The sequence below is a fragment of the Agelaius phoeniceus genome, chromosome 2 (genome assembly GCF_051311805.1).
Source record: "Agelaius phoeniceus isolate bAgePho1 chromosome 2, bAgePho1.hap1, whole genome shotgun sequence".
NCBI classification, from domain to species: Eukaryota; Metazoa; Chordata; class Aves; order Passeriformes; family Icteridae; genus Agelaius; species Agelaius phoeniceus.
In genome coordinates, this window is record NC_135266.1 from 77113278 (window position 1) to 77184526 (window position 71249).

General features: G+C 41.1%; 3 protein-coding genes and 1 long non-coding RNA gene across 4 annotated transcripts; 2 read left to right on the plus strand and 2 right to left on the minus strand.

Moving 5' to 3' along the window:
• Nucleotides 1-3166: 3166 nt before the first annotated feature.
• MMP7 (matrix metallopeptidase 7) lies at nt 3167-7708 on the plus strand. Its single transcript, XM_054628158.2, has 6 exons — nt 3167-3274; nt 3801-4024; nt 4131-4279; nt 5947-6072; nt 6988-7149; nt 7686-7708. The coding sequence occupies exons 1-6, from the start codon at nt 3167-3169 to the stop codon at nt 7706-7708; spliced, it is 792 nt and encodes a 263-aa protein (XP_054484133.2).
• Nucleotides 7709-19551: 11843 nt separating this feature from the next.
• Nucleotides 19552-36019, plus strand: TMEM123 (transmembrane protein 123). Its single transcript, XM_054654679.2, has 6 exons — nt 19552-19676; nt 24413-24481; nt 26535-26597; nt 31337-31531; nt 32927-33080; nt 34173-36019. The coding sequence occupies exons 1-6, from the start codon at nt 19613-19615 to the stop codon at nt 34195-34197; spliced, it is 570 nt and encodes a 189-aa protein (XP_054510654.2). The 5' UTR covers nt 19552-19612; the 3' UTR covers nt 34198-36019.
• A 3976-nt stretch (nt 36020-39995) lies between these two features.
• On the minus strand, nt 39996-49432 carry LOC129117570 (inhibitor of apoptosis protein-like). Its single transcript, XM_054628313.2, has 9 exons — nt 49295-49432; nt 45892-47970; nt 45684-45783; nt 44394-44472; nt 43792-43840; nt 42606-42848; nt 41212-41466; nt 41017-41058; nt 39996-40190 (listed from the first exon to the last, which is right to left on the minus strand). Exons 2-9 carry the CDS (start codon nt 46763-46765, stop codon nt 39997-39999), a joined length of 1836 nt encoding a protein of 611 aa, XP_054484288.1. The 5' UTR covers nt 46766-47970; nt 49295-49432; the 3' UTR covers nt 39996.
• A 2431-nt stretch (nt 49433-51863) lies between these two features.
• Nucleotides 51864-60824, minus strand: LOC143693368 (uncharacterized). Its single transcript, XR_013180974.1, has 4 exons — nt 60704-60824; nt 59459-59525; nt 58563-58719; nt 51864-52016 (listed from the first exon to the last, which is right to left on the minus strand). It is a non-coding gene; the product is annotated as an uncharacterized LOC143693368 (long non-coding RNA).
• Between the last annotated feature and the right edge of the window lie 10425 nt (nt 60825-71249).

Genomic DNA, 71249 nt, shown 5'->3' on the forward strand with positions numbered 1-71249 from the left:
GTACTCCTTTGCAGAGAGACACCTTGGGTAAAATCTATGGAAATAGACTGCAGAAGCTAGGAAGATTCTGAATCAGATTGCGCCTCGCGGGACTTAGCTTCAGAAATTGCAATGCAGAAAACAAAACATTTTTGCTCTGCAAAGATATTTGCCATGTTTGAATTTTATTTTTAGTTAGTCAAATTGAATAACCAGATAACAGAACAAAACCAATCATGTGTCCTGCAGATCCTAAGAAAACAGGTCTATCCTGTTTGGTAGGACTTTAAATACAATATTGCATAATTCACAAGTGAACCAAATGAAACATTTCTCAGGAATTTTTGGCAATACTTTTTTGCTTGATATTCACTATAGGGGGTAGAAACCAGCCAACATCTCATCACCCATGCAGCCACTTGCTTGCTCCCCATGCACAGTGGGAGAGATTAGGAAGTGCAGATAGTTTAATAAATGAAAAGATGAGGTGACAGTGGAGGGAAGTGCTGCACAGGCTCAGCACCTGCTGCAAACAGATTGATGTCCAACCAGCCTCCAGGCAATAACCACCTTGGAAGACAACCCTCACTCCACCTCCTTCTTATGCTAGCTCAGTTTTATTGATGAACATGACATTATATCATATGGAATATTCCTTTGGAGAACTCAGGTGAATTGTCCTTGATGTGCCCCTTCCCAGCCACTTTTCCACCCAGCCTCTTCCATACAGTGTGAGAGCTAAGTGTGAGCAGAGAAAGTCATCACATTGTGGGAACACCCTTCACCAATACCCAGAGCATGGGGGTAGAGCACTATACATGCTGCTATTAATAAATTTAATCTATCCCAGATAGATCCATAACACCAACAAAGATTTTTGAACACTTCTTGACTTCTATGAACTCTTGTCTGCATTCAGATTGGGCAGAATTCAGTTGTGCCTTCTGCCCAAGTCAAATGACCAAGACAGTGATCATTCACTACTGAATCATTCATTTCTACTTCACTTTTTCATCCTAGTCATGCTCAAAGGAGACTCTGGTATAACTTGATACTGAAGTATTTTTCTCTATAACTCAAAAGATCTGGTGTCTATCAATGAGTTCCACATAGGACATATAGTTTTATGCAGCATTCTTGATCACAGCAGGGTTACTATCCTCAAAAATGTGACAGTATAAACTTTTCCATGGCAATGTTGTAAGTCTTCTTAATGGAATTTACAGCAATTTCTATTATTAAATATCTCTACAGTATTACTTTGGATCTCCTTGACCTTTGTTTACACAGGTCATACACTCCAACACAGACAGGTTCTCTGCTGAATACAAGTCACACGACTATGATGTTTGTGCAGGAAATTATTTTTCCTGACCCATAATATTTTTTATTATTCAAGACCAAGACAAAGCAATAAAGTCTGCAAAATTCACACAGTTAAATCTAAAGAAACAGAATCTGTTCCTTTTTGATTTTCATTTTGAATTTCCATTTTCATTGAAGCCTAAAGTTCTTCAAAATCTTCTCACATTTTTGAGAAAAAAAATACTAGAGATGGCAAACTTCCAGCAGAAAATTAAATACAGCATAGAGCTTGTCCTTTTTCATCAGGCTCTTGTGTTTAAACTCTCCTTTTTAGTTTTGCCCATAGCCCAGTCAAAGATATATGTAAGTTGCTCAACAGTCCATCAGCTCCCAAGCCCTCAGATTCCTCTTGTGTCTATGAGGAAATAATCAGTCCCACACACTGGAGTCATGGAGTTCAAAGTGTTTTAAACACATCCTCATCTCCTGCAACCCAGAACCTGGTCCAGATCCAACTTTATTAACACAGTCATACATAAAGGCAGCTGTTGAGGAAGAAGGAGGTGAACCTACTCCTAGCAATAAAATGTTTAGATTTTTTTAATCAAGCCTAAACATTTGGACATGGATTGATTTTCTGTAAGGTACAAAAACACACAGAAATAATCACATGTCAGTAACTAGGCTGTTTTCAATAATAGGTGACAGCGTCATTCCTTTAGCAGCTGTTTCAGACATTACTATGTACTGCAGTCCTCTCCTGCATAATTCAGCTGTGTGAGGTATAGATCATCTTTCTCTGAAATGAAATTCTTTCTGGTCATCAGTCAGAAATACATTGGATACAAGCTAATAACCCACAAACACTTCCATACACATTAAGCTATAGCCATAAAGAGCTCTCAGAGTGTGAGAAATATCAACCTTATTTTCCTATTTATGCACATTTCCTTTCAGATTAGAGGTAATATGGTCACAAAACTGCACACCCTGAGATAAAAATCATAAATCAGTCTGTGGACTGGTGTTTCCAGGCCCCAAAGCTATCCAGTGGAATTTATCAGAGTGAGGCTGGGACCAGTGTTGGGCTAGGGAGGTTACAGCTGCCCTGCTCTGTCAGTGCTTCATGCAGCTTTCTCAGGTTGCACTGGTACAGCAGGAGGTCTAATACAGCTCCATATTTCTTAGAGAAAGCTCCTCTCTTACCCCTGAGAGGTTTCACCTACTCTTGCAAGCTGTATTCTCTAAGAAGTTCTCAAATGTGAAGAGATTCTTCTGATAGGGCATCCCATTTCGAAGGAAAGGGACAAAGGCACCTGATGTTCTCCTAGTTCTATAGGGTGCTTTTAAAGAGCTGTCTCCTGAACTGCAGGAGCCTCTGCAAGTTTACTTAACTGGGCAGTGCTGTAATGTCAGTGGTTTCAGTGAGACACTGCTTGCACCCATCTCCTCTCTGCCTCTACAAAGACTGATACAGGCAGTCAGCCAAAAGGCTCTTGCAAAATGCCTTTGTGTATAAGGAACATGGGAAAAGCAGTCTGAAGTGATTACACAGTAACTGTACCGATAAAGTTACAGAAAGTGAATTTCCCTATGACCCTGTGGTTTCACTACTGGAATAATATGAAAAGAGAGAGACAAAGCTGGCTGCTAGCTGTGACGTGACATCAACAGGGAAGTTACAGGAAAGATTTGTTTAAGGTGATTTCATTTACTTCTTAAAGCATTGATGACATTACACTAACAGAACCAAAAAGTGAGTCACATGTGTAATTGCTGCTTGGAGCTATCAGGATCTATATAAGGGTTTTAGCTCTGGTCTTCAGAGACAGAAAGTCAAACTCTTTCTGCTGCAGCAAGGCTCCTCATCAAGATGGGCACCATGCACTACCTCCTGCTTTGTGCTCTCATCTTCCTGCCTGAGACTCCTGCTTTTCCACTGCAACCAAGATCAGAACCATGGAGCATCATAGACCTTGAGAAAGTAAAGGTATGTTACATTGGGGGAAACAAAACTACATTATGAATAATCTGATTTTGATTCAATTTCTACATTCATTTCCTACCTGTTTGTATTATCCTTGTCTTACATTACAACAACAGTTTTTGCAGACGTGATATAAAACAGTTTAAACTTGCTGACTAGCTTAAACCTCTTAAGGCTCACTTTAAAAAGAGACCAAGTTCCAACTGGTAAATAAAGGGGAGCATTTTACAAATAAGTCCAAAATTTTATGTGTACTGTTTTAGAAGGCTGTAGATTTGAATGCTCAGTAAATTGTGGTAACTTGACAGGATTTCTTACTTACAGTGTCTCATTGCTGTTACGATTCTTTTTATATATGCTGATCTCTATTACTGAGAGAGCAGAATTTAGTAAATAGAAATGGAAAGACACAAATAAAATTAGAAATGGATGATGCAGAATGATGAAACCATTCAAACAAATGTAAAATGCAATTACCAAAATATCACAGATATACATATTAATCTTTATTTTCCCTCTCTTCTTCCAGAGATATCTCGATAAATTCTTTCCAATTTTGTCAAAAACACAAAACCTAAGCATAGAAGAAAGGATTAAAGAAATGCAGAAGTTTTTCCACCTGACTGTAACTGGCAAACTAGACAAAGAAACAGAAGGAATAATGACAATGCCCAGATGTGGTATGCCTGATGTAGCAGACTACCAAACATTTCCTGGAACTCCAAGATGGAAAAAGACACATTTAACTTACAAGTAAGTGATATTTCAGGTTTTCTGGGGAAGGGGATTGCTCTGTATTTGACTAGGTGGGTTTCCTTCACAGCCTGAATGAAATCAACCTGTTTTTCTTTCCTGACAGGATTCTCAGTTATACCCAGGACCTACCCAAACGGAAAGTGGATGATGCAATTAGAAGGGCCTTGATGGTATGGAGTGATGTGACTCCACTGCAATTCCAAAGAGTTGACAGGGGCACAGCAGACATTGAGATTAGATTTGCACGTCGTGGTGAGAATACCTGTCCTTTTTAACATACAATGCCATATGTTACTGAACTGTCCTTTTTAACATACAATGTGTTTTAACATACGTTACTGAAAGCATGTATTTTTATAGCCATAGCTTTAAGAAAGAACAAAGAGTTGGGAATTAAATCAGTCTCCACAAATTTTATCTACTTTATATCATGCCACCAACTTTCTATGCCATTCTTCAATTTTACTCCTATAAGAGAGTTAGAAAAATCCTTTCAGAGTCACAGCTGTGAAATGAAGGGAGAATCCGGCCCCAGAATGAGACACGTAAACTTAGAGGTTCAAGGTGTTTTTGCCTTGATAAAATGTGCAAAATACTAAGAAGAGCTCTGTAGAGCAAATCAAAGGGTTCTGAAGATCCAGCCTCCATAGGCTGCATTCAAGCAGCTTAAGGCAGGTTTACTTAGGCCTAGACCTAGCCTGGCTCCTAGACTAAGTACCCTTTGGCAGCTGGGGTGCATTTTGTTTGGCCATAGAACGTCTCTTCTGGTTGATTTGTTTCCAGAAGGAATTACCATGTTGCACCCCAAGATTGCACCAAGGTGCAGCAGCCAAATTGTGGTAAGTGGGGTGAACAGAAGTCACTTCAGAAATCCATCTGTGATCTGGAGTAGTCTATGGACGTAGCTCTGCCTTGAACGTGTGCCTGGCATGTAAACTGACAGCTTAGACTAACTAAATGCCTACTTTAAGGTTGTCTGGCTTGCTCTCTAGATCCACTGACAATATTCACTAAAGCTCCATTGACTGGTAGCGCAGATCAGGCATGTGGCCTGCAAGCAGATGAGCACAGAAATGTCCAAAGCCTGTGTGTCGCTGATGGCAAGAACATTAGGGTGCCATAAATAGGTGACCTCATGTCCCAGTCAAAGGCAGAACTGATACTTCAAGCTGGAATGGGTTTTAATTCCATGTCACACACTAGGATTAAGTCTCTACTGCCTGTGTTAGTCATGCCCTAAGGGCCATCCACATGGTCTGGGAGAAAGGACACAGGATGGCATCTCATTTCCCAACTACTCCTCAGTAAATTCAGAGACTCACTAGGAGGGAGAGGGAAATTTTCCCAGTTGGTTCAGCTCTGATCCAGCTCTTGCACTTGAGGTAGGAAACAGCAATATTCCTGCACCATGACAGAAGTAGATAATAGACCAGACCTCAAGGCTGGGAATAAATTACTTTATCTCTACAGAAACATGGTTAACTATCCAAAATCACCATCCACACTAAAATCAGTGCAAGTGAGAATGTCTACAGCTAATATTGTCCAGCACTTTTCAATATCAAACACATTTAGATATTAATAACATGTTGTCAAGCATTAAGTATTTATTCTGAAATCATCCCTGATTGCAGCCTCAGGATCACACTTCTGACAAAAGCTCAGGGAAAAAATATTCAGCTCTTCCTGAAACATGCAGCAGACCAAACTATCAAATACAAGATTTGAACTTAAGTCAGGAATTTGGAGAGTGTTTCCCTAAGCCTCACTTCTCATTTTCACAACCTTGCTGCCATTGTAAGATGTTTTTAAGGATTGGCAGCCAGAAAATTACCACAAACCAACAGCATGCTTCTACTTGCTGAAGTTAAATATGACAACTGATCTCATCTGATGACATTGATTTATTTCAAATGCAGAGCATGGTGATGGATCTCCATTCGATGGAAGAGGTGGCACACTGGCCCATGCATTCGCACCTGGAGATGGGATTGGTGGAGATGCTCATTTTGATGATGATGAAAAATGGTCAGATGTCAATCAAGGTAAATCTCACATGTGTAGATGAAAGGGAAAGGCAAATATTGTACATGTTGGAGGAACACAGCCACAGGAACTTGTCACAGACATGTTTTATGAAAAATCCTTTCCTTAGGATTTTTTCTCCTGAGAAGCTGAGAGGCCTCAGGAACAAAATGTAAACAATGGTTATCTGCTGCTGTAGAATGCAACAGGTGGATCTGTGATTGGTCGCATGTGGTTGTTTCTAATTAATGGCCAATCACAGTCCAGCTGTCTGGATTGTCTCAGTCAGTTCACAAACCTTTGTTATCATTCCTTTTCTATTCTTAGCTAGCCTTTTGATGAAGTCCTTTCTTCCAGTCTTTTAGTATAGTTTAAATATAATATATATAATAAAATAATAAATCAAGCCTTCTGAAACATGGAGTCAACATTCTCGTCTCTTCCCTCATCCTAAGACGCCTGCAAACACCATCACAGGAACTCTTTCCATTCCTCTTCATCCTTGAGTGCTACTTCAGTACTAACATTTCTATCCTTTTCAACTACCATTATAACTACTAGGGCTTCGTTACCATGAGCACCTACATAATGCCTGTTCTGTCCATCAGCACTTTTTGCAGGCTAAACAAGGACTGTGAGCCCTTGATTCCTACATAAATTGTGAACAGGTAAATTGACTTGCTTCTAGGAATGTGGTCAACCAAAAGCAGAGTCCAAAAGAGCCTTGGTGTCTCTAGATGCATATGCAAGGAATCAGTAGATTTTTTATAAAATATTACAGTAATAAAAGAAAGCTCAGCAATAATGGATCAGAAGCCTGGGGTTTCATTTCAAGATGGATCGAAATATACAAATTCTCCTGCACTTTCAATTAATTGAATTTCAAAAAGAAATGCCATACCTTTAATATCCATTTATGCGCTTCTATTTTGCAGATGTCAATTTGTTCCTCGTTGCTGCTCATGAATTTGGCCATTCTTTGGGACTTGCTCACTCCAATGTCCGTGGAGCTCTGATGTACCCTCTCTACTCATATCAGAACCCACAAACCTTCAGACTTCCAGCAGATGACAGGAGAGGAATTCAGAAGTTATATGGTAAACCATGATGAAATTTGATTTTCAAGACAAAAACCTACTGGGGTACAGCCTTCACTCCCCCTGATTGCAAGGGCCTCATCATGTTACCAAAAAGAAAGAAAGTGAACAAACTTGGGAAAAATCAACTCCTGCTTCCTCTGTCCACTCACTATGTTGCCTCTGTAGCCTGCTCCCACTGCAACCCAGAGGTGACAAAGCAGCAGTGCATGGCTTGCTGCTCTGTCCTCCCACTCTCCTGCGTTCTGCCAAGCATTCCTATGGCCTGTGCTCTGCAAATGAGCTCTTCCAGTGAGTGGTGCTCCTGGCAGGAAAGGAGAAGTACTGTGCCACTCACTAAGTTCAGTAAAGGCAGAAACTCCTCAGAAACAGGGGAACATAACTAGAATTGACCCCACAGGACAGAATTTGTCAGGTTTGCTTTTCTTTAGGCACCGCCCTTTCTCAGGGCATGCTAAAGGAACACTAGGAAGAAAACAGTTGTCTGCATTGACAATTTTCAGTAAGTCTCTATGCTTTTTGCTTCTTTTCCACAGGGAAAAAGCCATCAAACTCTTGAAGAAAGTGCTTAACGAAGAGCAAAGAATTCACATCTCATTGTTTTGGTCTTCCAAAACACTTTTAATCCTCCGGCTAATTAAGATGGTAAACTCCTGGGCTGCACTTTCTCTCCCTGAATTTTTATGTTGATTTATTTGCACTTTACACTATTTCACCTAACAAAAATAATAATTAAAAAATTTATACTCTGTTTTCTAGGGTTTTCTTTTTTCTTCTGGCATTTCACTGAAGCATTAAGTTACTCCTGCATGCATGACAGACAGTCAGACAATATCTTTGTTAATAGGGTTATAGGCACCTTAAGGGCCTGTGTGCGTTGACTGATGTCAGAACAGAACAAGGTTTGTTCTTACATCAGTGCCTTGCTTTAAATTCCCATGCATGTCCTGCCACTTCACAGTATTGACTCCTCAGAATCAGTGTGCTTCCATACGGCTCACACATAGAGGAGGTCTCCACAGTGCTTCCTTCAGTCTGGGCTGGGACATTTTCTCAAAGGGAATAGTTTTTCATTATCATGTCCTCCCTGGCTTTCCAGAGAAGCAGTGGACTGGGATTCCCATTGTCCTCTGTGATAGTCAAGCTCCCTTGGGTATTTTTAAATTTATTAAAAAAAAAAAAAGAAACAAGGAATAAACACCACAGGGATTCTCCCAAGAACATTCAAAATCTTCCAAATACGCAAGGTAGAAGATGTATTTATTAATAGTTTCCGACAGATGGCTCCCTGTGCACAGACATGAGGAGCACAAACACCAGATCAGTGTCACTGCCAGCATCTTCCCTGTCTCCTAAACCAGTGTTACCCAGTACAAGGAACGACCTTAAGCCAGCCCCCAGAGGTGACACAGCACAGCAGGGAACGTGGTGCTTACACAGCGCAACTAGGAGAGCAAATAGATCAACACTCTGACCAGTGACTATTTAACTAATACTGTGGATACTTACAACAAACTTGGTTTAACATGCCCTGGTCAGATCTGCTGCTATCTCTGCCTCCTGTAGTTGCCAAAAAGGACTGACAGTGTTCAACCCAATAGGTAACCAAACACCACACTCAGTCCCCATGCCTCAGTGGGATGGGGAGATAAATGCAGAAAAAAAGGTAAAATAAAGGGGTGGAGACAAAGGCAATTCAATAAGACAGAAAAGGAAGCGGAAATAACAAGAAATAACAGACACAAGAAGAAGAATGAAGAAAGAATATGAAGAAGGGAATAAGAGCTCAGAAAAATAAAATTAATTATATCAGCAGCCTTAGCAATGCATATTAAGGGTGTTACACATAAATGTTCACAGATATGTGATGGGAAAGACCAGAGGAGCGACAAAAAGTGTAAGTATGCCCTGCCCCAGTGATGTCCTCTTGAATTTTTCTTCACAGTGTTAACTGAAAATGTAATCCCAAATCTTTAATCATCAAATTTAAAGCATATTAATATATATTTTTATTTTTTGCTTTTTATAAAATTAGATCTTCAACAAAATCTGCCTTAGACAGGATGCTCTTCATGGCATCATTATGATGTTTTCAGTCTCAAAAATGCTGCCATGAAGTAGCACCATTGACATCAATGGAATTATTTGGGATTCATCTATTAGAGTAAAAATGTTAGCAAAGCACTAGAGAAAATATTATCTGGTTTGGCTATTTTTACACCAGGAGTCACCACAAGCCAGAGAGCTACAGGTAATCACTCTTTGTTGGACAAGGCTGAGGAAAATTATTAAGGGGTGAAAATTGTTACTGTTTTCTGTCAGCCCTAAAGTGTACAGACAATAAAACAAAAATCATAGAGAGAAGCAGCAGGCTGCTCAGGTATATAGAAAAATATGGAAGCCTATCCACATCAGGAAAATAGAAAACATTAGAAGTCTTCTACTTGGCCACATGAAATGATCTGACAGAGCTGCTGTACTGTGGGCAGTGAGAGAGTCACTATTTCTTGAATCTCAAAAAGCAACACACTCCCAATTAAATGCTATGGAAGATTTTAAAAGAAGAAGGAGGTACATTTTTACACAGCAAGGAATTCAGTTATGGAATTCATTAACACAGAGTATTCAATGACAGTGGTGACCCAAATTCATAAATGGAATTTGGAAGGTTTAGATATATTTTTTGTAGCATAACAGCTACTAAGCATGAGGGTATGGTGGGAAGTAGTGTCCCACTGTTTTGCTGAATAACAAAGGTAGGATCATCTAAATTGACCCAGTTGTGCTAACATTGCAAGTCTTTCTACAGGGAAAAGGAAGCACCTTGTCTACAAAGGCTGGTTAAGGAGTGCATCGAACATTTCAGTGACTGTCTCACATTAGAAGATCACATGGATGTACTTATGTACCAAGATTTCGAGTTCTTTTCTTGGAAATCACTTGGGACAGAACTACTGTCCCAACAGCAAGGCACACCACCCTGTTCTAAAGGCCATAAGGAGGCTGAAAGGGATCTGTGGTACTACTGTGGGCTTTCTCTAGATGAATTCTTGCCTCAAAGTAGAGATATCCAGGAGCTAAGTAAGGTGGTGCCAAAAAAGCAGTTTGCATTCAACACCAATGGACACAGCTCAGGCATGAGTTACAGAATACAGTATGAGTAAGCATACTCACAGAAATGCCAAAAGCATGGGAATGCCTTTCCATTAATGCTGAGCAAAAATCCTGAAGGTAAAATTGAATCTCTAATGTTAAATATCTTTTATTTTCAATTACTGGACAGCATGGTAGTGCTCCTGAATGCAGATTGCTTTAGACAATTAATTCATTCCAAGTTCAACCAGTACTCTGAAATAAATGGTTCCCCAATTAAAAATCAATTTGTGCATTACAAAAATGAGATTTGTAAAAGATCAAGAATAATGTTCTTGTCATTTGTGACTGGACATAGGATCAGGAATAGCCCGAATCAGTACTGTCTCATCTTTCCTTAAAGGGAATCAGTCTTATTATAATCATAGTATTTATGCCTAACAGAGCCTTTCTTTCTCAGGATGGTTACAACTCACAGCAGTTAAGGATGAAAGGGAAAAGTATTGCAAAATACACTAAAAGATTTCCTAGTGTTACTTTAATGCTTCCAATGTTGCTCTAATTTTGAATATTTGGGGGCATATGCAGTATGAACTGCCATTGCTTTGAAGTAGAAAAGTATATAATAATGGTGCTGTTGTTGGTGATTTGGCTTAGCAGAGACATTTTTGCCTCAAAGTTCTTGCAATATTTTCTAGGGGTTCCAAATATGGATGGAAAGAACAGTAGAAGAGGTGGGAAAGAATTATAATGAGCTGAATTTAACTTTTTCTCTCTGGTTGTGTTATTTTCTTCATTCCTATTTTCTTCATTCATTCATTGCCAGAAATAGGAATGAGGATTGATTCTTTGCATAAAAATATTAAGACTTTTACCTCCTGGGAGCAAAAAATTAGGTAATAATTTGAGAAGAAGTCAAAATGCTGGCACTACTCTAATATTGGCACAATATTCTTTTAAGTATGCCTTAACTTTGTAAATAAAACAAAACCACTAAAAGTTCTCCTTATTCAAAAATATATAATTTAAATTTAGCAGTGAATAGAATACTTTCCGATAATAAGAAATATGATCAAGGAAAAAATCCCTTTTCTTATTCAAGTTTGCTATGGCTATGAAGCAGAATGTTTGTATCATATCACTATCAGACTACTTCCATAGTTCCAACAGCTCAGAGTTCATACACATTGCAAACCATGATCAAAAGAGGATGGATAATTAATGGTCAGTATTTTCCAGTGAGCTATTTGCTCCCACAATATGATGTCTACAGTACAGAAATGGGGATGTGGGATGCTCTATAAACACTCCCTGTATATAAAATGAGGAATGAGATCACCTATTTGGAAGTGTCTGCCAGCTGTGCAGATCTAAGCTGCTTGCCAGATCAGCTCAATAATTTCTCCATGTTCTCTCATACAACCTTTAGGAAAGCCCATGCAAATTCCACCCCCCATTACACTGCCCATCTTCATATTCTGGTTTAACACTGGGTTTCAATAAAAAGGTGCTTAGGAATCCAGCATACCTATCACTAAATGCACTAATCCTAACCTTTGCACGCTGTTATCCTGAAATTTTTATTACCCTGCTATCTCTTAGTTCTAATTTCTGTTGTAAATCTTTCAGTTGTTAGCTGTGCTTTCATCATGTTTATATGGTACCTAAAATGATTTGCCCTCTGTTCTGTTTGTTTGGCCTCCTTGTTATTACAGAAGAGGAAGCAATAAAAAATAATATTCACCCCTTTCCCACAAATTAATTACATGCTAGAAGTAGTACCTTGGCACTAGTTTATTTAACAATTAAAAAAATCACCTAGCAAGAATATCAGTGTGAATACCCCGGAAGTGCCTGACACAAACACATTGATCTTAAAAGGATCCTGTGTCCAGAGTATTTTTGTCAACCTGATTGACATTCTTCCGGGCACCTGTAGCTTCTGCACTTCACATGTAAAATGTTGCCACTACATCTCTGAATAAAATATATTGCAGTGCAATCTACTCATCCATTCTGAGAATATCACAGTTTTTTCACATCTTCAATCCCATTTATTACTCATGAGATTAAAGTTCTATTTTACCAAGCAAAGGATGCACTGAACCCACATGAAAGTAACCAGAAGTTTTATAAATCAAGCCTTAAGTGCCTAAATGTATTATTTATTTCAAGCAGTAATTTAAAGAGTTGAAAAAGAAGCATCACCTGGTAATTTGTGCTACCAGAGAAATTCAAACTGTGAAAGTTACATTATTGCCTGTTGGCACTTCATTTCTAGGTTATGTCTATAAAGCACAGGAAAAAGTACCATCTTTGTAATTACTTCAAATTTAATTTCAGGTATCAGATGATATAAACTGTGCATTCGCAAGCTGATGTGCACCATCCACAGCCACAGATGTTTCAAAGTGTACCTGCTTCAGCATCGGCCGCAATCCCTTCCATAATCACTACCATAGATGCTCTGAGATATGTTCTGCTGGATCTACAGGCAACCACAGTGAGAAGTTCAGATATTTGGAAAAGCTGTCTCAGAGCACCAAGAGTTACTGATGGAAAACATTTTCTTGTGATACTGGTTTTTGCCTTCTCGAGTCCTGCAGCACATTTGTTCAGTTCAGGACCAAAGTCTGATACTTCACCTGGCTGGTTGAGGAGAATGTGCTTTCCAGCTACATTGTGTCATTGCTAAGCATTAGCCCATGTGTGCCAGTATCCTGGTACTCACAATGAGCAGTGTATCAAAACCCCAAACAAGTTTGCTGCTCATAAACTGTTAATTCCCCTAAAGGTGACCCAATCTGCCAAACAAAATGATGGTCTAACCAAACTAACTCCAGTATAAATATTTCGTCTTACTTTTATGGTAGATTTGAGCAAACCCAGAAGTAAATCCTCTGGAATCTAAAACATTTACAAAATGAAGACTCACATTGCAGCATATTGCAGGAATGACCTAGTTCACTTGCATTTTCATAGCAACAACAGACATATCTGCAGTCCTTGCTTAAAACATATCAGTCATAATTACTATCTGGAAAAAAGGATCAGTTAAAGTGGACGAAGGCATTTTAAGACTATCAATTCTGAAAGCAAGGAACTTGCTTTTAAAAAGGATCCCATGTCTAGAGTATTTTTGTCAACTCCAGGCACCTGTAGCTTCTGCACTTCACATGTAAAATGTTGCCACTACATCTATTTGAATAAAATATATTGCAGTGCAATCTACTCATCCATTCTGAGAGTACCATAGTTCCCACTATGAAAACAAGGAATTCTATGACAGACATAATTTACAGATTTTTTTCAGCTGCTAAATCACAAACTCTTGCTTTCAGAAAGAGTTTGGTCTGTGCTTTATACACCAGGACTGATTAATTTTCTCAACTGTTTTCCTCAACAGAAATAAGAACAAACAAGAACATATATGAAACCTACTAGAAATTTCATCTTATTTCAGGATATTCAATAACATTAAAATTAAAAAATTAGGGAAAAAAGGAAAAACTTGGCAGCCCTGTAGTTGAAGTAGACTGCTCAATGCTGCTTTCCTTGCAATACACTGTCACAGAGTGCTAGGCTCTGAATTAATATAGTCTGAAGTTGAGAATTCTTTACAGCTGATCTAGAAAGCTTAGCTATTTAAAAATAAAAACAATTACATCTTTTACAATTACATCAGCAGACACTTTTAAAAGAAGCAAAAGGACTGCAAAGGAAGCTTATTAGATAAGACTGTGAACAATGTATTGGTAGTAAAATTATATAATGATTTTTTTCAAATAGAAAAAGAGAAGTCTGAATGTTAGAGACTGGGATGGCAGTGAAGATCAGATAGAATAAGCCAGGCTTGGCAGAGAAAATCTCATCTTGGGAATTTTTGAGTGCTTTAACTGTGGAGTTTAATGTAGCTGTTTTTTAAAAGAAATTTTGTAATTTTCTGGGCCTTCCATCAGCCCTGGCTCCCCCAGTGCTGAGGTGGCTGGGTCACAGTGGGCAGAATGTTGGTAAGGGCCATGAGCCATGTCTTTGGGTCAATGGGATAAAGCAGGAGGCAGAGTTCAACCTGTGGCACATGGGCTCCATGCAGACCTCAGTACAGGGTCACTTCATTTCAAGCCCATAGCTGGGATGTTTTCTTCTCTGTCTCTGTAGGATTTCACCTAAGGCTGTTAAAGGAAAACATTTCACTGCCTTACATTTTTTCTCCTAGAAAACACCTACTGAGCATGGAATTCCCCATAGATTCATCTGAAGATGCATATGGCTGCTATTCTGGATTTATCAATTGCAACATTACCATATAGTGCACGAAATCGAGGGCAGACTTTTTTCAACAGTTAAATAGTTTTTCTTTAATATTTCATTATATCTATTTTAACCCCCTAGAATTCTCAGAAACTCATTAATCTAAGTCAATGTCAACAAGACAATACTGGTATTTTATAAAAATATATTGGTAACTTCCCAAAGTCATGGTATAATATAAGTTTTGACATGGCATGTAAGACAATTTTTTATGATTCAGGTGTCTCTGCAGTAGATTATGTCATGAGAACTGGCACAGCACCCTTTTAATTCCTGCTTAGTCGAATATTATTTGCCATCTTTCTATGATTATTTTAATTTTTATTTGAATAAAAAGAATAACAGAAATATTTGAATAAAAGAGACTGCTAATCAGATAATACAATGCAAGTAATGCAAAGAAAGAGAATACTGTCTAAAGGATACTTACAGACTTACACTGGGAATGTAACTATCTGTTGTTTTCTTTCCTTGCCTTCTGCTATGATTTTTCAAGGCACACCTCTCCCAGAAATGTCACTGCATAGAAAAAAACTGCATAAAAATCATGTTTTTCAAAGCCACTTGTGACACCCTCATGTCTCTCAAAGTGTTGAGAAAAGAGATAAAACATAGAAGGACTGTTGCAAAAAGATCTGTCAGATAAATATTAGCCATGTTTCCAAACCACACTCTGAAATAGCTTTTTACCTTTTTTGTTGCAAAGGCATGCCAACCTGTGAGATGACACGTACTCCAGCTCCTAGTAAGCTTAGCAATTGCACCACACCTAATCAGTCTGGGTTCAGGACTTTCATTGTCAGGATCAGTGAAAATAGAGGCCAGAAGCAGTAGCAGCAAGACTTCATCTTATTCCACTAAGAGCATCCATCCAAAAGCTAAGAGTTTACCTGGCCACCCTGTCAGTGCAGTGTACCCATTTGCATTATCCAGCTCCTCTCGACTCTGACAAGATCAGCAAAAGCTGCTTGCCCCACTTCTTTTTAAATAACATAATCATAATTTAATATTACTTTGTTATTAGTTCTTATAATACAAACGAATAAGTTTTCTTATTCTATCTACTGTTCCCTCAATCTGTGTGTTTGCTCAAGAAATGAAAAGTAGAAATCCTCCCCTATATCAACACAATATTCAGCTGGGGAAAAAAGGACAAGTATTATTTTCCAGAATATACTAGAAACAGAAATATAAAGGAAGCAAAATTTTTATTGACTTGTCTTCTGCAGACTCTTCTAGTCCCTATTTGAAACCACTTCTGTCTAATTTTTGATTATTTTTTTTTCTCAGTAAATGGCCTTCATGTCATTAATTTTCTAGTAGGTTTGTAATGAGGTCAGATCAGTGTGTGGAACATTTTTTTCACAAAAATTAACACAGCAATATGTTCCTAACAGGTATGGATGAATGAGTAATGGAAACCAGGAGAGCACTAGGATCCTACTCCTTCCCAAACACAAAAGAGAAACCAAAAACTTTAAAAATCATTGAGCACAAGCCAGCCTCAGCTCCAGTAAAAATACAAGAGAGCTAAACACTCCTTGCAACAGCAGCAGTCATGCATGACCTGCAAAGGCCAGAATTAGGGCTCAGGCTCTTTTGAGCTGATGAAATTGTAGCAATGCAAAGGCAAACCAACAGATCGGTAAGAAAATCAGGATAGTTTTAGCAATGAACACTGTAAGTTGCTGATGCTTCATGTGGCCACTGCTTCCTAAAAAATATGGCTAATCATGTTTGTGTCAATATAATTTAGAACTTAATTCCTTACTTAAAAAAAAAATTGCATGAAGAAACCCAGATTTGCTAACGGTTTTGATTAAGGAGATTGACACTTTGATCAGCCTATGTTGTTCTCTCTCCTTCTACAAAGCTCAAGTGTTAAATCTGCATTGCAAAGAAGCAAGGATTAAAGCTGCCCTTGCTAGTATTTCAGCAAAACATGTTGCATGTTCCTGTCTTTTCCTGATTGAATTACTTTGCTGTAAGCTAGCAGTATTGCTCTAACTCCAACATCTAAGAATATAAATATTACATGGGATGTGAAGCAAGGTGTCATCTATTATGTTTGGAATAAGGCATTTAGGGGTGGAGAATAAAAACTAATTTAAAAGTGGGATCTGTACAGAGCAGACACCAAGCCAAGTACAGCCTGGGAGTGACTGCTCTGGTTGTAACTTAAATTAACATTCCTTAAGAGAACAAGACAGCTGATCAAGTATGTCAGCTAGGAGAGATGAGAGATTACAGAAGTGAACTTCCATGGCACAACAATGGTTACTAGCTGATGGGATGTACAGAAAACTACAGTGCTCATAAAACTTTTACTGATCAAATACTGAGGCCACAGTATAGTATAAATACTGACTGGAACTGGTATTTTAGGTTCCCAGGTTTGCCTTTGTAGGTCTTGCCTGAGGACCAAGTTTCACCATGTGAATAAAAAGTTTTCCTTCTTCAAGCTGGGTGTTTCTGGTTTTTCACTGATCATCCTTGTGAGTTAACCCTATGCTGGGCCTGTTTTGTTTCACCTTCACCATCTCTCCAAAGCCATTTTATCATCTCATGAATAAAATGGATCTGAGATGTTTATGTTTAGGGTGTTTAGGTTTTTGATAATTCTGTTATGAGGCTTTAATTTATAATCCTTGTGTGAATGTCCTAAGAGTTACATCTATATCTACCTCAACAACACAAGAACAACTCTCACCAATCAAGGACATTCCTCTAAGAGGTCAGATTGTACCTCTGAAAGAACTGCCTTCAGGCAGTTCCTGTCAGGGCTCTGAGTGCTCTGGCAGGCCTAAACTGGTCAAAACAAGCCCTGATCAACCTCACCTGTGACCTCCATGCACATGTCTATGGTCATTCTCCCAGCAGCTCTATTTCAGCTCTTGCCTGAGTCTTCAGCCCATTCCTCAGCTGCAGCACAGCTGTGCCTGTCCCCAACTGTCCTGATTTTGCTAAAAGGACTCCAGACTGACAAAAGTGGTAGCCTTATATCATGTCCCTTGCAATGACATTAGATTTATGACACAGCCTTGTTTCTAAGGCCTCTCCTACTGTTCCTTCCCAACTGGACTCCCAGGATCAGGCTCATCAGCTCAACTGGGGCTACTGTTGGACTCTGTCACTATCACCATCCTGCCCTGCTTAGCTCCCATGGAAGTGCACCAGGTGAGCTCCTGTGGTTACCCTCAGCACTCATTCTCACTGCTCCCTGCCACTGGATATCATACAAAACTGGGGGGAAAGAGTCCTCTCACCATTTGTATCTTCATGTGGGAATCTGTATGGGAAATCATTATTTACACCATGTACCAAAAGTGTACGATTACTCCTACTAAGTTTTCTCACAATGCTTCCTTCACAGTGTAGGAACAACTTCCAGCTACCCCAACACTTTGAAATTCACCTCCCACAGAACAGCAAACACCAAAATGAAACAAGACCATGCAAAGCAATCAACACAAGAACTTCCAGCACTTCTGCCTTTACACAGCAAAGATTCTGTGCAATTGTGCAACTGTGCCTCAGTGCCTGCTAACTCATCACTTCTAGGTTAGCTACACTCCTATCTCCCACAATCCCATGACTGCTCTTTGTTCTATCTATCTTAACTGCTCTTTTCCTGCAGTTAAATTAAGCAATGTTAATTAGGATGCTCCCAAATAAATTGTTCCCAGTCTGGTTAAGCCTGGTGGTCACTGGAGTTGTGCAAGAGCTGAAAGATCTAGATACGTTAAAGATAGGGATATATCTTATATGGAGAGATATATCCTCTAAATGTATGTTGGTTTAAAAAATTACTATTGTTTTTCTCACTGTAAGTTTTGCCTCTGTAACCATAAGCCCTTATACTTAGTAACATATGGATTACTAGTATTTCTAAGCTTTTCTGGAATTAGGCTAGCTGGAGATACTAGTCCTACAGCCATCATAAAGAAAAGCTTTGGAGGATCATCTCAGAAAATCCACAGTAAAAAGGTGCATATTGATCCTTGGGTACCTTAGTCATGAAAACCACACAGGAAGCTCTGCAGAACAAAGGCATAAGAGAATGCTGGAAGTATAATGCATACAGCTATTTTCTCTGAATGCAGACTGAGGGGCCTAAATAGGCTAGAATTAAAAAGGAATAAAATATCTATTCACCACTTTCTTGCTGAGACTTACAGTGTAAATACACATCTGCCTGCAGGGAAGTGAGCTACGTTTCACACAGTACCCGAGTACAGCTTCACAACCTGCCTGTGACCTCTCAGTGAGACACTTCACCCTCTCTGGCTCAGAAAGGTGGCTAAACATGGGAACACCGTTGTGCTGCAGCGAATATAAGTGTAGTAGTACATGCAAAATATTCCACTGTGGCTTTGCTGCTGATCCTTAATTATCCACATTAAAAATAGGTCTTTCCTCTGATAAATACTTTTTCAAGTTGTTTTCACTCTTAAGAACCTAGTGACAAATTCCCTTTGAAAAATAAATTCCCATCACCACGTTTATGTTAGAAGTTCTCAGGAAAAATTTGAAAGAACTGAACAACACGATTGTTCCCTTTCACTTTTCCCCATCGCCTTTGTAGTCGGTTTCACAATTTTCCAAGCATATCGGGAAATTTCAGGCACCTCGGGAAGGCGTGTGCAGTGAATCCAGGTGTTGGTTAGGTGGATATGATTAACAAGGAAGATAAATCCACGGAGTTGAGGCTCTGCTGGCAGATGTTGAATGGTATTTGGAAAACAGCCCGACATCACCAGCCGTGAGCGCTGTTCGCAGGCGGCGCTCCTGGAGCTCGGCCCTGCTTCCACAGGTGCTCACAGAGCGCCACTCGGGTGTCACCTTTGTAGCACCTGGTGAAGCACACATCTCTCCGCTTGCTAGCCTCCCCTTACGGCCACTCAGCCTGCCACAAAATACTGGGAGAAAAGAGAGAGGAGTCCCCCCTCGCCGCGCCCATGCCCAGCCCGGCCCCCGCCCCGCGGTCCCGCCCCGGCCCGCCCCTCACCCGGCACCGCGCAGACCGCGCCCGGCGAGCTCCTGCGGCCCCTCCGCGGCCATGTGGCTCCTCGGCGGCGCCTCCTGCGCCCTGTGGGCGCTGCTGCTGCTCGCCCGCGGCTCCTGTGAGTAGCGCCCGCGGGGGAACGGGCCGAGCCGGGCGGGCGGACGGGCTGGCCCTGCGCCCCTCGCAGCCGCTCTGCCTGGCGGCTGCTGCCACAACTCCGCTGGGCCCACCCAGGCCTCGTCCCGCCGCTGGTGGCCGGAGCGGGGCCGGGGCTGGGGTTGCGCCCTGGCTGCCCCCGAGGGCCCCGGGGCGCGGCAGCGGGATGGGACGGGCCGGGCCGGCGGTCACTGGCGCTCTGCTCCCGAGCGGGAGCCGAGGTGGCCCGGCCGGCGTGCCGGGAGCTGTGACAGAAACGGGGAGGAGCTGGAAACATTCGGGGTGTTTGTTAAGTAGAAACAACAACGGTAGAAGATCCCCCGAGGAGCCTTTGGGCTGGGGGAGCGCAGGGAGCCCGCAGGGATGCGCGGGCGCGGCTCCGCCCCCGGGAGCCGGAGCGTCCCGGCAGAGTCCGGCCGGGAAGGGCCGATCCCTGCGCTCTCTGGGGCTGTGCTTGGGGCGAGGGGCTGCGGGCTCAAGTGGCGGTGCGGATGGCACAGCCGCCGCGCTTTGTCGCGCTCCTGGCAGGGGCTCGCAGCAGTGCCCCGTTGTAGTGGCCGGTTCTAGCAAATGCACAGCCTTGTGCCCGGGCTCAGAACACCGCAGTAAGGGGATCAGCCTTGACAGGCACGAAATAGACCGAGAAACGTAGAGGTCTGAGCTGCCGGAGTTGGCTTTTCAGAAGACTGAAGTGTCCCATACAGTGCCACACAATTTTCCAAAGTAAAGAAGCCAAAAGATGATGGGTACTGGAATTAACCTGCTGTAAATACTGCTGAGAAATCTCAGTCCAGCAGTATTAATATGCTGTTGTTTAATCCGGTGAAGTTGTAATATAAATTGATTTTTAAAAAATAGAATGAGGAATGTAAACAGCTTTATAATTACCCTTCTAAAAAGAAGGGCAAGTTCTTTTTAAAAGGAGCTAGCAGGTAACTTGTTTATTGCTTTGCTAAGATCTTATGGCCTCCATTTAACAACAATAGCCTGTCATTTCATGTGATATAAGATTGCACTGATCTGTCTTCTGTCATGCTGCTTCCTGTGTTTCCTGAGTGCATGTGGTGATTTAACTCAAAATACAGTCACTGCAGTCTCCTGGGGCAGGGGTGCTCTCGTGTAACTCCTCAAACTCGGTTGTAGTCCTTCCTCTGTATGTGAGCTTCCTCTGGAGCTCAGTTGTGATATGTTGAAAGAAATTGTGCCCTTTTAAGGCTCAGTTTAATGTATCTGTTGAAATAGCTTTTTTTTTTTCCCTTTGTCCACTTAGAAACTTCCAGAAAGTACTGTTGAGATTGTGTTGATTTCAGCAGACATTTGTGATTATCTAATCAACACTACAGGAGGAAGTGTGAACCTCATCAAATACTCCAATATGCAAAAAGTGAAAGTGGCAGATGTGTCTCACTCCAGTTAATACTTTTGTGCAGACTGGTTATTTCAATATAATGCTGCTCTTTTACTCTGCTGGACAGTTTTATTTTTATGTGTCAGTCAAGCCAGTGGAAAAAAATTTTATTTAACCAAAATAATTTGGTTTAGAAAAAATCCTTCCCACTGTTACGTAAAATCCATCTGGCTTCCTGGTACCTGAGTAAGGAAAATCCCCTCTCCCAGGCAGGAAGTGGCCCCCACCCCCTTCCTGTTGTGTTGAGAAAAGATAGCTGGTGACATCTTCCAAGAGCTTACTTGTGTACAAAGCTACTCACAGTAAAAAAAATCATCAGCAGCAGCAGCCTTCAGGCCTGAAAACAGGCATGATATTTTGATTTTAGTGTATCCTCTTAGAAGAGTTTATATTCATATTGCTCTAAGGTATGTGCTTTAACCATTCCAGTACCTCAGCTCTTCCTCATTTGGATTTCTTAGAGATTACTGAGCAAGTGGGTGACCTTTCTGATGGACTGCACATTATCAGTGCTTCTGCTTTTGGGGTTTTAAACCAACAACAGCAGAATGACTTGGGCATAAAACTCCCCTCTGTGCCTGTTATGCATTAATCTTGAAAAGAGAAAATGCCCAGAGAGAGTTTTAAATACGACTTTTGCCATGTCCCCAAAATGAGTAAAGCTGTGCTTAGTAAAATTGGGAGTTCATATACCAACATTTTCTGCAGCATAAAGTTTAGCTACACTAGACATAAAGTGTATGAGTCCTTAGACATGAGTTTGTCTTTTATGTAACGGTTGGAGTGAACAAATTGACCTTTGTCACGTGCAGGTAGTTGACTGACTATTGGCTTTCATTTGTGTAGGTTCCTTCTACCAGGGATCAGCCATAGTAATTTGCTATGTGTCTAAGATGGAGACTACAGATTCCAAATGACTGTTATCCACTGTGTTGATTTTTGCAGGACCTGGCAAAATCAAATCCATTTAACATCCTGTCCTTTTCATTTTTAGCAGGTATCGGAGCTATCCCTATCACTCACCCTGTATGTATTTGTTTAACACACAAGAACAAATCTTCAGTCTCTGCCACTTCAAAAATCCCAATTCCAGCTATGAAACTGGAATAACTGGGCCGATTTTTGCCCTTTTGAAAGTTTGCATATCCAAATTGTCTCCGCTTCATGACTTCTGACGCACTAGAGCAACAAAACCACAAGAGGCCCTGAAAGCACTTGAAATGCCAGACTCTGACAGGGGCTTTCACAGGAAGCACACTTGCCTTCAGATACACCCCAGCCAGCCTCAGTTCTGTGGTTTTTTAGCTGTATCTGTGCTGACCTTAAACAGAGCAAAACAGGGTTGTTGGACAAAAATCATGTTGATCCCTCATCTCTGTCCTTTTCCGGTATGTGGTGCTCTGATCCAGTTCTCAGTTTGGTATATCCTTGTGTTGGTTCTTTTTAGTTGTGAAAAATGAAAACAGGAGATCCTTTCTTTCTGTCCTCTCTCTTCTGGGTCACAGGGAGAGTAAACCTCAGCACAGAGTTTCTCTGCTTAAGATTCATAAGCCTGATGTTGCAGCTGATGCTGTGGCCCCAAGAGCTCTGCTTCTGCTCATGCACAGAATGCTGCTGCTGGCTCTCTCCCCTTCCTTCCTGTGCAAGCCCATGTGTGTCTACACCTGGGCCAGTGTGGATTTTTAACCCCTGCACTTCTGCTTCCTGGAGCAGGCCAGAACCCCTCCCTCTTTTGCTTTGGGACAGTTGAACTGTGAAGCCTGTGGTCTGGGATGAGAGGTTCCACTTGTCAGAGCCATCACTGCATAAAAGCTGTGGTGCTTTTTGCTTTGCTTAACCCAGGAGTCCCTTCTGCCTCCGTTGAAGTCTCCTACTTGCCACTGCAGTGATTCATGCAGCTTCAAATTCAAGGGTACAGTCTCAGGCTAGAGAACACTTTGGGAATAGTATCATTTTAAGATGTTCTTTTATCTCCCTTGTCCCATTCACTGCGATGTGTTCCAATGTGGAATATGCTTATGCAAAACCCCATTTAAGGAGTATTTATATTCTGGAGCCAGTGCATGTTATTCAAACTAAGAAACTTACCAGTGTTTTGGTTTGTTTAAGAAGGAAAACTAACTGAACTAACCTGAGACAGTCCTGCCTTTACTTCCACCTCTATTCCCTGCCTGTCTCTTTCAACCAGTAATATACTGAGCCCTTTCTACTGGTTAAAAAATTTCTCTGCAGAAAAAACCATTGTGTGCTGTTAAAGAAGGATGTAGTGTCAGTTTTGTGGTGGCTTAGCTTTCCCAATCAGATCATTGTTTAATGTGGGGATATAGAACAGTTTTTGCAGGATTGGGTCCTCTCTGGGGAAGCTTAGTTTAGCAGTGTCCTATCCTTTGTTTGTTTGTTTCCCCTAATCTCTCTAATTAAACAGTGTAACATACTTGGCAGTGCTGCCCTCGGTCTTGATATTGTAGGGATGAGATACAATGAGTTATTTTGCCATTTGTATTTGCAAACTTCACCATTTTGAGACCTTGACTAAGGTTTTGTAAGCATGGAGAAAATGCCCTATTTCTGTGATATTCAGTTCAGGTTATTTGCTTGTCTTTTACATGCTATTAGGTGATCAGAACTGAACTGGTTGTCGAAGGCAGAATCCACGACTGATCCTCTTGCATGTGTGATAATGTCAATCTATTCATTCTCTGTGGTTTATCTTTAAATTTTATCACTTCTTTGGAGGTGTGATCATTCTCAGTCCCATTTCCCACCTGCCAAATGCTCGGTGGATGCATTAACATGCCCTTAGTCCCAAACTGAATAATGTAACTTCTTAGTGGAGCTCATTGTGTTATCATGTTGTCCGTTTAGGGCCACAGAAGCACCTATCTGCCTGAAAAGGCCTGGCAAGCTTCACAGGAAAAGATAGAAGTGAGAAATTCTTTCTCTTCTGCTGTAGGTGATTTAGGTCAGATGCTATTACTGAAGGAATGTGCCTGATTTTTTCCTCTTTTGGTCTCATTTCATCTTAAGGAAGATGAAAACTTGGGATGGGGATGATGGAGAAGATAAAGGATAGGAGGAGTTTAATTTGGTGGTTGGGTAGTATAAATGATGTCACTTTTAATGCACTCAGAGCAGGCTGTTGTGCTAACATGTTTCTATATTATCATTATGACTGACTCCTGTCCATGGTAAATTAGTCATTTATATGCCCAAAGCAAGTGGCAGATGCTATACCTATTTTTCTTCTTCCACCTAAAACAATCTTATTATTCCTGTGTTTTTTATTGTAGGTAATGAAGAGACAAACAGCACTAAAGATGTGAACAGCACTACTCCAATTCCAGGCAGTAGGTTGCCAGGTAATACTTTTGACATTTCTGTTGCTGTTCCTCAGTATCTTCAAGAAAAGCAATATGCATTGTTGTGTTCCTTAAACTGTCTTGTAATAATTTGCCCTTTATTTTATTTTACTGAATTGTGAGCAGCTGTAGGGCAGAAGGGAGGTACTCTGATTGCCACATCTATTCTGGGACAATTAAAGATATTTAAGGGGAACGGTAAAATCCAATTCAATTCTCATATCCTTGGGTACCCCGGAGCAACAGAGAGAGGAGATGTAAAATGGGAAAATATTGTGTATAGAACTAGAAACATCTGGCAACGTGAATTTACAGTTAAAAGGAGAACCAAGAATTGTGCTAGATTAGAATTCAGTGATCTTCATGTAAAGGCAAGGCATTTTTTCATTTGAGTCATTTTTGCCCGGTATTACTTCAGTCATCTCATTTGCTGTTGGCCAACAATACTCTGCTCATTAACTCACTCTGTCTGGTGTGAATTGCAATACTGACTCATACCCAAATTCCAGGCAGTAGATGTGCCTCCTTTTTACCTGTATGAACATGCAGTCCCCATCCAGAGCTGTCGCAGGGTTGTCAAAGTAAGCACTTAGAACCTGGGGAAAACTGAAAGATGTGTTCTGGTTACAGTGTTGGGCCTGTGTGGAAAAAATTTAACCCCAGGCATATCCATGGCTTGTGCTGGAATAAAAGTCAACATATGCAAGAAAGAATGTGCTTGTAATTGTACAATCATAGACCCTTTCTCAAAGGCAGTTAAATCTGCAACTTAATGTCCCAGTTATGTCAGTGTAAGGGTTGATTGCGCAGTACACAGTGTGGGGGGCTACTTGGCTGTGATTATACCAAACAAAAAGCAAAATAATGCCCTCTGTAATTTCCACCCCTCCTACCATTTTTTGGTATGAAGATGTAAATTTGGTGCATTTGTTCTTAACCTGACCTTGCTTATAATGTAGAATTTTAGACTAGACTTTTCCAGTGGTAAGAACTGCAGATCCATTCAGAGGAAATAGGTGTAGGTCTACTTCTTGATTGCAGTAACTCTGTTGCTCTCCTCTTAATCTCTGAGGTTATACTTTGTTCTTCAGCCATGCTGAAAAGCAGCAGAGCTGTTGCAAGGCACATAGCCCTCCCAGTGTTGGAGGGTGCTGTAAAAGATGACTGACTTCAGAGAAAAGAATGGTCACTGAATGGGCATTCACAACAGTGCAGAATGAAGGGAGGAAGGTATGGGCAGTGACACTCCCAGGAACAGCCCAGTAGATCTTTGCCAGGAGGAAGGGACACTTAATCTCTGAAGAGGGATGCAGCAATGTGGAGAGAAATGAGTTGGGGGGGTGCCTGAGAAGCCTAGAAGCAGGAAGGAGGACTATAAGGAGGAAGGAGGGACAAGAAAAAGAGAACAGGAAAAGGAGAAGTGAAACAAAGGAGAGAAAGGCAAACCCACTAGGACTGGGTTGCATTTTATGTCTGGAAACTGGTACATTCTTGGGACTTTTTTGTGTAGGGAACTTAGGTATGCAGTAAGATGTTTCTCAGAGTATCTGTCGGCCCCTGCTTGACTGCAGTATATTCCCAGTATCATCCCAGTTTGCAGCAGAGATGCAACAAAACGAAAGAAAAGATCAAGAGATGGAAAATGGAACTGAAATAGAGGAATAAAAATAAAAAGCTGTCTTCCCTCATAGTGCATAAGTAGGTTAAGAAAATTAGTGACAGTATGGCTATTTTGCAGCAAACAGAATAAAACATGACACAGAAGTGAAAGACAACAAACAGAGGATGTGTAAAGAATCAGATGCAAGCCATTTGGGCACTGCTGTGCATACAGTGTTAACTTTGTTCTTGCTGCACTGAGATCTGGAAGCATTTTGCAGAGGGATAAAAACCATCTGCTTTGGGATGGGCTACTCTCTGCTGTATTCCCAACTGTAGTCTCCAAGCACAGATACCCTGAGGACAGTATTGTGTTGTGGGTACCTTAAATATAGTCTGTTAAAATTAAAATGAATGATACTGATTTTCTTGTTGCCTTTTTTTTTCCTTTAAGACAATAGCAGTTCACCCAATGCCACTGCATCATCCATACAAACTACAGCAACATCTACAGGAGGTATGTATCTGTTCATTACTGTGAACGTAGAAGTTAGTTCCAAACCTAACCCTGATCATACCAAATTCTAAAGAACAGGCCATCAAAAGTGGGTATTTGAGATAGGTGTTACCATTTTAAGGCTGGGAAGCAACATGTAAAACAACTCTGAAAAGAAGCTATATTGTTTCTCAAATTTAGGTACCATAATTCATTAATAATTATATTTCTGTTGCCATTTAAACACAGGAATCAAAATTTAACTTTGAGGAAGAATTGCAAGAAGTTGGGTTTTTTAAATGTTTATTCTTCATCTTTAAGCAAGCTTCTTCCATTTTCATGAAGATGAACAGGTTGTTATGCAAACAGTGCATATCTGTTTAATGTTATTTCACAATAAACAGATTTAGGGTATAATGAAATCCTGGGAGCTTGAGTTTCAAGAGTAGGACTCCATTTCCTTTAACATAAGACTCACAGAATCACAGGATCATCAAGGTTGGAGGAGAGCTTCAAGATCATCTGTCCAGCCATCAGTTATGCACTGCCATAATCACCCCTAAATAATCATGTGCCATAATATGTGCCATAATCACATATCCCCATGTGCCACATCCAGGCTTCTCTTGGACACTTCCAGAGATGGTGACTCCACCAGCTCCCTGGGCAACTTATTCCAATGCCTAACCATTCTTTCAGTGATTTTTTTTTCTAATATCCCCTGGCACAACTTGAAGCCATTTTCTCTTGTCCTTTCATTTGATACATGGTTGAAGAGACCGATGCTCGCCTCAATACAACCTCATGGCACCTAATATACCTCAGAAAATAATCCTTAGAGAGAGCTCATAGCACAAAATAGTGCCATTTAAGCCAGTATCAGTCAAGTGGAACAATTTGTCATGAGTGTGTTTTCATTGTTCTAGCACTACTGTATTTACTTCACAACCTGCCAAAACAACTGTAAGTAAGTTAAAAAAGGGAGTTAAAACATTCATCTCCTGGAAGAACTTGCACAGAGAGATTTCACTGCATTAGTAAGGACTGGATATAAGTTAATGTCATGCAGTTGTTCAGGCTGTGGTTCACAGACAGAATATTGCATCTGAGAGAAGCTAGAATCTGGGACTCCTTTGTGCTAAGAGCCATGTGAAAGCAGGGCAGAAATGTTTTGTCTGCTTAAGATGCTTTGTGTATTTGTGGAGTTTTATGCTGATCCTAAAGTCCCAGCTATGTAATTTCATTTCTAGTACAACTCTTATATTTTGTCTCTGTAATTTCCAGATAAGCTCTGAGCTAGCACACTCAGAAGATGCTTGTTTTTTTCATTTAAGTATAAAATAGGCACTGGAAATAAAAAAAACCAAAGGTCTTTACAAAGGTCTTTGCAAAGACCTTCCTTTTAATAGGAAGCAAGTGGTGCAGTGTCTCATTCCATTGCCTGCAGTGTAGCAGTTCAAGCATGTCTGACTTGGAAAGTCCAGGGATTTCTGTAATCTCCTTGTTGCCTTATGGCCATCCCCTAAGTGTGTGAAGCCCAGTGTTTCACCCACCCTGTGCTCCTTCTGACTTCTGCTCCAGCCCTTGCAGGTTTCTTGGAGAGCTCTGAGTTTTACTAGTTTTGGATAACAACACTAAAAAGAAGCCTGAGCCCTTTACTGCTAGACAGGATAAATCTAACAGCTGTGCCTTGCTTTGCAAGGTTTTGTGAGTCCCCTTCTTTTTTTTTCCCTCATTAGAAATGTAGTAGATTTTAATGCAGTGTTCATGTATTTTGGTTATCTGTCTCAACCTCTTCAGAATAAAGACTAGTGGGTATATGTACTTAATTTTGCTTAAAGTCTCTGCTGTTATTTTTTCAGAGGGGGAGGAAGGAAGCTCTTCATGAAGGAAGCAAAAGTCTGTTTCATTCAGTCATTTTCCATGCAAGAGAAAGTATTTACGTTAGGAAGGGCATTCCATAATAATCTTGCATGTTAGCACCGTGCTTACACAATTTAAGTTTTGTGCTCATTCTTTTGAGTTAGCAGCACATGCTACTACTCCTTTAGTGCTCTATGGATTCTAATCTATATGCTATGTATATTTTTTTTTTAAGTTGATGATTATAACATAGCTATTTAATACTTAAACACAGGTAGCAAACTATATAAAATACTTGTCACTTAAAAACAAAGCATCATAAACCTGAACTATATTACTGGCATGCATCCTTTTTAAATAATAAAAAATAACTCAGGCAGTCAGGGTTTGTTTAGTGCAGTGTTTTATGATGCCCAGCTGATCTTTTGGGGGAAAAGTAATTAGGGAAATAAAGGATAAAAGGACAGATCTTGCTAGCAAATATTCTTCCATCTTCACTCTGTTTGTAAAATAGTACAGGTAAGATTTTTCAAAGATGGAGAAGAACAGATTCATGCCTGATTCATGTCAGCTTCCCAAATTCTCCAGCTCAGATGGCCTCCCAGTGATGTTTTGAAATGATTGATGCTAAATACATTATGAAAGATAGGTCTAGAAATTAGACAGATTTTACTGTTAAAGTTACATCACCAAGGGCTGTAATCTTGATTAAGTAAAAAAAAAAAGGCTTGCTACTAGAAAAGAGAGGGGGGAAAAGTAATGTGCAAATGTGCTGAAATCCCTCATAGATGTTTGGATTTTTTTCATCATGGCTCAGGTGTTCCGTAGGGTAATTTAGTACCCATGGAATGAGTACCAGCTTGGTGCAACATCATTTTATAATGTTACACATCTAACAGTTAGCCATTGTATTGCTCAGAAACAGAAGGCTCTTTGACACTCAGAAATCTCAGCTCAAAAACAACCCAGAGAAAACTGCTTGACATTTGCATCCAGATTGTCCTTTTTTGGTATCGCTTATGTTAGGAATGTACACACCAGGTGTGGTTTCATGTCATGTACATACCAGGTGTGGTTTCATGTCATGTACATACCAGGTGTGGTATCATGTACATACCAGGTCTGGTTTCCCTGTAGACATTTCCTTGCTTGCTGCCTGCAATGAGGAACCATTTGATATTTATGGATCATTGTACCTTTGGGGAGTTTTACCTGTCAGTATTAAAACGTGCCCTGAATTTTATATCTGATGTATTTTATGCATGCTTCACAGAGGAACTGAATTTTCATAACTGTAACAAGGTAAGCAAATTAATACAGTGTTCCAGTTGTTCCACCTCAATGGATACTTATTTCAGAGGGTTTTCTGGGTTTATGGCACAATACAGTTATAACATTAAAGAACAGGAAAACAAATAACATTTACAAAGAAGTCTCTATTTTGGTATTTCAGTAGTTTTAATGCTAAATGTCTCAGAAGCATTGTGTAGGCTAGTTATTTGCTGCATGTTTACATTGTTATATTGATGAGTTTTTTAAGTTTTTGATACTCATATCAGCACTGGAAGCTGTGATACTTAAATCTTAGCAAAGACAGTTTTGTATGTAGTTCTTCATGTTTTACACAAACAAGAATTTTATTCTACAGAAGCATTTTAAATGCTGTATAAAAAAAAGGAACAAATTGAGCATCACAGTTACTCTAGAATTAAGATGAAACTATCCTCCAATTTTTCTATTTTCAGACAATTTCAAGAAAACATGGATATATTTAGATAATAGATCTAGATAGATAATAGAATAGATTAGGTAATCAATAATTAGATATGATTAGATACTTGAAATTCCATGTTGAAAAGTTTTCAAGGGGTGTAAAATGAGCCCAGCTTGTGTGAAGCTATAGAAACAATAGACAGTATCTACAACAGTAGACAGCTGCAAAGGAGCTGTTTCTCTCTAGAATTCTTTCATACATAAAAGCTATTTGCATACTACTCTCTGCTTAGAGAAATGTTTAGTTGCATAACAGACTCATGTTTCTTGTTAGTTCCTTCTTAGAAAAATAAGTAATTGTCTTACAATCATTCTGTTTGGCTGCCTTCCATGAAAGTTCTAAGGATTTTGCTATAAATAGCAATTTCTATTATTCTTGAGTTTTGTATAATGGTACTTTTATTCTGAACAGTTCATTAGTGTTTTCTGAGGAGGGAAGGGGAAGTGTAAGGCAGAAGTAAAGTAAAAGACACTACGTCAATGAAACTTGAGAAAAAGCATTCCTGCCTTTGTTTTAACCTTGGCAAGACTAAATAAATTACTTAAGCAGTACATTTACTTTAATTGAAATTTTATCATGTTTTATCCCTACCACATAAATTCAGAATTCTCTGTGGTATATTTTAATGTATATGGAACCCTAGTAATGCTAGTGTTTCATTCAAAAGCAAATGAAAGATCAAATCATTACTGAAATTGGGGGGTAGTGTTTTTGTGCAAACCCTGTTCTTACCAGAAAAGCTTTGTTGAAAATGTAGGCACTTCAAATCAAAAGTAACTCTTGAATTTTATTGCATTTTAACATCTTGTAAGTTAGTCATGATTCTATGGAACTTGGTGTTACCAAAAAAAAAAAAAAAGCTGACTCACCTAAAACCTATCATATATTATCCATATTATCCAGGTTTTCTTTATAGCCTTTCCTTTAAATAATTCTTTACCTTGAGGCCCAGAAATCAGATCTTCCCAAAGGAAAGTCTGTATGCAAGCCTGGACACCATGCAGTGGCATTTTCATCGTTACTCTGTCGTTCTCTTTGGCCATGATAAATGTGGTCTTACTCAATGAGTGTACAGTTGTTTATTTTGATTAATTTTTCTGCGTGGTATCACAAAAATTTCCAGGAGTGTCCAGCAGTACTACTCACGTGACCAGTAGCAGTCAGTCCAACACCACCACCCCCACGTCTGTGGTCCTGACAACTCAGCCCACCAAAACCAGCCAGACAGTGACAGCCACCACAGCCTCGCCAGTCACATCGCCAAAAGGCAACGTTACAGTGGTGACCACTTCTAAGACTTCCTCCACTTCTGTAACAGGTGGGTTCACATTTCAGCAAGCTCTTAAAGGCTTGGATGTACATTCACATGGGTTGTAGAACAGTTCATTCTACAGCAGTGTAAAAAAAAAAAGAAGAAAGAAGGCATTTCCATGCTAAAAAGCCAGAGTAAAGTGGGAATTCATTACTAAGCTGGATAATGTTGCTCTGAGTACTCCGCTTACTGAGAGACTTGACAGATTTAGGGAAAAGAAAAAAAAGTGCAAGTGGTCTTATCCAGCAGCCACCAGCAAGGAGATCAGCAATGCAAAGGAGAAAGCCTCAATTTTGAATACAGCTTCTGTGTTTGTTCAGCTCTCCTTTCTGCAGTTTATTTGAACTCATCTCTAATACTTCCTTTTTCACAGCTGACCTGTATCTCAGAATTTGTCTACTGGCTTGGTAAAAATACTGAGTTCATTAGCAATGTAATGAATGTTACCCTAACAGAGAATAAAGCATGACTGTGCATGAGTCACCCAGTATGTAAAAGTTGTCAAATACAGTTTAACTGTACCTGGTAATACAAAAACAGTGAGTGCAGAATTCAGTATTTCCTTGCACTTGGCTGTGTTCCCATCACTTCCTGCTTGCACTTCTGAATACATCAGGAGTGCTCACATATCAGTGAAGCATCATTGGGTAAGTGAAGGTGTCAGAAGAACTTGACGTTGATCATGTAACTCTCTGTATGTAGCAAGTACAAATCGAACCAGGTGCAGACTGGTGTGAGTTTGTAGCAGATGTAACCAGTTCTAGCTGTGGCTTATCTGAGGCCATGTTGTCTGTGTCAATATTTGTGTTGGGCTGCAGGGCTGATCCCACTTGGGACTGTGAAGGTACAATTCCATGAGACAAGGTAAAGCAATCCCAACAGCTCATTGCCACCAAGTGTTCTGCTCCCACTGCGCTGACTGACTTGGAGGCTGTTGGACCCCCTCTTGCAGGATGACTCAGTTATGTTCATCTGAATGAAAGCAGCTTCCTTTTGTGCTTGGGTTCATCTCAGGCCACCTTAGTGAGTTAAATTGGCTCTTGGAGGGTATGAAAAACACTAGAACTCGCCTAAGAAGAGCAGGAGCTCCATGTGTAGAAGGAGGGGAGAGTGGGGGAGAGAAAAGGCAGGGGGAAAAGGGAGGTGGAGAGAAGGAGCAGTTGGTCCTGCAGAGATGGCAAGCAGTTGGATTAGCTGTGCCCATGTCACCAGAAGATGGCACTTAAAACCAGAGCCCTACGTTTGTGTGCTTGGCTTGTGTCTTGTCAGTTGATCTTGGTTAAATTTGTCTAAGTGGGTCTTTAGGTGATAAATCAATGGTGAGGGCAGGATGTAGAGTAGTCCCTCCAAACACAATTTTGCAAGCTCTGTAAAATGTGCCTTTTGTTTTCTTCTTTTCAGCCACATCAAAATCAGAGGCTGTCATAGTCAAAACGTCCAGATTTGATGTGGGCAGTTTTGTAGGTGGCATTGTGCTGACTCTTGGAGTCCTAGTCATTCTCTACATCGGATGCAAAACTTACCACTCCAGAAGAGGTATTCAGTACAGAACCATGTAAGTTCCCCAGGGGTTGTCCCTTGGCCATTTTTTACTTTCTTGAGGGGGAAAAGAAAAACCAAATGGGTAGAATGAACTCTGTTACATTTGTTTAATGAACATTATATTAGTATCATTAAGAGATTTAACTCTGATGTTTTGTCTTTCACCACTTTTGCCATTCTTCATATGCCTGTATTCTGTGTGTTTTTCTTTTCTCTCATCTATTATATAAAATAATTCTATTCTTTTTAGAAGGATCCTTGTCTTTTGGCTAGTCCATGAATAGTTAACATTTCACTGAAACTTCCTGCAGTTTGCAAGATTTCTTCCTTCTCCTGGACTCTCTTTGTCTATTCATTCTTTGGTGTTTTTGTCCCCCTTGCCATTAATGTATAGTGAATTCTAATCAAAGTTTCTTATCCTTACCAATTTCTTATGTTACCATCTCACTTGCTATTATTTATGTTCGGCTCTACTCCAGGCTTCAGGACTCACCCACATTTAGTTAAAGAACTAGGTTGCTTTACTTTTCCTCTTCAGTGTCATCCATCTCAGTCAAGAAGCTTGTTCTAAGTGAGGTGATGTCATTACAGTGTTGGGATACTGGTGTTCAGGCCTTTTTTTCACTCCATCTTAACTCCTCCTTACTGGTCATGGAATGAAGCCAGTCCCTGCTGCACCTTTACCCAAAGTGGTGTTCGTGAATGGGTATTGTAAAATTCACATCAACAGCATCTTCAAAACAAAGGGAACCTGCTGCTGAGCACGTGCAGTAGCTTTGATTAACTTTACTACTGGTATAGGTAGGACAGATAGGATAAACAGGCCTGAGCAACAGCTGATGTAAGAATGCATGAATGACATGTGAAAGACAAGGTGTTAATGAGGCCAGTGAAGCTGGAGGAGTGTTGACAAAACAAAACTGTTCAGCTAAATTCAGGCTTGGCTCAGAGAGGACTGTAACTCCCAGATCAGTGTGTCCTTACTCCTTCCTAGCAAGGCATCCTGTGCTCACAAAATAACCTTCTCAACAGCATCTGGGTGGCTCTTTCTCATGTGGACTGTTCCTTGTAGTGCAGAACGTTAATTACTGTGTTTCTGTTACAGTGATGAACACGATGCCATCATTTAAAGGAGACTTCAGAGAAGACAGTGTTGGAAACCCATCCTGTCACAGCTGTTCTAACTACTGAAAGAGTTTCTTTCATGAAGATTATCACAGTCTCTAAACCTGTCTTGGGTGTTATCCTGCAAAATGTTGAGAAGCTTTTAAACATCCTGATTTTTACATTGGCTCTTGTAAGAGGAACTCAGCACTTTGTAGAGACAGTATTTTCTTTTTCCAGTACTCATAACCAGATTTAGAGAAAATCACATATTGAGTCATTTTAAGGTACACACAGAGCTCTCTGAAATAGCTAATTACTAGCACAGGCAATTGCATCCATGTGATTCTAAGTAAGTTCAGGGTTTTTTTTCTAAAATTTTGTATTAAATTGTATTTATTTTGAAGTTTGATGTGAATGTTAGTTTAGAAATTTCAGGTTTTGAACAACTCACTTAATTTTTAATAGGCTTCAAAGGAGGTGTGGTTAGATAACTGTATAGAAGATGATAATGATTACTCCTAAATGTCAGTCATTAGCTTGCCAGTGAGCTGCAGACACTTTCCTTAATAGGCTGTATAAGGAGAGTAGCTGCAGGAAACATGGACAGAGTGGAAGTATCCATCCATAACCCTTTTCTCTAAAAGCTTCTTTTTTTCTAGCATGTCCTAATGAAGCTTGCACAATTGAAGATTTAATGCAAATGGAGAAAAGTAATTTTGCCATTATAAATATAAAAAAATTCTAAAATTGGCTTTTAAGTTGAAGGTAGCAATCACTTGGTTCTTGGTTTTTATTGTTATGAAGCTGTCTGTAGTGTTTTAGCAGCATTTGATAATAATTCAAAGTTATATAAAGAAGGGGAAACCTATAAGACAGCATTTTAGCAGACTGTAAACTGCATTTTTACAGCTGTTTTCAGAACTTGGTCCTGCTGCACAGATGAACAGAGGTCTGGTCAAAAGCCCGGCTGAAAGCACTGGGGCATCTCTGAGCATACCTTTAGCTGAAGGCTCAAATGCTCCGGGGGTCCTGTGCAGGATGGCTGGTGCTGTTCCCATGTCCCTTCTGCAGGTAAATCTGTCACCACTCAGGTAAACCTGCTGACTTCAGCAGATAGGCTCCTGACTTCCACTGCTGTAAGGAAAACTAGAACAAGGATCAGGAAACACAGGCCTGCATCTCTTTAAGCCACTGAATGATTGTTCAGTCGTGCTCAGGCTTCACTTTAGACCCATCCCTGTTGAAGAGGGTTGGTGTGTAAGTTTTGACTGTCCTGGTTACTGCTGCCACCAGTCCCTCATGCTGGGCACAGGGGAGATGGTGACAGGTGAGGAAAGTCACAGTGGGAACTGCACACAGGTCTGTTGGGGGCTGGGGAACAACTCATCAGGGAAAATGTAACTACTCTGGAACAGATTATTTTCTTAAGCAATAGTTTATTCTGACATGCAGTGTTAAAGTGGCTATATGGGGGTTTTTCCTTTTTCACATGGAATAAGTAAAACTGTTTCTAAGGCACAGCCAACTCTAGCAAACCATGGCTAGTGAGTCATCTTAGTAGCTACTCACCTAAAAGGGGGTAACAGGGCTGTTTCATTTTTTTACTGCGTTTGAGGGTCGGGGGAGAGAGAGTGATTTGAAGCAACTTTTATATTTTTTCTTAATTGTATTGTTTGGTGGAATATTACTGGATTTGACTTGAAGAGTTATGGAAACAATTCTTTCATAGAACTGTAATTCCTTACTTTGTAGAAGTTAAGGTAGTTAAGTGCAACTCAGTTACTGGGATGTCTCACCTCTGCTGTACAGACAAATAAAATTAAATCTTTGGAGTTACAACATTAATTTCAGTTGAATTTTTAATTTATTAGCTGGTTTTGTAATTCCCTCAGTCCTTTCCAGAGTCATAACCATTTCATAAGAGCATCAATTATATGTACTTTTAAATGCTAGAATACCAGACATAGTTCATTTTTGCCTAGTTCAATAATTTTTAATTTATTCTGTAATCTAATTACTACTGTTAGTAAAGCAAAAGTATTTGCTTAAGACTTCAGAAGTGTCAGTGCAAACATAAAACCAGACCTCCTTTCAGGTGTTTGGAATCTAGAGAAAGGGCGGTGCAATTGGTGAATTTTACTTTATCTTTGCTTTCCAACAGGAAGTGAAATCCCAGCTTTTTTACTGATTTATAAAGGGAGATGATGCTATGGTCATTCAGCCCTTCCTTAACTGAGTTTACTAATACTTGTAAAGATGATTCAATCGTTTCTAGTCCATCCACTATGCGTGTGTTTTCTTTCAGTGCTGGTGGCCGAGCAATGCAGTTCCTAATTCTGACTGCCTTAGGAGCCCCTCTGCTGACACATCAAGGAATTGCATTTACAGGATCACGTTTTAAGCCGGCATTTGATTCGTTATTGCAGCTCTTTCACACAACCCCTATGCAAACATTTTACCCTTCATATTCATGGGTTTGTGCTTCGTGTTAAAGTGTTTTTATTTAATACTACAGGCTGGGGGAGTCACTCACTGACTACAGAACATGGCCAGTTTAGGTTAGCTTTCATAAATGTTACTTTTGCCCTTCAAACACATCAAGGTCAACCTTACAGTCACATCTCAGGGCTGCAGCATTCTGCCTTCATCCCACAGGTCTTTCCTTTTCATGCAGCTCTCCTTTATCCTGTATTCCAGTACCAAATCATAGCACTTCCAGCTTAATTGGTTTGATGGGGCTCTGCATCAAAGGCTTCAAGGCAATCTGGAAATGTAGTGCTATACTTGTGTTTTTATTTAAAAAAAAAAAAAAAAACAAAAAACAAAAACATACTGTTAAAGCAAGATCATGTTGCTGTGATAATATTTAGTAACTTGAACATTATCCTTTTGTAAATATTTCATACCTTTCTTCTTTGTTCAGAGCTCTTACCTACGCATGCCACTCCATTTTTGCCCTGAAAAGTTACATAGCATTCTTAATATGCTTTGTTGAAAAAGATGTAAACAACAATGTGACAGTATTACCAAAAGTGAAGTGGAAGGCATCAGAGACTGGAAATTGCCTAGAGAACTCAAGAGGTTAAGAATTTAGCTGTGATATGGAAGCAGAGTGAATTAGAATGGACCTGTGGAGAAAGTAAATGCATTTTCTAAACAGCACTGAAGGAGTCCCAGCTGGTGGTCCTCACAGCTGCTGTGTTATTTCCAAAAGTGTTGTGCTCCAGCTGGGAATACTGCTGTGCTCCAGACACAGGATGTATGCAATATTCCTTCTATCTGTATCCCACAGCAAGACTGACCACTAAACTCCAACGATCCTGAAATGCACATCCTCCACACCCTCTAAGCCTTGCAACACATGCTGTCACCTCATGACAAGCCACAGGGCTGAAACACTGATGTCCAAGAACCTGAGCTGCTCAGTCAGCAGAGCTGCACAGGATGCTGGGGGTAGGGGCTTTTTTATTGTTTAACCCAGACAGAGCTCTGGAAAAAGCTTCAAAGAAGGAAGTTGATGCAGAATGAAGTGCGAGCATGGTCAGCTGGTTCACAAGTGACAGAAGTCACTTGACCCTCTCCCAGTGAAACACTAGGCTGTTACCCATGGTTTAACCTTTTGCCAGGGTTGTTTGCCATGTGCTACAGAGAAGCCTAGCTAGAGCTTTCTTGGACTAGTCCTAAGGAGAGCATAAGTGCTCACATGCACAGCATTAGCAATCAGGGCACCCAGTCATTACAGCGGGGCATGGCAGAGTCATAACCTACATCAGCCTTCCTGCCAAAACTAGGTCACAGAGTTTTACCCATTAGTTTCTAGATCAAGTTCTTCCACTTCTCAAATATATTCAGGTGCCTAGTGCAGAGAGCCAGTGCTGTTTGAAGCTGCTATTTGAAGGGATATTCAAACATTCAGTATTGGGCTGTGTTGCAGGACCTGAGGGAGATACACGCAGGCATCACAAATGACACTGAGCACTTTTTAAAGCCCTGAATATCCTCTCATCTGATTTATATGTAGTTAATTGCAGTGTCTGAAAAACTTTCACCCTGCACAGTTCTAAAGAATAATGCATTGCTTAAAAAGTCTGCCTGCCAGTATGTTTATTCCTATCCTCTTCCCTGCTCAGAAACAAGGTGTGCCTTCTAGCAACTCCACACTCTTCAGGTGAACCTGGCCTCCCCAGCTCCCCTTGCAGGTTCATCATAATCTGTCAAAAGTACACTTGGTTCTAATAATACTAATTTCTCACCTGGAACAAATTAATGAAAGTTCAAGTCCTGAGCTTTCTTACTTAAAACGTTGTCAAAGGTTGTGAAAACTTGTTGCACAAGAGCTTTTAGAGGCATTTCAAAACCAGAAAAGTGCATGAATCAAAGCTGTTTAAAACTCTATGCTAGGTTTGAAACATTTACTTTTTTAGTAATAAAAATAAGTGGAAGATATGTACATGTAATAAAGCTGAACAAAAGTCTGCATTTGAAAGAATTACAGCAAGCCAATCTACAGGTAAAGAATCCAGGTCTGGACTGAAGACTCTATTATCCCCAAACACTGTTATCCACAGTCAGGCTCTAAGTGTGGGCAACTGTGGACTGAAGATGACTGACTTTAAATGAGAGCCAGACACCCTGACTCCACCACTGCAGGACCTGTTGCCATTAACCTGGCAGCATTCTTCCAGTGACTGACATGAATCCTTGCAAACTCTTTATGAACACCTCTCTTTGGAGGTATCCACCATGCAAGTTGAGGGATAAAAAGCTGAAAAAGGTAATGAGTCAACCAGTAAGGGAATAGGAGCTCCCAAAGTATCAGCTTACAAAACAAAATCCAAGACTGCAGAGGTGCCTGGGAGATCCTATTATTTAACTGCACAATCCCTATAAAGTTCCAAACACAGAAAAGTAGCTTTTACATTTAATCCCTAGCACAGACTGTATAGCTACTCTCGATCTCTTCCATAAGGTCATGAGGACCAGGATTTCTGTCATTTGAAAAATCAAGTCAGAAGGAAGTACCAGATGCTGTTGCAGTTTTGGGGGGAAACTATTTGTTTTTAAATAAAGAGGAAATCACCAAACATCAGAGAAGTTCACTTCTCTGTTCAAAAATGAAAGAAAGACAAATGGAATTAAGTTTTATTGTACTTTTACAGGCAAACAACCCCAAACTTTTGTCAGGAAAAGACAGCTTTCTAATCATTGCAGTCTAAAGAGAAAAGTTAACAATGGCAACAGAGTAAACAAACCCAAGTTTGAGAAATAGAAATATTTTAATTCAGTCTTCATAAAAATTATTACTACACAAGTATCAAGACATGAATAAACTTTTAGAACTCCTGCTGTTCCTGCAACAGTTATCCTCTTTTCTCCTTAAGTCGAGAAGAAAGCCAAACCAGAAGTAGCTGAAGTTAATTAACATTAACTATTAATAATAGCAATTTTAGTACATTTCCTCGCATCCACATGGAGGAAACTCAAGTGTTATGCAAAGCTCCATTTTAGGAACTTAACCAAAAACTTCTTTGAATAAAAGTGACACTAGTGAAACTACTTTCCCTACTCAGAAAGGAATGCCACAAAAACCTCACCCTAATATTGAGTTAGTTTTATGAACTAACTATGAATCTTTGGCACCGAAGGCCTACTATATATAATCATAGACACATCATAATGAGGATACACTTTACTATCACAAAACTTTGCTAGGTAGTTGATTAATCCTCTTCTGTACCACAATTTTCCATTCTTAAGATACTGCTGTGTTAAGCTTCAACAGCTGGAGGATGACAGAACAAAGACTTTGCAAATTTCCCTCTTTACGAAAGAAATGTCCGGACTGTGCCTTTTATTGTCCCCCTGCAAATTGGGCATTTCCTAAGGGATGGTGCACATTCTTTGCACACCACTAAGTGACCACATGGAATAAAAACAATAGAAACTTCTTTGTCCATGCAAACTTTACATGTTCTTTCCTCTTGCAATCTTCTTAATTGTTCTTCCATAGGTAAACCTGGAAAAAAATAGTTAAATTTTTGTCAGCCTCAACATATATGAATAGATCAAAATGAATTTATTTAGAGTGTAACCATGCCCCTTTTCACCTTTTATTTCCCTACCTGTAATGACTAAATATAAATGGCAGTGAGCATTTTTAGAGCTCAGAAAGTGGCATGCAAGGAACTAATCTGTACTTGCCAGTTCTGTGAGATGATGGACAGCCCAGGGGTTGGAGGCCAACCAGTGTTTGCATTTTAGCAAATATTATACTTTTTTTGGTTGGATATCAGAAACACAAACACAGCCTGACTGGTGGAAGTAGGCTCTATCCAGGCTTGTATACTTTTCTGCAGTTTATTAACAGATTAAACTGCAGGACCACAGCAAACTCAATCTCATGTCTGACAAGTTTTTATCTACACACCTGTTGGTCAAGCTAGATCTCAGGACACCTATACCCACTCTGGAAAAGCAGAGATGATATCTCTTCTGAAATGCTAACCAACTATTCATTCTCCAGTCTTTACCAAATGCCTGAATGCTTCCATCAGGACCAAGTCCAGCACGTGCTTCTAGAATTATTGAGCTCCAGAAAGCTCTACATCCTGTGATGTGCAAAAGCATGAGCAAGGCACAGGATACAGCTTAGAGCTGATAGACTTACTTGCAAGTATGCATATGCACTTAACTTTTGGTTAACTTTTTCAGTCTATATTACTAAAGTAGAATTAGAAAGAGGGTGAAGCACCAAACCTTCTTCTTAACCAAAGTAATTTTCTTTTTTATGTTAGCTGTTTGTTCTACAACAGTCTAAGATAAGAAGGTAGAATTTAAGGTACCTGAAACATCTTCTGTGGGAACATACTTGATGGTCTTCTCCACTAGAATAAAAGAAAAAAAATCCTTATCATTTAACTAATCTATGTTCAGACAGCATCTGTTTGTTTCTTTTTCTTTAGACTGTTGTGAGAGCACTGGTAAGACTTTTATAAAAGGATATCCTTTAAAAACAAAAGGAAACCAGAGAGACATACCAAATAAATCCTTGTAAAGCACAGGGTCACAATCTCGTAGACAGTTCCTGAAGATGCTGGCTGCTTCATTTCCTTTAACTAAAATTGTATCTATCAGTTCCCTTGCCTGCAATGGTATCTGAGTCTTCTGCTTAATAACATCATGCTCAAGTTCTGTTATCACTTTAGCTGATAGTAAACTGCCAAGGATCGGGAGTACACATGTTAAACGCTGGAATAAAGCCATTCGATTCTTCTGGATCAAGTACAAATCATCTGGAACATAAGGGGGAATTAGATAAGAGAATTAGGAATACACTACTCCAAGTTGCACTTCTGTTTAACAATAATTGATACATTCTTTAAACTCTACTTGCAATGTTTGCTTGTTACACATCATTAATAAAACACTCAGCAAGTTTTAGTGGTATTCACGTAATGAACAGGCTTAAGGAAACCACATACAAGCAGCTTCTGAGCCACTTCCTGCTCCCATCTCTAGGTTAAATGATCAGAGAGGATCTTGTGTAACTCTGTATTAGTGAGATTTACACTCTCTGGACGATTGCAAAGAAAAAACTAACAGCAATGCTAACCCATTGACATGCCAGAGGTTGACTTTTGTCCGTGCTAGGCTGTAAATAAAAGAAAGCTCTTCTGTGAAGTGTCCAACACAATTACGTACAAGAAAACCAGAAGTACAGCACAACCAGACTCTGGAGACTATTTTAATCCTCTACCACAAACAAGAACAAGAAAATTTCCAGTAGGATTATAATTCTGAATCCATCTATGTTTTTTTGAGAGAAATACAACTAGGAAAGAAGCATCCTTAATTCCATTTATAATTGAGAAGTTTCATTATGCTTCACAGACTCAAAATCAGAACGATTTCTTCAGGCTTCAAAATTTACGTGGCATTGAAACAACAGGAAATGTTAAAGACACATCAAATAAACAAACTGCTGACATACATGGGCTGAGTCAGACAGAAAAGCAGATCTTTGGCCATCTTACAAAATCTGAATTTGTAAACTTTATGGCCTATCCTTAGGAGCTGGATATGGTGACTTACTGATTCAAGCAGCTTAAAGAGCAGGCAAATTTGGATAAAAAATAGTAGTGTACCAAGTGTTTCATTAACAGCAGTATAAAGACACACAAATGAAAAAAAAATGGCATTGGAAAGAAGAGATGATTCTGAACCCTAGGCTTCTGGTATGAACCATTCTCCTAAAAGGGAATGAAACAATTCTCAGACTGCTGGTTCCATACAGATATCCTGACCAATGCTTTTAGAGAAGTTGATCCTGGCAGCAATTAAATTAAATCACTTAGTGCATAAAAAAAAGTATAAAAACTATATATATTACTAACTGCTTCAGATTTCACTTTCATTTATGCCTGATGCCTACCTGATGCCACTTCTTCCAACTGCTTTTCTTTCTCTTCTTCAATCTTCTCATCTTCAGCCGTGAGTAGATCAGACACAAGATCATTAACAGTCTTGTAGTTTTCTCCAGTGGCCAAGATTTTACTTTGCACTGTTTGCTTAATTAGCCTTCTACTGAATCCCATCTCCAAGGCAGCTTTAACCACAGGTGTGTTCATCATGATTGCATCTTCTGAATGGCTCTCTCCAGGTTCAAAACGAATAACTAATCAAAAAGAAAAATCCTCATGTATAATATAAAGAATAAAATATCCATACAACCCCAGAAGTCAGACACATCAACATTACCTACACACATGAACACTGAGCAGTAAAAAGTTTCAAGTGTTTAAGAAGAATTTTTTTTAAGTAGTTTTAAAAATGGAAGCCATGGATTGAATCCAACATAAACATCAATCCATGTCGGGCCTTTGTTAAAACCTAGGTTAATCCAGAGAAACCACTAAGAATTCCATTGTGTCCTAGCAGCTTTTTTTATACTTAGTTATTTCTAACTTCAGCCTTGAAAAATGGCCTGCGGGTGTGCCAGGGGTGGGGGAGGGAAGTCAGAGTTTATAGTACAAACAATCGCTCTATTCCAACTCCTGATCAGTAATTTGCATTCAATTTAGTAAACACCAGACACATGGGATTCTGAGTCATTGTTCTCAGTCAGCAGGGACTAGGACAGCATAAACCCCCAGAGGGTGAGTGGGTTTTTCCACCATAACTAGAGTCCAGCCTAGAAAGACTTCACTGTATCAGCTTGTCCTACCTTCTTCCTTAACATCTGCTGCTCAGCTCAGAGCATTTACCTATTTATGTGCCTAGAGACAGAATTGCATAACTGCATAGCCATGACACCCTCTAGCAACTGTCCCACCAAGCTCAAACATTTGCTTTGCTTAACTCAACACTGAAATGAAAAAAAACCAGCAACCAAGTGTGCAAACCCAAAAATTTCAATATGAGCTGCTAGTATGAAAATAAGGAAAATGAAAAACAAGATCTCTTAGAGGTGTTTCCTTGGAGCTTGTCAACACAACATCAAAATTATTAAACTTTTAGGAAACAAATCTAAGAATTGGCTATGCAAAGCTAACTCACTTAGCAATCATTAAGTTTGCAAAATGCTGAGGGAGTTTAAAAACATGCTTTAATATACATACTTGGAGGATCAAGGTTTTCATCTACAGGCGGATCAGAAGTTGACAAGAGCTGTAGAACACAAGAGAAGTATGTTAGTACTGAAGTATTGCTCTTCCCTCTATGTACCTCTCTAACATATTGTTTGTCACCAATCCTGCTAAGCTTCCTACCCATTAGATATTTCACCTGCAGTTACACAAGTGCAAATCTGTGCAACTGTATAATCAACACAAAGCTAGTGCTGACCACTTCCATGGAGTCTGGCTACTCTTGCCATAAGAATTACAAATAGAAACAATTCACATTGTCAGTGCCTGATTTCTGAAATAACAACTACTGATCTGCACTGTTCAGTGTATAATCAGAATTTCCCTCTGCTAACACAAAGGAGCTCACTGCCTCATAGGACTCTCCATAAGTAATCTGTAGAGGTTAAACTCTGCAAGTCCAAGAGTAGCCATGGTTCAGCACTAGCTTCTTTTATGTGGCCATGAAGAGCTTTTATGATGTTAGAAACCCAGGAGAAACATACACAGGAATAAGGCACAAGAATGAACTCAAGGAAAGAACATAGCACTGTTCAACAAAGGAAAACCAAAGTTACAGGACAGTAAAAGTTTACCTGTTCAAGGAGATGGGGGAATCTGGCCTGAATTTGATCTACAAACTCTCTTCCTTTTACACGAAGCAGATACTCACACCTGAAACATTGACAAAAGTGAATCAAATCATATTTCCTACCTGCCATAGGAAAAAAAAATATAGAAGAACGAACAAGTTTAAACCCAGTGTTAGTTAAATACATTTCCTTCAGAAGAGAAAGAATACTCTTAATTGGAAGCTTGGTGCAGCCTAGTGTCCAATGACACTTAGATAAAGTTTTTCCATGACATCCAGCTGTCAGTAGGCTTATGTATATAAATGCAGCAGCTTTACATTCTGCTGCCACTTGTGATCAAAATGGCAAGTCATGAGAAGCGACACTGTGTCAGAATCACTACCAAGTGCAGTGATAAACTGTTTCTATCTTGCATCTCACCATTCTTATCTCCTACTGAAATCATTCAAAAGAAAGAATTTAGCAAAATATAACACCATTATCAAAGCCAGATCTACTTCACTAATACAGGTTTATCTCTTATGTACATTTACTGACAGGCTTAACACAGTAAGAAACAACAGTGACATTTAGCCCTACATACATCATATAGTCCAGCAGTAGCTGATAAATTGCTCATGAAAGCCTAGCTGGAGATCTACAATGAGAAGAACTATTATTAGCTTTCCTGAAATTAAGTGCAGCTATTTCTGTAATGGAGGTGGTGATTTCCATGGACATAGATAGCAATTAGGTCTGAAATTGCCATTTAATTATAGGTGACATTAAAAAGTTATTTCTGTCCTTTTTCCAGTAGAGACATACTAAAGAGCCACTGAAACTTTCTTCACAAGCTCGTCCACATGTAGGAAGCGAAACTGCACAAGCAGAAAAACTGGTTCAAGAGTATTCAGCACGGGCACAAAACCAGAACCAATGAATTAAACATTCCTTCTTCTTCATTCCTCAGCAGCCTTTGCTCCCCTCAATCAGCTCACTGACTGCTTCTCTTACAGAGAAAAGTGTGCTCATTAACAATGCAGTCTCACTTTCTGTTAGTGATCTGGGGATGCAGACAGTTTTTAATAATGAAGGGGAAAGCATTATATGCCATGGTTAATGAAGAAATGTTTTAATTATACCCACCTACACACTTCAGAGCTTTTAGACATACATGCGATACACACATCCAAATGAAAGAGTGAATCTGTACATCAAATAAAGTTAAACAAAACTATTAAGTGCAGTACATATCTGCCAAAATTAAAATATTTAGAGATATAAACAAATTATGATAAAGATTTTGCAAGTTACCTTGGAAACCATTTTGCATGCTCAATCCATGGATCATCTCCAGATTCCCAGCACCTTAACCCGCCATCACAGCAAAAACATTTCACATCATCATTGCGACCTTAAAAAAAAACAAGGCAAAATATCTAGCAAACCTTGACACAACTTACTTGAAAGTAAATGCTGACATAGCAGTATGAATAAAACTGGAGAAGTCTGGGTTTCTTACCTACGTAGTAAAAGCCAGCATCTGCAAGCTGTTCAGGCTGAACTGGAATTCTGGTTGGCCAATTTATGAATGTTTTAACACGTGCTTCATGGGTCTGCATGCTCACATTTGAAACATTGAAACTCTGCTGGTCTCGGATAAGGTTTTCCACAAAAGGGCAGTTGGGATAGTGTCTCCGATGCTCTGACACAGCATTATCTTTTGGTTCCCAATTACACAGCTGACCACCACAGGTAAAACAAGCAACTTTGTCTGCTGTCCCCAGGTAATAAAGTCCAGCCTTTGCCAGATCAGTGGGTGAGAGAAACGTCAGTGGCCATGACTGAAAGGTGCGTAGCCTAGCATCTTCTGTCCTCATAGAATGATTGTGAAGCTTAGGGCTCAAGAATGGAAGGTCTTCAGCTGCCCTAGTAGTTACTGGGTCTTGAGGAAAACTGGAAAATGAGCCACTGAAATATCCAACCTGCTCTAGACTTGGAGAAAGTGCTATGGAACGTAGAGACGGTGGGAGACTGTTTGCAGCTGAGTGTGGAAAGGCAGAACGAGATGACAGTCCAACGTTGTTAACTGAAAGCATTCTTTGAACAAAAGTGCAGCTAGGATACAGCTGCTTATGTTTTTCCATAGCATTATCTCCTGGCTGCCAGTTATCCAGTGTTAAGCCACAACTGAAGCACTTAACTTTATCTTGCACGCCCATGTAATAAAACCCAGCCCGGGCAAGGCTGCGCTCAGACACCGGCGTGTTCATGGGGAAGGTGGAGAAGGTTGACATTCTGTAGAGCTCACAGGACAGGTCATACTTCAGTTCATCACGAGGAGCACTCTGCCTCATGATGCTAGCCAAGAAAGGGCTATCTTCCACTATGTTCATAATGGACTGTTTTGGGAAAAATGGGACAAGTCTTCCTCTGGGAGGTAGTTGTGTGCATTAAAGGCAATTTGGAACAACCCCCACGTGTACAAAAGCAATAAATACTTCACAGTGTAACTTCAAATGTGCATGTGAATAGAACTGACCTCATGATTTAGCAGCCTATAAACATTTGGCAAGTTCTTGTACCTTAGTTTAGCAACTACTTTCAGTGCAAAAGCTTTCCCATCCATTTTACCAATTGAAGAAAGCATGTTGAAAAGCAATTTCCATTGACTAATATAAGCATCACATCCTTTACTTCTTCTGTATATCTGGGAGACCAGTAACAATTTGTCAGGGTCGTGGAGGTCAGATCAAAAGAGGAAAAAACACAAGTGGGTTTATCAAAATCCTTTGTCAATAAAGAAACTAAATTGGGGGGCAATTAAAAGAACAGTGTTCTCATCCAGAACATATGTTAGGTGATTTAAGGACAAGACTTCACCCTAGACAGCTGATAAATATGTAGCTTATACACACACACAAAGATTTTAGTTTGTAAAACCTCACTGGGAGACTAAAAAGAAGGGTTTATCAAGTTCAAAGGGCACACAAAAAATAGAGACCCTGAACTGATGGTACTAAACTGATCTTAGTAGATTTGCTACTACTGAACTCCAAAAAAAACACCTCTTAAGTTCTGTATATTGTTGTAACAAGGTCTTAAGACTAAAGAAGTTAGTTTATACTCAACTTCACACGTATAGAATATTCAGGTATTAGAGAAACAAATCCTACACACTGTCTCAGACAAGGATGAACTCTCTTTATTAACAAACCTGGGACAGGTTTGTCTACAAGTCAGCACTGAATTAACAGAGCACTTCAGTTTTAACCTGGTGCCTTAGTTACAAGAACAGAGTTATCAAATTTAACATTAATTAATTGCCTTGTGTTGAGACATTCTGATGCTTTATACTGTTGAGTTAAGCTTGGCCTGTATGCCATGTTTATGGCATACAGAAGCAAACAGAACTCTCAGATTTAAAAAAAAAGTATTTGATGCCTTAGTTTCTTTATTTCTGCACAGAACTACCTCCCAGAGGTAAGACTGAAGTCCCTTCTAAGGTGCCTACGCCTCCATATTGGTACTGACTGTCCTCAAGAAGAAATTGTAAGTATCTGTAGTTTAAATCATTCAAATTTTTGTGGCAGAACAAGACCTGTAAGGAAGAAAAAGAGTGTTTTAAAATACACAATGATGAGGTGCATGCAATGTCTATGCAAACAACAACTACACAAACTGAAACAGCACAAGCTTTTTGCAATTATAGAATGTTAAGGGCTTAAAGATCATCTAGTCCCAACCCTCTTGCCATGGGCAGGGACATCTTCTAGTAGACCAGGCTGCTCAGAGCCACATCCAACCTGGCCATGAACTTTGCCACTATTGGGGTGTCCACAACCTCTCTGGGAAACCTGTTCCAGTGTCTCATGACTCTCACAGTAAAGAATTCCTTCCTAATATCTAGCATCAATTTCCTCTCTTTCAGTTTGTACCCATTACTGCTTATCCTGTCACTACAGTTCCTGACCAAGAGCCCCTCTCTGGCTTCCCGGCAGACCTTCAGACACTGGCAGGTTGCTATGAGGTCTCCATGCAACCTTCTCTTCTCCATGCTGAACAGCCTCAAGCTCCTCTGCCAGTCTAACGTCAGCTAGAAAGTTTCAGGGAGTCAGCTTCACATGCTGTGACACGGAGTGATTTCACACACTTCATTTCCCTGTTATTGACCCATATGCAAAACTGTTTCACTCACAAGCAGAATTTTTTGGCAGATGGATTAATCAGGCTACTTAATCACAAGCTGTATTACTAAAGGTAAGATCCCATACTAAAGAAGTTGTATCCATTTAAATTGGTTTAAGCTTGTAGATTCCCAAACAATGAAGACACAGTTTTATAACACTGACGTAAAGAGTACTAGATTTTCTTATTTAGGTAAATCCAATTATATTTGAAGCAAGGACATCGGCAAAACTGAACTTCCCCAAAAATTCAAGGAAGGGCAAGCACAAAGTTCAAAGGGTTTTTATATATGTAGCTATGAATAAATATAAAATTAGATATTTAGCAGTCTGGTCGATCGGCTTTCAAACAGTTTTTCCAGGAACGACTCAGTCATGATGACACAGCACTGCAGAAATATCCCCCTGCGCTAAGGCACCAGATCCTGAGCACCAGACCCCGCACGGCGGGGCCTGAGCGCGGCCCCAGCCCCGGCAGCGACAGCCCCGCGTTCCACGTCCCGCCCCGGTTCCCGGGCCTCGCTCTCCGCTCCCTCTCCTCCCACGCTCCCCGAGTGGGTTCCAGGGGGCAGCCGCGCTCCCAACCAGCGCCGGGGTCACAGCCCGGGGCCCCACAGCTCCCTCAGCCCCCGCCGGCGACGCCAGACCGGGCACAGGCCCGGAGCACAGGTGCCCCACCCGCCCCGGCAGCCGCGCCCCAGCCCGGTCGTACCCACAGCACCCCCGCCCGGTACTCACAGCCTCCGAGCAAGCCCCCACAGCGGGCCCCAGCAAGGCCCAGCCTATATGCGGGGCCTGGCAGAGCGCGGGGGAGAGGAGCCAGCCCCGCCGGCACCGCCCTCCCCCTCGGGGCTCGCCCGGGCGCAGGCACCGCCTGGCGGGGCGGGCACAGCACCGCCCTCTCCCCGGGCTCGCGGGCGCCGTCATGGGGCGGCAGGAGGGCTCGGGGCCGGGCACCGGGCACCGGGGCTCCGCCTAGGCGGGGGAGGATGGCCCTGCCGTCAGCGGGAAGCTTTGGTACTTTCCTCGGCCCTCTTCCTCAGGCGGGGAAAACCCGAATGTGCTTCCCAGGCGGGGGAAACCCGAGTGTGCTTCCCGGACGGGGATTTCCAGGCCAGGGGCGCGGGCCTGGCGAGCAGCCGGGAACGGAGCGCCGGGGGGGCAGCGCCGGTGGCGGCGGCCCGGGCCCGCGGAGCCCGTGCTGGGGCAGGCGGGCCTGTGGGTGCCGGCGGCTCCCACGGCACGGGCCGCACAAGCAGCGCCGCTCCCCGGGCAGGCGGACGGGGCCGAGCTCGCCGCAAGCCCCGCGGTTTCACCCTTGCTCCCTGACACCGCCGTACATCACAGCTGGCTCGGCCGCATTTCCTAATATAGGCAGCTCTGCTGCATGTAAGAGGGGAAACAACATGACCGGTCACTTGAAAGCACTGGGGAAGAACAAGAGGAAGACAAAATAAGACCATAAATTTCCACTGGAGGTGTTTAAGACCGTATCTCTGCATATCGAAATCTGAAAAGTTTCCACAGCACCTATCAGAGCGCTGACCAAAAGCTCAAAATGTCCCAGCACAGTCATGATCTGGCATTTCCTATGAACAAACAGTAGATAAGAGATTTTGAAAAGCCCCGTTTTGTGATGAGAGATTGGTAGTAGGGTGTTTACACAACTGAGAACTGAAGAGTTAAAACAAGGAAGTGTAACAGCATTATGACACTGGTGGGTCATTCTCTGTATCAGAGTTCCAGTAACATGAGTTTGCAAGAAACTCATTCATATATTTTCGAAAACTCTTTCAAAATTCCTGCCATATGTGATGACATTTATCATATATAACAATGCTGTCAAATTTGAATGGTGGCAGTGACATCTAGTACAGCACAGCTTCTACTGTAACCCTACTTAATATCATATAATCATAGACAAAAACATTTGCTTTGCAGCAGTTGCAGAGAAAAAGAACATTAAAAACTTTCTTTTAAAGATTAAAATGGTTGTCAGATCCCTGATACATTGTTTTAAGGAAGCTGCTGACCCAGGGAAGAGAAGGTTCAAAAATGGAGCCAGCTGATCAAATAGCTTCTGTGAAGAGTGCAGAGGTGTGGTTTTGTTTGACATTGGGAACTGTTCAGTGTCACAAAAGGAGCTGAGCTCTGTACTTTTGTGTGGTTTTAATTGCAAGTGCTTAAAGATTTACTTTGACTGATTATCCCCAGTTTCGGAGCTTCAAGCAGGACTACCCAGATGAAGTTATACTGATCTATTATAACAGATATTATAACGTTTTACTGTACATTCTGCAAAACTAGTTAACCCAGTGCTCCTCCTTGACTCTCCTCCCTCCCTCCCTTGTGCTGCTCCACACCCAGCCACTATCTGCCCTTGCCCCTCTGTACCCTTGGCCTCCTGCTAATCTGGCAATAGAAACTGCTATTTCCTCCCCTCCCAGGCTTGAGGGAGCGGTTTCAGGTTCTCCCTTTGTGCTTGGCAGCCTCATGTAGCAATGGAGGAAGGGAGGGGGATAAAATAAAAAGCTAAAGGCTAAATAAAAGGCTAAAATTCTTGTGATAGGAGAAAAAGAGGTGCAGCTGTCCTGAGCTGTCGGGTGCTTTCTGCTTGCTTTGCCTCATTCAGTACAGTAGCAGCCCCCCATTTTCAGTAATTCCTTTGCTTTTCAGAGAATGAAGTTAAGAGGGAACTCTTCCCCCACTTAGCTGCAATGATGGACTGTCCTTTACCAAAGGATATGAAGTAAGAATGTAACCAAAGGGTTCTTCTTAGGACTGAAAGTCCTGGGAACAGTGCATTATCATGTTAGCATTCTGTGTCTGGCTTCAGCCTGGGGCCAGGGTAACTCTCCAGAGGCAGAGTAAGAGGACAGCAGTGGTGCTTAAGCCCTGCCCAAGCTAAATTTGGGCTTTGGCTCTCAGGCTCTGGCATATGACTAGGACCGTTCCTTATTCCAGCCCTTTCACCAACTGCAGCAACCTTCCAAGATCAGTCTTGACCTGAAAAACAGTGAGTGGGTGGGTGAAACAAGACCCTCAGCTTTGCAGACTTAGCTCTGGAGAGGGGGGAAGAAGGCATCGTTCAGATAAAGCTGTCCTCAACCAAAGGAAACCACAGAGGTCAAAGTGCTAGTAAAAATGCTGCTGCCACACTACCAGGGTTTATGAAAATAAACCTCATGGTCGTGTTGACTGAAGGAGCAAAGGTGAGAGAGCAAATTTCTGCAGGTGGAAGGCAGTGACCTGGCAGCATGAGTGCATTATCACACCAAGTAGCACAGCCAGCCCTTGAAGTACCTGATGCTGCTGCGAGTCCAGAAGTCTTCTCTCAAAGTCCTGCTGAGTGTCAGTCTCCCCATGCTACATTCCTTCTCTGATGCATTCTCCAGTTTGCCATCTTCCACAATATTAAAATGTCTGGCTTTAATGGTGCCTCTAACACACCTCTAAACATCTATGAAGAGGAGAGATGGAGAAAACACACATTGTTATTTTCCTTTCCCTTGCTACTGACTCCTGTATCCACTCTCCCAAAAATCTAAAACCCCCTGTAGAACCTGTATTAAAAAGTAAAACCAGTTATCACTGGGTAGTGCCCACATTTTTCAGCTTTACAAAGGTATCAAATACCACCATGGGACATGACCTGCTTATTCTGAACTCTGTAGTGTTGGCTTCACTGCAGCCATCAACCCTTATTCCAGCAGTAAGGAGTTGGTTTCCTCTTATAAACTAACCTAAGATGGTGATTAGGGTTCCACAAAAAATTTTAGAAGGAATTCTTCAACTCCTTCAGGACGTGAGGGGAAGATAATGATGAGAGAAATAAGAAAAAAATATATATTAAGGAAAACTTTGGGAAAGCCGACTTGAGGCAAAAAATACTAGCTGTAGATAAAGTTGCATTATCTATTAAATTTACAAATGAAGCCAAGAGCAGAGTAGCTCTAACATCCTGTAAACATGAGATCAGATAAACTATGTTATGATAGTCTGTGTGGGTCCAGCTGCCCACTTTGTTTTGACTAAACACAGCAACCTTTTTTTTTGTTTTTTTACTTTAGTCACAGGTTTGTTCGCCTTTGCCCAGGGAGAGGGGAATTGAAGTTTCTCCTCAAAACCTCTCTTCAGCTGAGAGGCCTAATGAGTTTAACATCCACGGACTGGGAGTAGGCAGAAGATGCACAGGAGATAAGAGAACACTGAGGAACATTACCACTGGTGTAGCTGGAGATACCTGGTCTGGGAACAGATCAATGAGAGAACCAAAGAATGAGGACCAGATTAGCATCAAAGGCAAAGGATCAATAACCAATAGGAGATCAAATACTAAGAGTTTTGTCATTTAAGACCAATGAACACGAACTTCTTTGGGGTTTTTATATAGAAATATATGAAAAGTCTGGTAAAGAACCATGTGAATGATTTTCACTGCACAACCTGGGCATGTGTCAATGTAATAATTTCTGTTGCACATCCTGGCCAGAATAAAGTAATGCCTTGATTCTCTAACACTGAAAAGATGTAGTTGTAGAGTTTCTGTTTTTCCCAGAGTTTCAGTGACAAGGGCATCTATATCTACACCAGCAATAATGATTACTTTTTTTCTTTTTTTAAATGAAACTTTTAAAATTGCATTTGGGCATATAGCAAAAAAAAAAAAAAAGTCACAAGGGACAAATATAATATCCAGATATTTAGGGCATCCATGATTCATTGTGATAACCTTAAATGTTCAAGGGAAAAAAAACATCTTGCTCCTCCCTTTCTGAAAGTCAGTACGTTCAAAGTCTGAAAAGTTTCCACTCCATTTGCACACAGACAAGAGTTTTCTTTTTCACATCCTCCTACGCAAAGGATCATGAGTACAAAAGTTTAGGTTTCCCTAAATCAGTTGTGGGCTTTCTCACATTTAGTGCTCAGATAAATTCTCCCATAAGCCATCAGTAGTCTCAAGAACATATCAGAGCCACACTGAATAAGCTGAGGCTTTTAAATCAGTCAGAAACTCTCATTAATATTTACTTGGAAGATAAAAAATAATCAGAATTAATTGCAAGAAGGTCTTGGTAAATGTTGTATTCAATTCTCTTTTTAGATTGGAGAATCTGCTCACTTTTCAAAGTTTTATTGTCTGCTTCTAGGAAGACCATTTTGTTCTCCTGGTGGTATAACTAACATACTTTCAGCAGGAGATAGGAACGTGAAGAATGCCAAAGCAGAGATGACTTGACTAAAATAAACCACAATCAGGTGGAAAGAGGACTGTGTTTAAATCAGGGAAATAAAAAGGCTTCTATTCAACTGCTTCAAATTGTGTCAATTGAGAGCCCCACATTCCAGGGTTTTTTCCAAAGGAGTTGTCTTTCTAAACAGCAGGTTGTCTGCTTTGACTCCAAGTTACTTCCTGCTGTCAGAGTAAGAAAATTTCTCTAGATCTGATTTCCCTCATTTATTTGTCATTATCTTTCTGCAGATTTTAAAATCTTCCCAAGGTGTTTAATTTGCTTTAGTTGAACCAACTGTTGCTATTCATGTTCTTGGGGATTTTTTTATGTCAATATTCCCTCAACTGAAAGAGAATCAAATGTGGCACTGTTTAATTTCTTGAGGTTTATACTGGAGGTTTTCTACCAGGACTGGGGTTAGGTTCAGGAAGATACAAGTGATTTCTAAGTCATGCTAAATGTGGTTGTATCACACTTTACCTAGACAATGGGTGATTGCCTTGACAAAGAGTTCAAAGAGTTTAAAAGGCCACATACCTCAGAAGTCAAATCATCCATTCAGAGGCTACAGATACAAGATGAAGTTTCCCGAAGTATCTACATCACCGTTTCAAACGGCATATAAGCACATGGGAACACACTAACTCCCACAAACCCACACACAAAGAGGAGCTTAAGCCTTCTGTTGCAACATGCAAAATAAGGCCCTAATTCTGTAAGCAGAACCAGAAATCTGATCTCTGTGTCTGCCTGAGATCCCAGTGCAGCTTATGGGGAACTGATTTGTGATGTACGGTAAAACCAAAAAACCCCAAGCCCCTGTGTGCAAACTGAACAAGCCATAAATCAGCTCTCTATGAACAACAATGGCGCAAGCAGTTGTAAGCAGACACAGGGTTAAATGACAGGAGTGGGGGCTGCTTAGGTTAATCCTGGTGCCAAATGGTACTAAAACTGCAGCCTGAGAGAAGCTGAGCTTTCCATTTTTGTATTCTGCTGCACAGTACTACATTTTGAAAGAACAGAAGGGAAATAAGAGGAATCATAGTTGAACTGAAAATGGTTTCACTTTCACTTCTTAGGACTTACAGGAATAAATAAATTAAAAGTAATGTAGCATGCACTACTGAAAAAAAGTTTCTTTTCGGCATTAAATTGTAATACTTTCATGAGAATATATTAGAGGGAAAACAGTGAAAACAGAAAAAGAGTGATGTGTCTTTGATAAGGGGTATTTTTTTATATTGATGTATTTTTATATTTGATTTGATATATTTTGATAAGAGATACTAGCTTTATAAGCTGGTATTTTTTGGCCAGTAGCTCCAAATCGATTATGAACTTACATATCATGTTACATGGATACATGTAACAGGGAGGGGATTTGGGTGAGGAACAAGTGCCAATTGAGTGAATATAAATGGCTATTTATGACAAGGTTAGAAGACTGGGTTTGTAGAAGCTGGAATGTGCTGTCAAATTTTGACAGATTTGCTGTTGAATTGTTCAAAGAATTGAAAAGTTATTGGGGTGGAGCAGACAGACAGGTACTTTCTTATACAAAAAAAACAAACCAAAAAAGACTTCATAAATGAGATGCCAAAATCAGGCTAAAATGACATGAGATGTCATCCTGAATACTCACTTGATGGTTTTTAGTGGACTAGCTAGAAAAACTGCTCTGTTCCTGGTATACTTATTCAGAAGGACCACCTCAGACTCAGAAAACAGAGAGTATACTGACAGGGCTTAATTCAGCATCAACCAGTGGCTGCACTGACCTAAAATCCATCTATCCCAGTACCAGCCAGTACCAGACATCCCTGGTATCAGCTAATCTCTTTCTGTAATGAAAACCGTCTCAGCCTTTAGTACAATAATCTGGGCCTGTTATCTGAAGGTCAATGTTACTAATTGGGATAATCCAAAAGGTCACTCCAGTCCTTATGAACAAAGATTTTTTGGGGAAAAAGAAGTTTGCATGCAAATTGAAACATTCTTGGGTCAGGAATTCAGAGTGGCAGTGAGCACAGCTGGCTTGAGAAACAGGAGTTAGATTCTGTGTTCATTACCCCACAGTGTTGCTGAGACAGAGGGTACAGTAGCCTTGGAGAAGCAAAGGGTCCTTTGTTTCTCTGCTGAGTTATTTCTAGTGAGAAAGACCTTTTTCCTCTGAAAAAGCACTGTCCTAAAAATCACTGAGATCAAAGAATGTGAAAAAGGCAGAGGTAAGATTCTTGTGCAAGACTCAAGAAACAGCACCCCTTCCTAAAACACAAGACAATAAGAACATGATTTGAACAAAAAGAAAAAGCCTGATAAAATGTGCTTGTACAGCATCTGGAAAATTAAGCTCCAGCCTTTGAGGCTTTAAGTCTCTACTTTAAAGATCATTAATGTCTTAAGTTGACATGAGATGGATTTTATCCTGCTCTGAGAATAAAGTACATATTTAAAACAGACTAGACCATCAGTTCTGAGACACAAGGTGCTGTGCTCCCTTCAGGCTCTGGATTAGTGGAGATTAAATTACCATCTAAGGGCTGGCACAGAAGAAGTCTCAATATCAAATGTGTTCAAGCCTTAGGCACACAGCATAATTTCTAGCATCACCTGCATGTTGAGAAATACAAATGCAAGGGTCTGAATAAAGTACCAGTGTCTTGAGGCTTGATACTGGCCTCTTGCCACTTCCTTATGACTTCCTTAGTTTGATTTTAAGGAGAACTACTTTTTATCCTGTCTCAAAGCTCTTCCTAATAGAGTTTTGAATGTATATCTAACTAGGAACATGTTTGTGTCTGAACATTGTCAAACACAAATTTTAGGTCTCCAGAACACTGTCTCTTTCACTTGGCCACACAGTTATAAGCACAAAACAAGCTACTGTGAGAACATTTCCAAAATTAAGCAGGTTATCTTCCTTTGAAATTATACACAAAAGTTTGGCATTGGCCCAGGACTGTAGGAGTTTCTCGTTTTTGTGATTCTGTTTTTCTTATGTGGAAACAATAGTGGTATTCATGCCTAGGCAGTTCATGAGGTTACAGCTTCTGAGGCTTTGTTTTTCAATACGCAGCATTCGCTATAAAAGATGCAGCATACTTCAGTGTTACCACAGTGACTTCCCTTCTGCTGGCTCCTGTGGAGTAATTTTAAAATGTATGTGTTTTAAAGTGAAACATTCTTTATACATACGAAGCTACTCAATCCTGCATCCAGACATGTAGGCCTGTGGGCCAAGACTTGGTAGACTGGAATACATGTACTTTGTTTTTGTGAGCGCTATTCTTTTGTTTCTTGTCCTTTCAAATCTCTTTCCCCCTCCAGTCAACTCCTTTCTACTCAATGCTAATCTCCTGCACACAGAAAATGAGTGCATTTATACAATATCCTGTTTGTCAAACGTTGTTTTGTCCCTTTAGTTATTACATACAAGCACTCTTCAGCTGACAAGTTGTCAGCTGCATTGTTCGCAGGTTGTCAGGCCTCCCACATTACAGTGTATTTGCCCAGCCTCAGAGAGAAAGACTATTGCTTTTTCATAGACAAAAATAAGCAAAAAAATTCATTGCAAACCAATTTCTTCTGTTCAATAAATAGTTGAACAAAAGACAAGTGTCTGCAAAGTGATGTGTGTTTGTCTTATGTAACATAACACTATGGCAGGCACTGCAGTGAGCTGGGGAAGGCAGACATGCCACAGCAGCTCTGATAAAAAAAAAAAAAGAGCTGCTGACCAACAAAACTCTGGTGAAATACCAAAAAAGGGTGCAGAATCTGAATGTCAGGAAAGAGAGGGACAAAGGTTACAATGATGCAATTGCCAAGAGAGAATCATCTAGTAAAATGTGTAAGGGCTATAAAATAGATATTTGTATCTGAGCTGGTCAGTCTTTACAGTCAAATGAAAAGAAGAACATGCCTTTAGGGTGCATTTTTGTATTAAATCCTAGAATAGACATTTCAAAGGGATTACATGCATCACCCCAAAGTGCATTTTTCTTTCTGTTGATTGCTAAGGAGGTGAGAGTTTTAAGGCACTAGGAAGGTTGTTCCAAGGTCTTGCATTTTTGTAACATCATTAGGAGGCAAACATAACTAAAATCAGAGGACAAGGGAAAATGATAAACTAGTCAATGGTTGTTCCAGATATGTCTTTTAGTGCATGGTTTATGTAGCAAAGGCAGGAACCCAACAGTTGTTCTCATGAACCAGACCTGTGATCTGCTGTCATTTCTAGGAACCACAGAAAATACAAGAAATTCTATAGCAGGAAATTATGAGTAAAGACAGCAGCTCTTCAGATACTTTTTCTTTTTGTTTCTGTCCCTTTTTCACTTTTTCAAAAACTTTTTTTCACCTGACAGAATTTAATTAAAAACTGCAGAAAAACAAAACTAAAATTCTTCCTTTTGAGGCATGAGATCAGAACAAGAGTTAGTTTGGTTTTGGTTTCTGTTTTAAAGCACTGCTTTGGAGTGGGGTTTTTTAGAAGCTAATCAGGAAAGGGTCATTGTTTTACTGGTGCAATTACATATAACGAGCTATGGCAGTAACGTATTCCTAGGAGGACACTATCTGCAGGTGTCCTTTGGCAGGCCTCAGCTCATATAACACCAGCCCAGGAGGCCTAGGCTGGGCAGCCACATGCACTGGTCCCAAAAAGCCTTTTCTGAGCAGCAAGCACCTTCTCTTGGGTTGGCCTACAGTAAGGGCACTGTCCCATTGCCCCCACTGCCACATTTGAACATGAAAATCCAGGTACTCACCAGCCATAGCAGCTGCATTTCACATTGCAGCAGTTCAGCCATCTCATCCTCATTCTGTATGTTCAGCAGATAAAATAAAATGCAGGAAGTGACTGCTGTTGGGGCAGCCAGAGGGAAGAGAGGAGCACAGGATTAACAGCTAATTGGGAGAGTGGTCCTGCAAAAGAGCACAGCAGTGCATTTCACACATCAGAATTTTGGAAAGCTGAGCAGTCCAGAGGCAGATTCAGGCACATAGAAACTTTTGACATACTTACAAAGTGTGGCATGGGGCCAAATTTCACAAACAAGTAGTCAAGATAATCAGAATTATCTGGCTGCTCCCACCAAGGGCTGTGCTTTCCAGAGTGTGATCTATCATGCAGTGTGTCAGTGGTATTTTATTTTATTGCCAAAGAGGCTTCAGTGGAATCCTCAGTGAGGTTTCAGATTGGTTTCTGGGAAACGAACTTTCCAGAGGGCAGGATATTTGACAGCATTACCCTCAAAATTTGTGGGAATTGCCTTTGAGTCTGAAGGGATGTGAAAGTTCATGGATTGAATATGGAATTCCCCAGTCCATGGAGCCAAGGACTCAGAGGAGCGATGCACATCACTGCTGCAGGGCTGGAGTGTTTCTATGGTGAATATCTGCTGTTCCAGCAGAAGTGTGTGCAGCAGGCACAGTCCATCCTTGGGGTAGCTGCAGTCACCCTAAGAGCTGCAGCCCACACACCTCAAAGGAAGGCTGTTGTGAAGAGAGGGAAGCAACACAGCCATACAATCTCACCTCCCCCTTGACATTCCCCATCACCTCCTGCACCCAGCCACTGCTGAGCCCACAAGGCTGTGCTTCCCCATCTGTGCCCCAAAAGGGAGCTGCAAACAGCTGTCTCTGCCCCTCAAAGAGAACTTACAGGACCTTGTTGACTTGCAGCACAGGAGAAGCCAGGATTCAGGTAAAATCTGTGCTTCCTGGGCATCCTGTGAATTGGAAGAGATCCAATGTGGGCAGAGCACAGACACTGGCACGGACTCAGTGTTACCTGCATGCATCCAGTTCAAAGGACAACCAGGGCAGGTCATGTCCTGCCACGTGGCCACATTCCTGGAGCAGGAGGTGGTTCTTGGGCTTTTCACACAGAATTTGGTTAAGAGGTCTATGCAAATCAGCAGGTCATAGGCTGTGACTTAGGCAGTGAACCTCCAAGGCTGCTTCTGGTCATAGGAAGTTAATGAGGTAAAAATTAATATAAATAGAAAGAACAAAGCACAGCATTGTTTGCAAGGATTTAACCTCTGTGTGCCAAGTGCTGAGGACACGTGGAATTTTTTTATCATACCAGAGTTTAGAGGTCCTATTGCACTTTTCTATACAGAGCTCTGTTACGTGACTTCATAGAATTATAGAAAGGCTTAGGCTGGAAGGGATCTTAAAGATTATTTAGTTTCAGCCCCACTACCATGGGGAAGGACACCTTCTACTAGACCAGGTTGCTCCAACCACCACTAACCCAGCTTTGAATGCTGCCAGGGATGGGTCATCCACAACTTTTCTGGGCAACCTGTTTCAGTGTCTTACCATACTCACAGGAAAGAATTTGTTCCTAATGTCCAAGCCCACCTTCTATAGTCACATCACATGCCATAAAGGTTTTTCCTCAATAATTTTAACTTCAGAGAATCTTCTCCTTCAGTCTTACTTAGCCACTTGCCATTTTTTGAGTGTTGACTCTGAAAATTAGGGCAAGGAAACATTCCTGGCAGTTCAAATGCCAATCCTTCTCATAGTGTGCTACTCTACACAGTGGGATCTCTGCTGAATGCTGAGATTTGGCTCAGCTACATGTTAGTTTAAAAGAAATTGAACCTGAAGTGAACTGGGTATCAAAGACTAAACTTCAGGAGTTTTTAATTTTTTTGTTTGTTTGTTTTAATCAGTTGGTTAGGAGAAAAAGAAAAAAAAATCCCCCCAATTCTGCCTAGCAGAGTCAATTCTTCTCTGTCAACTCTTTTTGAAAACAAAAGTAGTGACCATGCTTCATTCACTCTCTCTAAAATTAACACAAAATCCCAAATTAATTAAATTATGATAAACATTAGAGAAAAAGATCATGCATTTGCTAATCTTATCCTATGTAATTAGGTATGACAAGTCTTACCTCTGTTCCATAGGAAACGTAGCAACGGGTAGAAAGCAGAGACCCAGGGAGCTAATTTTGTTTCCTGACCTCGGATTTGCAGAGGTATCTTGCTAAAGCAGTGACTTGAACATCACACAGAGCACAGACACTCTGCCTGCCACAGGATGAGGAAATGCCAAAAGGGGGCTGGTGGTGTTTTAGCACCACCGGGTGGACAAATAAGGGAAAAAAAGTTCATTTTTGAGACTGAATGCATGGGTGTCCTGGCAGGCAATAGTCCCACCTCGAAGCAGGAGCCCTGAGCAGTGTCCCAACCTCACCTGTGCTGTTCTTCTTATTGACAAGTATCTCAGGAAGTTCTCCCACATCCCTTCACCAAACTAGGCATTTCTGTCACACTGTATGTGATCCCACAGTCTGGAAAGTCTTCCCAGAAAACATCAGATTTCCAAACACAAACATAGTATCTGTAATAAATATGACCACAATAGAAAACAAACACAATCTATAATTTTTAATTTAGAATTTCAGTTACCTCAGAAATAGCTCAGATATTGCTCAGACACTTCTCCAGTGTTTTCTGCCAGTTTTGTTTCTGCCTTGAAATCTATGCCTGGTAGATAAATTCCTTTAAATCACAGGAAAAAACCCCGCTTTATGTAGTGTTTCAAAGTGCTTCTTACACCTTGACTGTTCTCTGGGCTTTTGGACAGTAATTGTTGTGGGTGGCTGGCCTTGGACAGCTTTGAATGCTGCTCACAGCAGATATATGAAGACATGTAGCAGCTGTAGCCAGGTAAGAACTGCTTTTCCCTGGCACCAGATAAGACAGTTTGTTGAATTAAGTGGAAAAGCGCTCTCACCCTCCCACCTATATCCTGTGTGCTTTACTGGCACACTTCTGCCGAAAGCTTTGGCTAGCTCTGTGCCCTGTGACTTATCTGTTATGGACCTGTTCTTTGGATTACACTGCAGCCCAGAGAGCCCTTTGTGCCACTCCAGGAAAGCACATGCTGTCTCTGTATGGGCCACTTACCTTTGGCTGACAAGAGCCAGGGAGGAAGTGAAAGCACGGGGCATTCTGGCAGCAGGACCCCCACCCTGGCCCTGTGCCCCCTCACCAGGCTGGTGGAAAGCAGGCAGAAATGGCTCCTTTCCAAGAGGGGATCTTCAAGTTGATGCGGGAGACAAGGAGTGGCAAAGCTCCCAAAATGCATCCTATAAAAGGGTAACAGTTTGGTGACTGGTGAGTATCCTTTGGGGTACTTGACCTCAGTGCTGTAGCCAGGAGATCTCTCCTGGCAGCAGCTCCAGGGCACACTGCACACACCCTTTCTGCAAATTCCACATTTAACAGCACGTTTGCTGCTTGCTTATCACACACAGCCCGCCTGCTTAAAATAGAAGCATTTGAGCTGACGCCTCAGGTCCTCTCAGCTTTGAATGAAGGAGGAAAAAAAATCCCCTTCAGGGATTCAAAGTGTACAAATTGTAGTTCTTGCTAATCTGTGTCATGTACTTCTCCTCTGTCCTGCTCACACAGCCCTGAACGTCAAGTGAACCGCTCAGTCAGGTCAGGTAGATTTTATAAGACATCAGAATACTTGAATTCAAAACAATGCAGCCAAAGACAACTAGTCATGTGCCTAAAGAAAGTGAGAAGGACTCTGACTAGTATTTTGTATGTCAAGGTAGTTTGGTGCAAGAAAATCCACCTCCTACCTACCTGCCACTGTACCATACCAGACATGGCATTTACATCTTCAGCCTCAGCACTCTATAATCCTTGGCTGCTTGACAGTCGAAGCATCTGTAGGAAGACTGGCAAATCGTGGCATTATTGCAAGTTATCTGTTACCCAAACATGTTGGTTGTACTCGTTTAACACTTCAGAGTAAGGAGGGAATTCACAGCAGCTCCTCTGCAGCCTGGGCACATGGGCTGTGCAGCAGGCTACCAGGCCAGGGGGCTCAGCCTGGTGGCCCAGGTGCCAGGGCTGGCTCACCCTCTGAGCTGATGGCACACAAATGCAGCCACAAGAGCACCAGTCCTCACTTGCTCCTGGGCACTGCACAACTCAGGGGGCTGGAGACCTGAACACACTGGGACTCTGAAATTACTCAAAATCAGCAGGGATGGGCAATCAGTGTATTAGAGCCTGTGCAATATCCCCTATCACAACAACATCAACCACATTTTCTCTTCTGAAACAAATAAGTTGCAAAGAGCTGGGCTGAAGGGAAGCCTCTGAGCTATGGACTTAAGTAAAACAAGGTAATGAAGTCCCTCAAAGGTAGTATTTTAACAAATATGTGTCCCTAGAACTTCTTGCCAGTTTATTCCAAGAAACTTCCCAAGTCTTGCTTGGCTTTGCTTTAAATGTTGGCATTTTTGGATCATTTGAGTCCTCCTAAATGTTGCCTACAGGGAAGGTGGGTGCCTAACATAGGGTCCAACCTCCATTTGGAATAGGAAGATGCTTAAACATCTGACTCTCAACATCTGGGAGATCTATTATAGAGCTTTTTTAGAAAGCACACTTGATCTTGGTTCTGGCTGGAGCAGAGGGCCTGGATTTTGTCTCTCCTCACCGCGCACTGCCCAGCTGTTTGTGTACCAGCTTTCTGTGTAAACAGAGCTGCTGCTGCCAGGTTCATTCAGCAGTTCCACAGGCCAGCATCTGTGACCTTGCAGTTCCCAGGCCTCCTTTGGAACAAGGCTGATTAAAGAGGGAATTGTGCTCTCTCACAACTGTCCTGGTACCTCACAGAAATAGGAAAAGATATGAATGGACCACAAATGCATTTGAATACAATGATGTTATTGTTCCTGCTCACCCAGCTGTGGCAATGACTTAAGGAAAGCAAAGACTTTGTGCCTTGATTTTCACACTAGGAGTACAAGAGCTTTAAAAAGCACAGATAGAGTTTATGAGTCAGGTCTCACCCCTCTTGCCACGTGGCTGGCACAAACCCTCAGGCTCTCTCACTTTCTGCAGAGCTGTGGCAACGTGTTTTATTTCCCAACTGAACTTCCATGGAAATGCAACCCAGAAACCTGGGCCTGACTTAACAGCACTCACCATTTCCCTGCCTCTTCCTTTCCTGGGGTCCAACCAGCTTCTCACTCTGTCGCCCACCCCGACCATCTGATCCTCCCCAGGAGGCACCAGTAAGCAATTAACATTCTCATTCTGAGCTTGTTTCTCACAAACACCATTCCATAATGGGGTAACAGAAAACAAACATGGAAAGGAAACAGGACAAGATCCAGCCACAAGTTCTCACACCCCACACACTGTGCCACACTGCACCACATCCCTCTGGTCCGTGGTGCCACCTACCAAACCATCCGATTACATGCTCCTTTTCCAGAAGACAGTGAAGGAAGAAACCAGAAAGGCAAAGCATGTAAATAGAGGCTGAAATCATAGAACCCAGTTCTGATTTTCTGTCTTGGTCTCCTTTCTGACAATGTCTGCAAACATCTTCAAAGCAGGATCCAAAGCAGCTGTGCAAAGCTTTGCACAAAGCAGCTGTGCAAAGCAGTCACCTCATCAATGCAGTGTGCTCCCTTTGCTCCAAGTGAGTGGGAAAGGAGGTTTGCACTCACAGAAAACCCAGAGACTTGCATTGATTAGCACAGACTGTAGATTCGTTTAACAGCAAATAGTGTAAAGGAACATGCTACTGAAATGTAATTGGCTATTTTTGAATCAAATGTTCTTGTTCCACCATTGCAGCTGGTGGAAAGGTCCTCATCCCAACGGAGATGTCCATTTGTACCACAATGATTAAACTGCTGGGGTTACCCAGCATCTGGGTAGCTCCACATCACAAGGATTCATCACCATTAAGCAGGCATCAATGATTTAGGCAACTCTCAAGTTACCCTCACAGTTAATCTGAGAGCATTATAGATGCAAAACCTGGGGGCTCATATCTGGGGCTCAGTGTGAGAAGTACTTAGATCTACCATAAAACAGTGCCTAGGTATTGCTTTTTCATGAACATGATGGTCTAGTTGAGTAAACATCAATCCAGGGAAGCCCCACTTGTGTTATGCTAGATATCAGATCAGATAACAACGAATATGTCTCCTGGATTTGCAGCTGTGAAATGGCTGAATCCTTTCTACAACTGACTGGGCAGACTCAACCCTCTGGGAATCCAAAGTAGAGCTGGCTAACCAAGTTGTCCTGTAGATAGTTTATCCTGTGTCATTGGTGAGCAACAAATCTCCTAAATATGCCACTTGCATCTTATTTTTGAGCTTGTATCTGAAGATGATATAAAAGAGATTCAAACAGCATCTGTCGATGGGTGTTATAGACTATCAAGTTTTTTAGTTGCCTTTATCTGAAGCTCATTCATGTGCAAAATTGTAAGTCAATATTTCTTCCTTGCTTCTCACATGCAGATTTTTCTCAGCATTTGGAATTTAAAAAATCATTACAAAATAGGCAGGGACTGAAATGAAGCATCCATTAATATTTCTGATTTTGGGAAGAAACTAGATTTTACTAATAGTGCGTCATTAAAATAGAGCTACTCTAATCTAAAATGTCCATGGCTTCCTCACTGATTTTTTGCCTCCTTCCTTTAAATAATAGTTCATGATCTGGAAGCAGCTTTACATAAATTGCCCAATGAAACTCAGTATCATAATTGCTAATGTAGTCAGGATCACATGAATTTGTAGATTTGCCTCCTTTTCATAACCCTTTTTTAAAATGAACCCCAAATATTCTCAGCTGAGTTAAGCAAACTTTTTCATCTTTCATCTTTTCAGAGATGAGTATTAGCAGAATGAGGGGAAAAGAGCAAAAGACAAGAGATCTGAGATACAAATGCCACCCAAAGCTGGCATTTGAGAGCTGATAGGAGAGTACAAGGAGCTGCAGAGGAGGAAGAGCACCGCTGCGGGAAGTGATGAAGGGAAGCCAGTGATAGATGAAGGAGGATCAGAACCAGACACTCCAAGGCATGCATCCAGTTCTTCAGGTTATATAAAATGATTTTTACCATTTATGCACTTCCCTCCTCTTCTGGGTGCTGCACATTGCAGATAGAGCTGGTAGCAGTTCTTGCAATTACCGCTGCCTGGCAGTTCTTGTGACGAGCTCCTGCTTTCAGTTGTTCCATGTTACCCATCCAGGCTGAAATGTCTTCTGCCAAGGCTTGGCCTCAGGCTGATTCTTTCCCTTTCCATTTTCTTTTGGGAGGAGGAAAGGGGAAGGCAGTTTCAGTAAAAGTGGTTATGTAGTTTCCAGGGCAAGATTAGGCAACTGTTTATTTGAGCAAGAGCTTGAAATCTGGCAAAATGGGGGTAGGTCGCCCCGATGCCAGAAGATGTAGCCAAGTCATAAATGCATTTTCAAAAAGTCTCCGGTCATGTAGTTTAGCAGAGACTTGTCAGCTTGGCAGATGAATTTTCAGAGGGTTGTGTCAGCACAGGGCACAGTGGGTCCCCTGCCAATTTCCAGGCCCTCACAGGACTGTCCCCAGCAGACACAGATGATGCCTGCCTCCAGTGCTGCCACAGGCCCTGAGCAGGGCAGGAGCTGCCTCTGCCCCTGCCTTGGGGGGCTCAAGGCTGGAGGTGGGTGTGAGCAGGGAAGTGGGGCTGAGGTACCAAGGTAAGAAGGCACTTGGATAACAAACCATGGAGAATCAGATTGTGATGAGACAAGGAACTGGAATGGTAACTACTAATGACCCAGCCTAGCAAAGAGCCCAGCACCGGAAGCAGGGTGACTGGTGGGACAAGGGGTGCAGGGTGGGCAGGAGGATGAGGAGGAAAGACATCTTGGTGATAGCTACCCTGTCTATTCCAGAGCCCAGAGCAGAGCTGAGGTCACCTCCAACAGAAATCTGGAAGCCAACTGGCATGGGTGATTTTTCCTGCTTGCTCGCAGGGTCTTCTGCACTGGCTGAAAACCTGTAGGTTTTTAGGTCTAAAGCTTCAATTCTCCAGCAGAGAGATGGATTAGCACTTCTCATTGGAGCACCTCAGCTTGGGATCAGGACAAACATCTCTGCCATCTGTCATGCCCACTCTCCCCTAATGCTGCAGAGGGGATGAGGAGTGAGAGGTGGTACAGAGCCAGACTCTCTGTCTGTGCTCCCTTCTTTGCTGCTGGGTGAGGAGAGAAGAGCAGCTGTACCTCAGCTGGGCTGCACAGAGGTGACAAAAGGCCCTAAGGCCAGGCCCAGGCCTTGCTTCCAGCCCTGAAACACAGCACAGAGCAGTTATGGAGGAGGAATTGAAGAAAGGCCAGAAACCATGGCCATTAACACTTTCCTTACTCCTGAGTCCTAATGATCTCTTTCTTCCTCAGCCAAGTCCACAGGCAGTGTCCTCTCACAACCCGCCCATCTCCTCACCCCAATATTTTCAATGAAGATAAAGCTAAAACTCTGTCCCCATCACGCCAGCATGTCTTTGTTCTGCACCTCAGCATCTTCCCAATGCCACTGCCTCCAGTGACCATTATCCCTCAGGCCTCAGCTCCAGTATCATCTGAATATCCCAGCACCCTCCTGATAACTCAAATCCAGTGACAGCCTTCTGGACCCCTTCTGGCTCTTGCATTAAACCCTGTTACTCTGTAGCCTCCATACACACACACTTTAGTCATCCCCACATCACCACTGACCCTGCTCCAAGAACCCCCCATCCCTGCTGCTGCCCAAGACTCCAAGGTCCAGTTCCCAGTGCCACCCTGAGCCCTTCTCCAGCCACCTCCTCCCCTTCATGCAGGGGCAGGTGCACACAGAGACCTCACCAGCAAAGCAGCACAACACTCATCTGACTTCTCTAGATACAGCCACTGTCCCCAAGGTTGGGGCTCCTGCCAGCTGACCTTGGACACCTGCATTCAGTCCATGGGCATCTGTTTCCTTCACAGTGATGAATGGAGATAGCTGGATACTTTTAGGGTACCACTGACCTACCTCACTTTAGATATTTACTTGGACTGCCCCAAAAGCCTCATTACCTCTTGAATCACTCTAGGTGGAGAGAAGAATTACCTCAGTTTAGATGTGCCCTTTGCTCATAACACAGTCAGGCACAGAAATGCCAGGGTGGTAAGTTACTGAAAAGCGGAAATAAGGAAAAGTTCCAGGAATGATTTCTCTACCAATTCCACCCTTGTTCCTAGATTCTTGGTGAGGTGTTTTTTAGAACACATTTATGTGGTATCTTTTGTTAAGGTAAGTATGTTCCAGTTTGATCAGCTTGACCAGAAAAGTTGGTTGAAATTTATAGAGACTGGAGAATGGAGGAGACAGCAACATCATGCACTGGACAACTCCTGGTTGGCCTCATGTCTGTAATTCTCTTATCAGTTTTCTGTGTTGAAAATGATAGTGTAGGAATAGAAAGGCTTCAAGAAGGGATGCAAGGGCTTGTAGGTTTGGGAACAATTTCACACAAGGAGTACTTGAATGAGCAACAGTTTTTCTGCTCAAGAATAGGGAGAACTAAGGGAAAAAAGATGAAATATAAATAGGAATAAAGTGAACAGGAAATTACTCCTCACCCTTTCTCGTTACAAAAATAACCCCACTAAAATCAGACAGCATCAAATGAAATTTGTAGAGAACAATTCAAGACAAGTAAGATACAATGGCTATTTTCACCAGAGTTCATCAGGCAAAGAGGTGTGTGGCTCCTTGCCACATGATGTAGTGAGTACTGAAATGCTCACCATCTGTCAGGTGAGCATTCAGAGCTCCTACACCTCACTCACAGTGTGCAACAGTGCTCCTGTACTCTGGCCTTCAAACAGATGTGTGTGCTGTGTGACTCCCAGTGCTTGCAGCCTCTCTGCTCTTGGCCACAGCTGGCAAGGGAGTACCTGCCTCTGCAGAGCTTTGCCCTAGGCGTTTCTAGGAGAAAAAGATAGAATTTAAACATGAAAATTCAGAAATGAAAGCACAGTGCACAAATAAGTAGATAAACATATCTAATATTTTTTTTCAGTTGATCTCAAACAGTTGTTTTCAAAGTTTTCCAATAGGAAATCTGATTTTTTTTGTGTGTGTGTGTATTGAAACAAGAAAATCTGAAGTAACATTGTCTTTCAAAAAGTAGTCTCAGCTCCAAGATTCTTTTGCATAGCATAGGCTGGTTGCTCATTCACTGAATATTTTCATTATGTGTGTAGGGAAGTAAATTCGTAGCCGTATTCACCTGAAGACTATATTACAATGAATAAGCATAAATAATGTATGTTTGAAGGCAAGATAGAATTGCCTGGCAGCCTTCAATCTGTCATTCCTTTGACTGCTAACTTGGCAATTTGTGTGGGACAAGTTATAAACCAAATAATCCTGAGGTAAAGCTTTCATTGCCTACACAGTGCTGAATGTATTTATTTTTTAATTCCATTCAGGTCCCAAGTGCTGTCAAAATGCTAGCGTTCTAGTCAATATGATTTTTCATACTGCAAAATCTTCTTTGTTTAGTTTAAAATGGAGCTGTTAAGTCTCTTGTGATGACTGGGGCAATGTTATTTTACAAAGATATCAAAAGCTATTGAAACTTTTCAAGGTCTCCTGAAAGCTTCTACACAAGATAAAGTTGTTGAGCCTCCAGACTGTGAGTTGTCAGTCACAGTCTGGAGGCTGACTGAGAACCTTGTGACCTCTCGAGGTTTTCCTCTCTCTTCTCTTTAGTAGGGTGACATGGTGCCCAGAAAGAGCTGCTTGCTCCTTTTGAACACTTTTACTGATGGTGATTCTACCACTTCCCCAGGCAGCCTGTTCCAATGCCTGACCAGCCTTTCAGTGGGGAATTTTTCCCTAAAATCCAATCTGACCCCCCTGAGGCCATTTCCTCTTGTCACTGTGAAAAAGCATTACCTGAAACTAAAGGCTCTGCAGGTTCCCCTCCAAGTGCCTCTGCAGCAACACTGAGTAGGGAAAACTCCTAATGGCATCTCAGCAGCACCCCACTGCCTTGGAGGAACAGTGTCCTCAATGCACATCACCCACTTTCCAAGGGACTTGCAAAGGCTTCTTCTCCCTTTATGAAGGGGCAGGCAGTGGTTTGCCTGTGTTGGCAGAGAAGAAAATCTCCTAATGCTCTCCAGCTCATTCCCTCCTTCTTCTTCAAACACAAGTGAAAGGGGGAATGAAGGAGGAAACTGAGCTTGCTTCTGGGGATGAAGCAGCTGAAGATCCAGTTAAAGCTGCCAGAGAGATTTCTTCTTTATTTACTACTGCAAAGCAGAATACAATTGCCAAGGATTCAGTTAATCTATCATCAAAAAATCAATTGACCTAGAAGGCTGATGCTTTTCTTTGTACCACTACAAATGACACATCCTTTTGCTGTTTCAACATTGGTGGCATGAAAGTTTAACAATTAACAAAAAAAGCTAAAGTAACCACATTAAATTTGTAAGTATGCACTGTGAACAACATAAAAATAGCTTAGGATGTTTGAATCGTTCCAAACCAAACACAACCTAAAAATAATGAAGTTAAATTTAACAGAAATCAAATATATTTAAGATCCAGGAAATGTTGAGCTAAAATAGAGTTGCTTTGCTCTGACTCTAAAAAGTTATTTCAGGATCATAAACACTACTCAGTTTTTTACCAAGCTAGGATTTTCTTGAGGTTTCATCTTATATTTTCTTCTGTTTGAGATTCTGGCCTTTACAAATGTTTAGCATCAGGCATTCAAGAAGATATTTAGCATTTAGAAATGGACTATTATGGCTAGAGCATTTTTCAGGAGGCAAAGGATTGAGGACAAAGGAAATTCTTCAATTTAAGACATAACCATTTCAGAAGTTAAGCACTGCTCTGCATAAGAAAATTTTGCTTGAATAATGACATTTTTAAAGAAAACCAAGAGACATATACTGCCATTTACTTCACACTTCGTAAAAACATCATTCAGTTGCATAAATAATGTAATCTATGATGAGAATCTCTTCTGATTTTCAAAACATCAACAAGCTGATACTCAGGTTGTATATTTGGGGTCCATGCTTATATCTTACCTTTTTTAAATGAGTGTGGTTCCTATCAACACTTATCCATAAAAAAGACTCAAAGCTTCTGAATTAAGTAACACTATGTAGGATACATTTCCTTTCTCTTTTTCTTCTTTTATGTAAGCAGCTGGTGCAAACTCAATCTCTTTAAAAATTAGTTGTCAAGTGTTTTTTTCTTTCCTGGGAGATAGTTTTTATTTATCTCAATTTTCCATAAAGTGGGTTGAGTTGCCATTCTGTTTGGGAGAAGGAGGGGAAAGACTACTGCTTCAGATAGGACTGGCTGTATCAGTTTCAAATTCCTTTGGGTTGGAAAAAGTAGCAGAATTATACCAGGAGAAAAACTGAGAAGGGAGAAAAAGCAAATTTTAAAACATCATTTATAATTTGTAGACTACTCATTTATTATGAAGGAGAAGAAGAGATGAAGTCCTAGGTTTCTGTGTCTGTCAGTGAAAAACTGAGATTCTCCTGGCTGGTAACACAGCAAAATTCACCCCAAGTTTGATGTTTATGAGCTCTCTCTCCCAGAAAACCAAAAACTAATCA

What these genes read in the sequence shown, in the direction of transcription:
- MMP7 (XM_054628158.2), top strand. Translation starts at nt 3,167, where the DNA reads ATGCACTACCTCCTGCTTTGTGCTCTCATCTTCCTGCCTGAGACTCCT. An exon ending in TAGACCTTGAGAAAGTAAAG is followed by an intron (nt 3,275 to 3,800) that starts GTATGTTACATT and finishes CTCTTCTTCCAG; the next exon opens with AGATATCTCGATAAATTCTT. An exon ending in AGGAATTCAGAAGTTATATG is followed by an intron (nt 7,150 to 7,685) that starts GTAAACCATGAT and finishes TCTTTTCCACAG; the next exon opens with GGAAAAAGCCATCAAACTCT.
- LOC129117570 (XM_054628313.2), bottom strand. Translation starts at nt 46,765, where the DNA reads ATGAACATAGTGGAAGATAGCCCTTTCTTGGCTAGCATCATGAGGCAG. An exon ending in TGCTGGCTTTTACTACGTAG is followed by an intron (nt 45,784 to 45,891) that starts GTAAGAAACCCA and finishes TTTTTTTTTAAG; the next exon opens with GTCGCAATGATGATGTGAAA. An exon ending in TGAAAACCTTGATCCTCCAA is followed by an intron (nt 42,849 to 43,791) that starts GTATGTATATTA and finishes CTTTTTGATTAG; the next exon opens with TTATTCGTTTTGAACCTGGA.
- TMEM123 (XM_054654679.2), top strand. Translation starts at nt 19,613, where the DNA reads ATGTGGCTCCTCGGCGGCGCCTCCTGCGCCCTGTGGGCGCTGCTGCTG. An exon ending in TTCCTCCACTTCTGTAACAG is followed by an intron (nt 31,532 to 32,926) that starts GTGGGTTCACAT and finishes TCTTCTTTTCAG; the next exon opens with CCACATCAAAATCAGAGGCT. An exon ending in GGTATTCAGTACAGAACCAT is followed by an intron (nt 33,081 to 34,172) that starts GTAAGTTCCCCA and finishes TTTCTGTTACAG; the next exon opens with TGATGAACACGATGCCATCA.